This window comes from Lathamus discolor, chromosome 4 (genome assembly GCF_037157495.1).
Source record: "Lathamus discolor isolate bLatDis1 chromosome 4, bLatDis1.hap1, whole genome shotgun sequence".
Classification (NCBI taxonomy): domain Eukaryota; kingdom Metazoa; phylum Chordata; class Aves; order Psittaciformes; family Psittacidae; genus Lathamus; species Lathamus discolor.
Window position 1 is genome coordinate 93,723,209 of NC_088887.1, and position 72,089 is coordinate 93,795,297.

The window sequence follows — 72,089 nt, forward strand, 5'->3', positions numbered from 1 at the left end:
GGATGGTTAGAAATGAAGTAATGATTTTTATATAGGAATTACACTGTTTGTTTTAGCTGCTCCATTTCCTTGTCTGCAGAGGATTTTTTTTTTTTTTTTGTCTTTTGCTAAAATTTTATAAACTTTTTAAAATTTACTCAGCCAAAGATCAACTCTTCTGTATTGGCTTTCCCTAAGCAGAAGTCAGTCTGAAGGAAGTTGCACAGATGTCCATTAAAGAACAAAGAAGAAAACTCAGGGAAAATAAAACAAAACAAAACCAACTTAAGTCTAATTTACACTCCACCTTGAGTGTTTATAGAAATGTAACAAATGAGAGGAAAATGCTATTTTTTCCTTTTCTTTCATTAGCCATGAAAGTAGGTGCGTAGGAAAATATATCAGGGGTTTGTCGTTTTTTTCCCAACATCAAGGTGTGTGAAAGGTTAAAAAGCAGACAGAAATGGAAAAAAAAAAAAGGGGGGGGGGGGTCAGAGAAGCATAGACAAAGGGCAAAAGACTGTTGAGCAGGAGAAAATGAAAAGTTCCAAGGCAACTGCCTGAAAAGATGTACAAATTGGAGGAACAGCAGAGGTACAACTGAGAGAAGCAGAGTCCAAAGGCCCATGCAGTCACAACAGGCAATAGCAGTGGCCATGGCTTCAGGCTCATCGCTTAGCCACGGTTTTAATAACCTGACATCTCTTGTGTATATATCCATCACCTTTTGGTACCTTCAAGACAGTCCACTTGTGAACATTGGTGGAACTTCTGTTTTACTGAGCAATATATAAAAATTCAAACATAGGTTTTACTAGTCAGCATACAGTAAATTATTAATCTTTATTAATTAATCTGGGCTTTCCTAAAACCACCAATGTATTCGAGCAGAATTTTTTCACTCTTTTCAGAAAAATAAGTAGCACGCAGACATTTTAATAACCTCACATCTCAAGTCTATGCATTTCTAGTACCTGCAAGCAGCATGATACAACTGTTGACCACTTAATTTCTGAACTTGAAGGGTAGTAAGCAATTTAAACAGAAAGAGAGAAATGCTTTATTGGAAATAAAGAGGTCATTCTATTTTTAAGAACTTAGTCCCCATCTCCAGGTTTTACTTGTTACATATTCTCATCCTTCATAAAATTATAGACTACCTGCTATCAAGCAAATATGAAGATCATATGAGTAAGTATAACCAGATAAAATGTAACAGAACAGCTGATCTGTTTCCTGCATCTTCATAGCTTATAGGATTAAAGCACGACAAGCAGAAAAGTACAGGGATCACAGTTATACAGATCAATCTTCATTTGGGTTTGTTACTTTGATGTGTTCCAAGTAAATTCCTTTTAAGAAGTATGGATGTGGTTGCCACTTATGGTGATTAAGTGTAATCTAATTTGATTCAGTATTTTACAATATAACTTTCTTTCCAGGCTTTTTTCTGAAGATTCAGGAAATTTCACACTTAAAAGACTGTTGACTAGGAACCTATTTCTACAAACTTGTCGAAGGGGTAAATTGGATGGGGGAGAGAGGTTACCAGTTTTCATTTTTCAGAAGTATCAGACAAATGCTGTTATAAATTTAAATATGCTGCACCTCTTATGTCTCACCTGTCAAGAAGGTTAATAAAGCCCTATGTTTAGCTTGTCCTTCTGAAGACTTGACAACTTCACTTGTCCAGGCTTCCAAATGCATTGCTGGTAGGTGAATGCAAAAAAAACACAAACCCAGAGTGCATTAAAGTGGTTCTGTTTGAACTTTTCTTCCTAGGTAGACATGTCAGAACCATTGACAAGGTTTAGAATTTTAAAAGCTAGATTAAAGATAAAATTAAGTAACACCTTTTTTTTTTTTTTTTAATAAAGAAACCACAGGATGAGAAACGGTATAAATAAAAATAATTTGGTAGGAAATCTGTCTCAAAGCACTGGGACAGGACTTGCTACCAAGCAATGTACATCAGGCTGGTGACTATGGAAATAAACTATTACCTTCCATATTGCCTTTTAAAGCAACTTCATTTGTAGTTATGACAAATGTAACCCTAATAAAATTTTCCTCTCCACACCATTTCACTCATCCATAAAAGTCCTTTGAAGGTTTGTATTAACAGTTTAGAGTATGGTGCATGTCTCTGCACAGCTTGGTCTCCAGTTTCAAGGATCAGTTCACCATAAACTATTCGGTTGGCTACTGGCTTACTGTCCCACTTTATACATTAGAATTTAATAGGAGGAACTCTATTTTTTATGACAGCAAAAACTAGTGAGGAAGCAAAAGCAACAACAAGTAAAAGATTTAGAACCTTTAATTAAAGCTGGTTTCCTGGAACTGAACATCTTTCCACAGCCTGAAAAAAAAAAAAAAAAAAAGAAAGATTACCTAGGTATAGAAATTTCACAGCACAAGACACATTAGAATATGAAGAGTAAAGAGCCCATCAAGAAATGAGCTTCTATATACTCACTTTTTCCAGCAGAGAAAGCAATATGCACTTTTCTCTAAAACTCAGTTGACCACAGTTTTCCCATGGACACATTTGCACTGACAAAAAGTGTCTGCAAAGAGGAAATAATAGAGATCTGATCTTATCACACTTCGCATGACTAATCAAATAACAAATGAATTAAACCTTTGCAAATTGCACTGCGCATATAGATCTGACTGATGACTGTGGTGAACAGTTTGTGAATTACAGCATGATTAATGGAAACTAGCAGATTTCAATCCATGCTCTTGACAGAGATATGAAATAGTGTGTGCAGTTGTATATGAGTCTCTGGCTGAAAGCTTGTCACTCCAGCAATTAAATAAGCCTGATAAGCTCCTGGCCACTGCTTTTGCAGATGAGTGTGCGCATATCTACGCAAATGAAATTACTTGAAAGAAAACCAATACGTAAAGCTCATAAATCTGGACTCCCTGTTTTTCCCCTGCTTAAGTAAGGGAGATACCCAGGAGGCTTTAAATTGGGGAGCCTTACAGTGCTCTTTAAGTCTGAGAGTTATGAAATCTGCTAGAGCATTCTAGTTTATGGAAGCACTCCCCATTCAAATTCGCTCTCTATTTCAGCCTGATTTTTTATTTCATTGTTTTGTTGAGACAATGCTGATATTTAGTGTATCTCCTTTCACTGAAGATCCTCACTTTAATGTTTGAGTGTTTTCCAAATAATATCAGTAATGGAAGCTCACAAGCCACATTAAATCTCTATATCCTTTCAAGGCAAAACTCTTCTTGGGTAAGTGAGAAGACAGTGTAGGAGGCAGAACAAGCAAAGGAAAAAGGAGTATTGTCAATTCTTTTTCACAATTGCAATCAAAGACTATCTTTATCTCACCTCCCCTATTGTTAATCTTTGGTCAATATCTGAGTCATTTTTCCCCCTGCAGTCTTATTCTTTCTTAACTCTCACATCTTTCTCTCCCTCAAGTCCTAACACTATAGCTTGAAGCTGTTTCTTCACGTCCTCTCCCCATGATGTCACTCTATTACCTGAGTCCCACACTGTTTTCTGACTTCCTTCCACAATCACTTTCTAAATCCTTATTCTTCAAGGATCTATTCCTGCCTATTTATCTCTCATTTCTCTGTTTTGATGCTTGTGTGTATCATATTCTTTCAACTTAGAAGCATGAATTTCTTTAGCTCAGCTGTGAAATCTGTGCTGAAATAACATACACTCATCCCCCATAATATTTCAGCTTCTAAGAATATGTACAGAACATACAAAATTAAAAACAGCATGCAATCCTCAGCCTTGCTATAACCAAACTACAGACAAAACCACATAGTTACTGGCTTTACCATAACAAAATTGAATATAGCTTCTGGCAGTATTTCAACTTCAACATAACAAACTATATGAAAATAGTGATAGCAAAGACTAGAAGACTGAAGTACACTGATTTTTGTCATCATATAGACCTTCCTGTCAGGCAGGGTTAATGATATACCATCTCTTTCAAATCAGTGCTTCCTGAAGTTTTTTCCTATAAAATAGGAACAATGATCTGGTAATCATTCCCATGGGATCCCTAATGAACAAAAAGTTTTACCTACCTTCTGGACCTGCTCAGGTGGTCTTTGGTCTTTGGATATTTCTGTCCTTCCAGAGCAGAAAAAAACCCCAGCAACCACAAAACCGCTAACTGAAACTGCAGCAAAATCCCATGTCTTCTCAGAAGGCAGTAGGAGCATCCCCATTGTTAAGGTAATGGGAAGAAAAAGAGAAAACAGAAAACAGGGAGTTTTTAAACACATCTGAGGAAGTCACATTACTAAGAATATTTCCTGTACAGAAAAAAAAAGGAAAAAAAATAATTTCTAGAAAGTCTAGGAGAAGAAGAAGGAGGCATAGCTAATTAAACTTCAGTTGTTGAAATTACAATAAATATCCAATTTGAAATTCAAATAACTAAAATAATATACACTTTGAAATATCCATTTTGAAAATAAAATATCCAATTTGAAATTTAAACGTCTCATAAAAACTTTCCCAAAATCTGATTTGGTGTCTGGACAATGATGATGTAGTACCACCAAGTGATGAAAATACCACTGAAAACAAATGTTCTGTCCATGATATTGAAAATAAAAATCTTGACTTTGCTGAAGTCAAGAGCAAAGCTCCCATGGACTTCTGCAGGGCCTCAGTTTCAAACTGAAGCTTTGGAAGAATTGTGAACCTAAGGATAGGACAATTGTTACTGGTTATAATTTCATACTAAAATTATTATATAGCCTTCCTATATATATCTCTATATTCTCAAGAAAGTACATAGACAAATTTCTTTCAGCATTTTAATATGTAAAAACACAGCTGCTCCAAATACATAGTGGAAATAGAAGTTTTTAAAAAAAAACCAGAAAGTCCCAAAGTGTCATATTGTTATGTCTGTTCTACTATATTATTTTAAATCCTCAACTAATAACCTGTGGAAAAAAAATGCAGACATTCAAAATTAATATATTCCTTTTCTTCCATTTTTTCCCTTGTTTAGCCTACCTAATGCTGGCTTCCTTTGAGGAAAGCACTTGCTGAAAAGCGCTCTTCACTATTTTACTTTTTTCAGCAAAACGTTGGAAAACCACACATACATATACAAACAAATCTTAAAAACCTTTCTCATAGAAAGGTTGACCCTGAGGACGAAGGCCATTTTAAAAGAAAAAAAAAAAGTTTTGAAATAAAATTACATAGTGATCAATTCTGCTTATAAAACCCTTGTAGTACAGAAGGGCCAATATGCTGCCCTTTGGGGTGTGGATACAGCTCTGCCCAAAATGCAGGAATAGCACTAGAAGGAGGTAAGGTACTATTCAATCTAAACCAAAGACTGCTTTTTTTTTTTTATTATTATTTTTCTAACATTTCAAGTCTATCCAGCAGTGGATACACCTGTATAAACTTTCAGCATGCCACCATCATAGAATCACACAATAATTAGGTTTGGAAAGGACCTTAAGATCATCTAGTTCCAACCCCCCTGCCATGGGCAGGGACAACTCACACTAGACCATGTCACCCAAGGCTCTGTCCAGCCTGGCCTTGAACACTGCCAGGGATAGAGCATTTATCACTTCTTTGGGCAGCGTGTTCCAGTGTCTCACCACCCTTACAGTAAAGAACTTATTCCATATATCAAACCTAAACTTCCCCTGGTTAAGCTTAAGTTTGAACCCATTACCCCTTGTCCTGTCACTACAGTCCCTAATGAATAGTCAATCCCCAGCATCCTTATAAGCTCCCTTCAGATACTGGAAGGCTGCTATGAGGTCTCCATGCAGCCTTCTCTTCTCCAGGCTGAACAGCCCCAACTTTCGCAGCCTGTCTTCATATGGGAGGTGCTCCAGTCCCCTGATCATCCTCATGGCGCTCCTCTGGACTTGTTCCAGCAGTTCCATGTCCTTTTTATGTTGAGGACACCCAAACTGCACACAATACTCCAGGTGAGGTCTCACAAGAGCAGAGTAGAGGGGCAGGATCAGCTCCTTCGACCTGCTGGTCACGCTTGTTTTGATGCAGGCTAGGATACGGTTGGCTTTCTGGGCTGTGAGCGCACAGTGCTGGGTCATGTTAAGTTTTTCATTGACCAACAGCCCCACGTCCTTCTCTGCAGGGCTGCTCTGAATTTCTTTTCTGCCCAGCCTGTAGCTGTGCCTGGAATTTCTCCTACCCAGGTGTAGGACCTTGCACTTGGCATGGTTGAACTTCATAAGGCTGGCATCTGCCTACCTCACAAACATGTCAAGGTCCCTCTGGATGACATCCCTTCCCTCCAGCATATCAACCGAACCACACAGCTTGGTGTCATCAGCAGGTTTGCTGAGCACTCGCTCAATCCTGTCCATGTTTCCAGCAAAGTTGTTGAACATCCTGGCAAGGTAAGCTTACTTCCCAAAGTAGCATGAAAATAAGCCTCACTCCCACAATTTGCCTTTAAGTGTGTAAAAGTCAAGACTTCTCTGCATCTGTTCATGATATGTCTGCTGCATCATGCTTCCTCAGTAACCTGGAGAAGGAAACAAAGAGGAGCATACAGGAAAATTGCTGTCCTCTGCCCACCCTGCACAGCAGAAAACAAGGCCCAGGAGACAGTGTGGTCCCAAGCCATCCCTGGGATCCTCAGTCAGGCAGCTGAAACTGGGAGCTGGGATACCTCTGAGTCCCACACTGCAGACATCTGTCTATCCCATGCACTACACTAACACTACCTTTAAAGGTGGGAGTTATTGTATCTTGAAGGGTGGATTCAGAGAACTGCTTCCTGGAAATGAAAGCAGCTGTAGAAAATAACAACTTTTGTCACTGCTAAACTCTAATGGGCTGGAACTGTTAACCTGAGAAGATTTTAGATGTCATTACCTATCCATTGTGTCATCATTCTTTCAGTCATTCATTGACACAATGTCCGAATGACATGCATTTGCAGAAATAATTGGACTGTGCTTTACACTCAAATTCAATACACCTTTTCCTTCAAGTTGCTTTTTGTGATTCATGATGAGCAAAGATTGAAAAATCTTTAAGAATACAGAAATTTTCTTCTTGTTTCAGAACCTGAAAAGACTAATACCTCTAAGTGACCTGGTGCAAACTTGATGCTGATTTTGACCAGATTGCAGGAAGACAGGAGATGTTCAGAGTAGCAATTTAGAATAAACTATTCTTGAAACAAATGTGACAGTAACAATTTTAATGAAAAAGAAAAAGACTAGAAAACTCAGGTTGTGTTTTCAAAGTCTCTGAAGTCTCTAAATGAGATATTTGCTGCCTCAATAACAAATGCAAGGGCCACAATTTCAAAAGGTGTAACAAGGGAAGAATGAAGATTGGCCTGATAAAAATCACTAGGCAAAACCAGAAATTATCATACTGACCAATACCACTTGTTCATCATCCTGTATTCCTTTGTCTGGGTCTACTTAGCTAAGTTTTTTGTTGCTGTTTGTTTTGCTTATTTCCCCTCTTAAACTTTAGATCTTACGGATAGCGACTGTCTTTTTCCACTTCTGTATATTGTGTCATACTCATTAGGGACATGGTATAGCACTGCCAATTTTCAGTGCTGCCACAGAGCAAAAAAAATAATCTATACATATTAGATAACCTAATTTTGTTTAAGTGAAAGTTACTGTGTTGTTTGCTGAATGATGAAGGAACTCTGTGCTGATTTCATGATGCCTGTTGCAAACCTCTCAATTTTGATAAATGTTCAGTTATTATTTCTGTTACTCGTTGTCCTGGGTTTACCAGGAGCCGTTTTGCTCCTTCTTAGTAACTGGTGCAAGCTCTGTGTTTTGACTTCCAGCCTGGGCAGAGAGCTGATAATACCGATTGTTTTTGGTTGTTGCTAAGTGGTGTTTATTCTGGCCAAGGACTCTGTGAGTCTCATGCTCTGCTGGGGACGAGGGAGGCCGGGAGGAAGCGGGGACAGGACACCTGACCCAAACTAGCCAAGGAGGTATTCCATACCATAGCACGTCATGCCCGGAGGGGGAACTGGAAGTTACCCGGAAGGGGCAGGCTCTCGCTTCTTCAGGGGGGTCGAACTCGTTCGGCGGTGGTATCGTATTCTCTTGTTATTTTCTCTTATCAATATTATCATTGGTGGTAGCAGCAGTGATTTGTGTTATACCTTAGTTACTGGGCTGTTCTTATCTCAACCCGTGGGAGTTACATTCTTCTGATTTTCCTCCCCATCCCTCCAGGAGTGGGGAGGGTCGGGGGGGGGTGAGTGGACAACCTGTGTGGATTGGTTTAAACTACGACACTCGTTAATATTGTTTTTATCAACAGATAAAACCAGCAGATTTTTTTTGTTGTTGTTGCTATCGCTGCCATTAGTATTTGTGTGTTTAATATTATTATTTGGCTCAAATCTGTGAACAAAGAGCTGAACTATTAATTGTTTTAGGCACTGCTTGAGAAAAAAAAAAAGTTAAACGATCAAAAGTTCAGGTATTGCCTCAGTGCTGTGAATGTTATTTAGATGAATTGTGATTCCCTGGACAAAAGGCATAGTGTCTTAGTTGGGTCTTAGTGCATTAGAGAGAAGACCAAAGAAGCAAATGAGTGACAGGATACAATATGAGATAGAAAATAATTTATGAAATAAAAAAAAACAACAGTAACCCCAGCTTACATAGGTAGCCACAGAGCTATGGATGATCATGATTTACCTCTGACATTCTCTAGAAACAGGTGACATCTAATGCTCTTCTATGAGATGCATTTCCATATTTTGTAGAGGCCACATCCACTCCTTTTGCTAATGGCACACTCAAAATATATCCCCACTTTTGTTCACTTAATTTTGTAAACAGTAAGTAAAAGTCCTCCAGCTCTAACCTGATATTATTAGGACTTTTGTTTTCTTCCACATTATTATTTGGAAATATGAATTAAAAATATTAATAAAGTTATGAAAAAGAAAACAGCAATTACAGTTGCTTTTGAGAAAGTAATTTTTTTTCTGAGTGATTCTTATTTTGATGATCTGTGTAGTGACATAGCTATATTGCTTTAAAAAGTGATAGCAAGCATTTATTGTCTTCTTCAAAATTTAAATTGACAGTGCATAAATACTTTAATAACCACATCCACAGAAGAAAAATATGAGTAGAATCAGAATACAGCATAAGAAAAGATACTATGTAGGAGGTCTCATTAAGATATCTCCGAGATAAATGTATGAAAACAGCAGGGCCACTGATAATTCATGCTTGAGAAATGGTGAGCTATTTTTTAAGAAAAAAAAAAGAAAATGAATAATTTCTTTTCAAGTACTTGAATATTAGAGAACTGGCAGAGGGGTTACAAAGCCAGAAGAAATGTCTTGTTTGAAGAGCTAAAATGTGTCACATAATCATTCCTCATAGTTTTGCCTGGCTCTATATGTGCAGGAGCAAACACATCTGTTTAATATTTTCATCAACGAGCTGGATGAGGGAACTGAGTGCACCCTCAGCAAGTTTGCTGATGACACAAAACTGGGAGGAGTGGCTGACACACCAGAGGACTGTGCTGCCATTCAGCGAGACCTGGACAGGCTGGAGAGTTGGGCGGGGAGAAACTTGATGAAATTTAACAAGGGCAAGTGTAGAGTCTTGCATCTGGGGAAGAACAACCCCATGTACCAGTACAAGTTGGGGGTTGACCTGCTGGAAAGTAGCGAAGGGGAAAGGGACCTGGGGGTCCTGGTGGATAGGAGGATGACCATGAGCCAGCAATGTGCTCTTGTGGCCAAGAAGGCAAATGGCATCTTAGGGTGCATTAGAAAGGGAGTGGTTAGTAGGTCAAGAGAGGTTCTCCTCCCCCTCTACTCAGCCTTGGTGAGGCCGCATCTGGAATATTGCGTCCAGTTCTGGGCCCCTCTGTTCAAGAAGGACAGGGAATTGCTTGAAGGAGTCCAGCGCAGAGCCACAAAGATGATTAAGGGAGTGGAACATCTCCCTTATGAGGAGAGGCTGAGGGAGCTGGGTCTCTTTAGCTTGGAGAAGAGGAGACTGAGGGGTGACCTCATCAATGTTTACAAATATGTGAAGGGTAGGTGTCAGGATGATGGAGCTAGGCTTTTTTCAGTGATATCCAGTGATAGGACAAGGGGCAATGGGTGTAAACTGGAACATAGGAAGTTCCACGTTAACATCAGGAAGAACTTCTTTACTGTAAGAGTGACAGAGCACTGGAACAGGTTGCCCAGGGAGGTTGTGGAGTCTCCTACACTGGAGATATTCAAGGCCCGCCTGGACAAGTTCCTGTGTGATGTACTGTAGGTTACCCTGCTCTTGCAGGGGGGTTGGACTAGATGATCTTTTTAGGTCCCTTCCAACCCTTGGGATTCTGTGATTCTGTGATCTACACCACCTAACAAAGCTCCTGCTATCAGTCCTCATCCCCTTCAGCTATATAGGAACCTTTGGGCATTAAGTCACATAAATAATGAATGGAAAAAGCATTGAAACAAATCAGAGGGCCTGGCAAGGAAACAAACAAATTAATCCCCCCCTGAGTATTTTATTACCAAAACTAAGGCAAGAGGAGATACTGGAAAAGAAAAATATTCCATTTATCTCTTGACATCAGAGAATTGCTACCTTTGATTTTAAATTTCTACATACTTTACTCGTTTGAATTATATTTTTTAAACAGCTTTGTTAAGGCACATGGATCCTGAAATGTGTATGTAAGCCAAAAAAATCTGCATTGGCCTGAGCCTTGCTCAAGTAATTCATTGCCTACCCACTGGGATATCTTCTTTCTCCAGGCTTTGTCAGAACACTGCCCTTCTGCCTTTCCACTGTTTTGACACACATTATTTTTCATCCACAGTCACTAGTCTCCATCTTGCCAAATGCCACTGACCAAACTCTCCCACTTTGCCAATATGATGTAATGTTACTTGACTATACTCCCTCATGTACTGTTCCTTTGTCTCTTTTGAAGCAGGTTGCCAGCAACACAGTATGACTAATAAAGATCAGAATACGCTCTTACATGATTCTGGTTGCTGGTTTTAGATTCATTTCACTAACACCTCACAAAAATAATGAATTGAAAAAAAGATCTAGACACATTTTTCTTTTTATTTGCTGAGATTTATAAACAAACAAAAAAAATTATTGGCCCTTGGTATAATTCTTACAAGTCAAATAACATCAATGAAAACCACTATGTCCATCAGCAAAAGGCATATGTCTCATATATACATTCCTGCGAGCTACTGTTCCTGCACAAATTGAAGACAAATAAATAGTGGACTATGCCATCATAATTTTATGGGGTTTTTTACTGTTACTGTAGTTCACATTAATGGCCTTTGCCCTCATGTCTCGTACGCAAAGAAAACTCTTTTGGGCTGCCAACACTTCACCTCTGTTTCCAGAGCAGAGTGAAAAAAACAAAACAGTTATACCAAGTTACCATTTGTTACCTGGTTTTAAGTAAAAGGATTAACACAACATTAAAAGTTCTGAAGAAGACAGATACTGTAGCAATTTAACCTTTCCATTCAGAAATACAGAGGTAAGAGAAAAACATCTATTGTTCTAGGGAATAAAGTATCAATAAAAAAGCTGTTCTCAAGCTCCACTTGCCTCCCATTAGAAAGCTGAAAGCTAAGAACTATATATCATCTATCAATATCTCTAACAGAGATATTACACCTGCTTACCTATCCATATCAGTGTATTCATATGGGAAGCAAACTCAAGTTAGAGATAAGAACCTTGAAAGCATCTAACAAGGCAGCTTTTATTCAGCATCTGTAAGAGTTTAGGGAGGGTTGCCTTTTTAAAGAATAAAAAGAATTCATTTTCTAACAAATCAAGAAATCAGAAAAGAGTATAACAAAAAAAAAAAAAAAGCAGGACTATTCTAAATGTGCTACAAATACAAATGCATATTCACAGTTATAAGCGTTTTGTATAAAGAAGATTAAATTTGAAAACTTATTTACCCTTTCGTCCTTGCAAATCACTCAAAGCAATAAAACATAAAGCATTTTTAACCACCCTATCTAGCCCATAAGGTGTATTTCCAGCACTTCAAATCTTCACAAGGCGCGTCTTTTCTCCTCCAAATTATAAGGAACTTCTGAGTATTTACATTTCAGTATAGCCTGGCACACTGTAAAAATTACTCCCTATTCACCACTGATATCACCCCACAAAGCTGAATATTTGACCTATCAATGAAGGACTTTTATGTTCTGTAACTCTTAATTTGATAGTAATGAAAATCTGTGACAATCTTTGAGAATGAAATTCGTTATAAGTTCATTACTAGGAGCCTCTGTACTTCAAATAGATAGATGGGCATTCACAGCAGCCAGCATGACAAATGCAGCGAAGAAAAATACCAGGAAGAAAGGTACTGGCTTCATCAAGTGCTTCACTTGGGTTTTCAGGGTATTGACTTTTGAGGAACCTGAGGATTTTGTTGGGGGCTTTTTGTTTGGTTTGGGGGCTGTTGGGTTTTATTTGTTAAAAGTAGCAACTGGTTGAAATTAATTTTAAATTTTTTTCCATACACCAAAAGCCTCTATTTTCCACAGCAGTCCCCAGGCACTACCGCTTACAATTGCATAAAGTCAGTAATACTGTCTGAAAGAACAGGCCCTATTTTTACATGCTCACAGAGTAACAAAACAGTTTGGATAAATATAGGGTGGGTTTTTTTGAATGTAAAATAAGTTGTAGGGTGTCCATGAGGGGGTGTTGCAGACAATGAAGTAGCCTTCTCCATTTATCAAAGTCAAAACTGATAACTTCTTAAAGATGACCGACGGATAGCAACCTTATTTCTTTAATTTTGTGTTGCAGAAGATCATCTCATCAGAAAATATATTTCTGTTATTTAGATGAAGTTTATGTACTTAGTCAAGCTGGGAATGCCTTCCAGTTAAGGTGGAAAAAAATGTTCACTAACACGTGTTATGTTTCATGGTGAGATGAAATGCAACTTTGGAAACAGGTTTGACATTTGAAATTTCCCTGTGTTGCAAAGGCAGAATTTGTTTCACATATAAAAAACAGTCAGTATATGCATCTGGAGGAAGTTGTGCACAGTTCTTCGAAGCACCCCTGGCAGCTGATAATGGAGAGCTGTTGGCAGCATTTAGAGAGGCAGATGCTTACCTGTGCTCCTACAGCGTGCAGTCTTGGCTTGATGACAAGGTGAGAAGAAGGACAAGCCGTCACAGAGTGGGGGCAATTGGCAGCTGGTACCCTGCTGGGGAAGGGTAAATGGGTCACCTAGGGCTTCTTGCTCATCCGCAGCAGAGTCATCAATCCAAGCCAGGATATGCACTTTTAAGAAAACAAAGCAATTCCTTATACAGGAGAATAGAAATAAATTAAAAAGTTGGTAATTTAAACAGAATTAAACAAATTGGTTTTCAGCTTGGTATTTGATATATTGCTGACTGAAAAATACCACCTATACCATAAAATTGCATCCAGGTTTATCTGTGTGCTTAGCGAATGAAGAACTTGTAGAGCCAAGTGACAGGTGTTTCACTGTCGGTTTTCAATGTCAACTGGATGCTGCTGAAGCTCCATAGAGGGCACTTCCCTACATAGTGCTTCTTCATGGCTTTCTTTTGTTCAAGCTGGAGGACAGGTTGTCTTATTTCCCCTTTTTATGAAAACTAATTCTCATCCACTAGTTGTTCATCATGATGCACTGATAGTATGGAAGGTCAAACCCAGGAAAGTATATGGTAAGACAGACAGCAAAGAACCTACTTAGAGGAAAAAATAACCCAAACAAAAAAACAAAACCAACATACGAAACTCTGGAAAAAAATAACAAGAAAAAGTAAACAGAAAACCTGAACCTTTTCTTTGTAGCAGTTAGTTCCTGTTGTCCTGCTGTGGTAGGATGTATTTACATCAAAGATACCATGCCAGATCATGATTTTCTGAATTTGAAAGATCAGTGACAAATAAGAAAATATAGGGCTTCCAAGCGTATTTATTTAATCCTTAGACAGCTAGTTTATTCAGAAGCACACTGTCAGTTTTAACATTACAGCAAGGATTTTTTAAATATGTGTAAATTTTCAGAGGATCAAATACTGAGGTATCTTATGATGTAAAGGTATTTAAAAGTGAAAGCGATAACATTAGGCAAGAGGAACACATTGGGTATCATTTTTCTTGTCTTGGCTGAAGGTGAAATCACCTCAAGCATTGGTATGCAACATGTGTTTAAACTGAGAATGGCCAAGCATGGATACTGAGACAGATGTCATTTAAATAAATGAACAAAGAGTCTGGAATGTACAGGTTGGATAATGTGACAGCACAAAGACCATTCATTTGTCATATTCATGAGCTTGTTTCAGGCCCTCCTCATGGAAAAAAAAAAAAGAAAATGTCCAGGTGTTTAGATCAGAAGGCTGGAGTCTTTGGGCATGTCATAGGCATTTGTGAAGTCCAGAAATCTGATTTGCCTGTGAAGTTTTGACAAAAATACTTTTCATCAAAAGCAGTTTGCTCCATAATTTCATCTTGGAAAGTAAGCATTTACTGGAAACCAGTGTACTTTTCAGGCTGGCCAGCGTTTCTAATAATAATCACTGGAGAATGATGGATTCCAGTACTTTAAAGTATCTAGACAACATTAGTATTAGCCAACGGATTAATGAATTAGAGAGGCTTTTTCATCTTAGCTACCTAGCAGGCCTTTGAAAACTTGCTGTTTGATCATCCAGGATATCGAGGGGGGTTTTCTAGATCTGTCAGTGGTTCTGAAGTATGATGCAAATGTAATAAACTGATCTGTATGTTGTGTCATCAGCTGGAGAAAGTCTCTAAATGTAGGTGAAATTTACCATCTGCAGAAGTCAAGGGTTATGCCTTGTCTTTAATGATGACAAGAGCACAGTTCTAGATGTAAAATCCAGTGATTTCTCTTTATATGATGGTTCTGAATATCCTGAAGCAGCACTGTAGCCATTAGAATCATTTACATAAATTTATGATTGGATCAGCATTGGCAGCATTTGCTCTTGCTAGTTAACCCATAGAGGCTTGATCAGACTTAGAGTCAGCATACCCCAGACCTGCGTGACTTTACAAATGCTGGAAGATGCTACTTCAATGAAAAACACAGCTCATTTCAGGAAATGTCAATGACAATAAAAAAAATTACAGGTTTTGCAGCTTATCTGACATCTACTCTAAATTTCCTAAGTGATCCTCAGAAGTTATATTTCCATTTAGCCAGTGATTTTCTATACCCATTAGCCTTTGTTTGCTTCTTCAATGACAAGAACTTACAAAATTATTCAAAGCTACCTTTCATCACGATGGTGAGGTATACATCACTTGTGAAAATGAGTCAACCCATAATAATGTGCAACACAGAACCAAAAATGTATTAAAACTGAGAATGTTGTTCTACAAGCTTCTGTCTTATTTTCACTTAATCAATTTTGATTAACTTCTCTTTACAGTCGCATGAATGAAAACTTAGGTTGCAATGTTGCAAAAATTGCATTTAAAAATGTACGTAAGGCTGTCCAATGAGATTGCAGGAAACATGCAAACAAGCATATGAGTGTCTGTCTTGTTTATGTTCCAGAGCAGGTAAGACTCATGCTACTATGAAAAAAGACTTAGAACAGGATGCATCTTTTTTCACTTTAAACAAGTGAAAATGTAGTTTTCTGTATTTGGGAAGATTCACCTAGAAATTCATCCTAAAGAAGAGATAAAAATTAATCCAATGCATAATGTCTTCAAGCATCCTTAAGACAGAGATTTACACTTTATCATAGAATAGTTAGGGTTGGAAAGGACCTCAAGATCATCTAGTTCCAACCCCCCTGCCATGGGCAGGGACACCTCACACTGAACCATCCAACACAAGGCTTCATCCAACCTGGACTTGAACACCGCCAGGGATGGAGCACTCACAACTTCCCTGGGCAACCAATTCCAGTGCCTCACCACCCTAACAGGAAAGAATTTCCTCCTTATATCCAATCTAAACTTCCCCAGTTTAAGTTTTAACCCATTACCCCTTGTCCTGTCACTACAGTCCCTGACGAAGAGTCCCTCCCCAGCATCCCTATAGGCCCCATTCAGGTACTGGAAGGCTGCTATGAGGTCTCCATGCAGCCTTCTCTTCTCCAGGATGAACAGCCCCAACTTCCTCAGCCTGTCTTCATACAGGAGGTGCTCCAGTCCCCTGATCATCCTCGTGGCCCTCTTCTGGACTTGTTCCAGCAGTTCCATGTCCTTTTTATGTTGAGGACACCAGAACTGCACACAATACTCCAGGTGAGGTCTCACAAGAACAGAGGAGAGGGGCAGGATCACCTCCTTTGGCTTGCTGGTCACGCTCCTCTTGATGCAGCCCAGGATATGGTTGTCTTTCTGGGCTGTGAGGGCACACTGCCGGCCCATGTTCATTTTCTCATCGACCAGCACCCCCAAGTCCTTCTCTGCAGAGCTGCTCTGAATCTCTTCTTTGCCCAGTCTGTAGCTGTGCCTGGGATTGCTCCGACCCAGGTGTAGGACCTTGCATTTGTCGTGGTTGAACTTCATAAGGTTGGCATCAGCCCACCTCACAAGCGTGTCAAGGTCCCTCTGGATGGCATGCCTTCCCTCCAGCATATCAACCGAACCACACAGCTTGGTGTCATCAGCAAACTTGCTGAGGGTGCACTCAATCCCACTGTCCATGTCAGCGACGAAGATGTTAAACAAGACCGGTCGCAACACCGACCCCTGAGGGACACCACTTGTTACCGGTCTCCAGCCGGACATCGAGCCATTGACCACAACTCTTTCTGTGCGGCCATCCAGAGAGTTCTTTATCCACCGAGTGGTCCATCCATCAAATTGATATCTCTCCAATTTAGAGACAAGGATGTCGTGTGGGACAGTGTCAAACGCTTTTCACAAGTCCAGGTAGATGACGTCAACTGCTTTACCCTTATCCATCAATTCTGTAGCCCCATCATAGAAGGCCACCAAATTGGTCAGGCAGGATTTCCCCTTAGTGAAGCCATGCTGGCTGTCACCAAGCACCTTGTTGTTTTTCATGTGCCTTAGCATGCTGTCCAGGAGAATGTGCTCCAAGATTTTACCAGGCACAGAGGTGAGACTGACTGGTCTGTAATTCCCCGGGTCTTCCATTTTCCCCTTCTTGAAAATGGGGGTTATATTTCCCTTTTTCCAATCATCGGGAACTTCACCTGACTGCCATGATTTTTCAAATACGATGGCCAGTGGCTTAGCAACTTCATTTGCCAGCTCCTTCAGGACCCGCGGATGGATTCCATCAGTTCCCACGGACTTGTGTGTGTTCAGATTTTTAAGATGGTCTCGAACCAGATCCTCTCCTACAGTGGGACCAAGGTCTTCATTCTCACAGTCCCTGCATCTACCTTCTAAGAACTGGGTGGTGCAGTCAGAGCCTTTGCCAGTGAAGACCAAGGCAAAGAAGTCATTCAGAACCTCATCCTCCCCCAAATCCAGGGTAGCCAGTTCTCCCAATAGCTTCTGTAGGGGGCCCACATTGCCCCTAGTCTGTCTTTTATTTGCAATGTACCTATAGAATCCCTTCCTATTATCCTTAACATCGCTGGCTAGGTTTAATTCTAACTGGGCCTTAGCCTTCCTAACCTGGTCCCTAGCTTCCCGGACAACATCCCTGTACTCTACCCAGGCCACCTGTCCTTGCTTCCATTTTTTATAAGCCTCTTTTTTCCTTTGAAATTTCCTCAGCAGCTCCTTATCCATCCAAGGAGGTCTCCTGGCCCTCCTGCTGCACTTCCTTCTAGTTGGGATGCAGCACTCCTGAGCTTGTAGCAGGTGATCCTTGAATATCAACCAAGAGTCTTGGGGCCCCCTGCCCTCCAGGGCTATATCCCCTGGAACCTTACTAAGCAGGCCCCTGAAGAGGCCAAAGTCTGCTCTCTTGAAGTCCAGGGCAGTGAGCTTGCTACATGCTCTTCTCACTGTCCTGGGGATCTCAAATTCGACCATCTCGTGATCGCTGCATCCAAGGCTTCCCTGTAGTACCACATTCTCAACAAGCCCTTCCCTTTTGGTGAGCACAAGGTCAAGCATGGCACCTCTCCTTGTCGGCTCCTCTATTACTTGAAGAAGGAAGTTGTCTTCCACACAATCGAGGAACCTCCTGGATTGCTTGTGCCGTGCAGTGCCATTGTTCCAACAGATGTCAGGGTGGTTGAAATCCCCCATGAGAACAAGGGCCTGCGAGCGTGAGGCTTTTCCTATCAGTCTGTAGAGTGCTTCATCCACAGGTTCTCCTTGATCAGGCGGCCTATAACAGATTCCCACAGTAATGTCTCCCACAGCTGTTTTCCCTTTAACCCTGACCCACAAACTCTCTGTAAACTGCTCACCTGCCCCCAGACAGAGTTCCATACTCTCCAGCCTATCCCTAACATAAAGGGCAACTCCCCCTCCCTGCCTGCCGGGCCCCTCTTTTCTAAAGATCCTGTAACCTTCCATTCCAACACTCCAGTCATAGGAGCCATCCCACCATGTTTCTGTGATGCCTATTATATCATACCCCCGTAGATGTGTACACATCTCTAATTCCTCTTGTTTGTTCCCCATGCTACAGGCGTTTGTATAGAGGCATCTGAGACGAGCTCCAATTGAAGCCGGCTCGTTGGCTGGAGCAGCTGGAATATATCTACATTGCTCCAAGCATTTATTATAGGTGCTGGCAACTGACTGGGTGTGTTGAGATGGAATGATGCCCCCCTCCCCCAACACATCTAGTTTAAAGCCTCCTTGACCAGTCTGGCAAGCCTCCTACCAAAACTGTTCTTCCCCTTCTTTACCAGAGCAGCTCCACCAGCCCCCAGTAGATCTGGCCTACCAACTTCAGTCCTATGTTCAAGACACCCAAACCCCTGACTATGGCACCACCCTTTTAACCATTTATTAACCTTTGCAATCCTCCTAGCTTTTTCTTGGTCCTCCCCTGTCTCCTGGAGAATTGACGAGAAGACTATCTGAGCACCGGAGCCCCTAACCACCTCTCCCAGGACTCTGTAGTCTTTCTTTAGGGTCCCCAGTCTACTACTGTCTATATCCCTAGCATCCACATGGATCACTAGGAGTGGGTAATAGTCCGTGGAACTTACTAGAGCAGGCAGCCTCTCTGTAACATCCCTGATCCATGCTCCTGGTAGGCAGCACACCTCCCTTGAGACGGGGTCAGGCCGACAGATAAGTGCTTCCATCCCTTTCAAAGTAGAGTCCCCTATTACTACGACCCGCCGCTTTTTCTTTGTAGTGCCAGTAGAGATCTTTACCCGTGCATAATCCGGCTGTTTGTGGTGCAAGTACGTTTCCTCGTTAGTCTCCTGCAGGACAGCAAAGCGGTTCTGCGTGGGGACAACAGATTTAGGAGGAATCCCCTTTCCTTTAATTGTCCTTTTCCTCCTTCTTTTGTTATTTTTCTTTGTCACCAATTCCCAGTTTCCCGGGTTGGTGGCCTCCTTCTTTCCTTCATGAGTTGGAGGGGAAGCTTGTGGCCCCCACACAGTATGGGGCTGGAGCAAGCAGCCCTGCTTCCTTTCAGCTACCCTGACATCTTGAAGCCCGCTAATAGCATTCCGCAGCTCAGCCCCTGCTGCAGGAGGACCTACACCAGGGAGAACCGAGTGCAGCCTTGCCCATTGTGCACCCTCCCCTCACAAGCCCAGTGCAGGCACCCTCTACCCTCCGAGCTCTGCCCTGCAGCCTCTCCTCTCATCGGCTCTGCCTGGGTGCCTACGCTGGCCACCGCCGGGGTAGCCAGAGCAGAGCTCCCAGCGCTGGCCCTGCCCATACGGCGGGTGCTCACCATCCCGCTCGCTGGCCCGCGCAAACTGCCTCGTCCCGCCCTGTTCGCCTGCTCCTGGTCTCTCGCGCTCCCTGGGGCAGGTTTTTACCCACTCAGGGTTGGTGCTGCTGATCCTGGCTCTGCTCCGTGTGAGTCAGCGGCTCGCGTCCGCGGAGCTGCCGGCTCCTGGGCCGGTCCTCTCGAGGACTTGAAGCTCCCTCGGCAGCTCTGGCTGCTCTGAGTTGAGGCTCCTGGACGCTGATCTCTCCCCCGCTCCGGTGTTAAAGGCGTCCTCTCTCGAGCTACTCACCTCAGCAATTTATCAAATATATTTTATAGTTTTGGCATAGGAGATTTTATAAAATCCTTCTTCTCCACTTTTCAGTGCTTAGGCCACAGGTGTGTAGGTGCTTTTTGTATGGTTCTGGACATTTTAAAGTAGACACATTGATGTCAGCTATCTTTCTTGAAAATGCGAAGTCTTTCTGAGTAGTTCTAAAGTTTACAGTTTCTTCAATAAACGTTTATCTCTTTAATAAGCAATACTTCTCTAAGTTGAAGCTCTCCTATCACAACTTTTTGAGAAAACAAACAAACAAACAAAAAAAAAAAAATAGAAAAAAGGGAAAATAAAATAATGTATTGTTACTATCATCACAGAAGAGGAGCATCAGCTTTATCTGAAGAATCATTCCTCTGCATAGTTACAGTAATATCGGAGCAAAACCAAGTCTTACCAATGCCCTTGCTAATTCTATTCACAGGGACCTTTTCACTGCTATGTAATATTTCATATTAGTTGTTTCAAGTTTAGAGAGATCACAAGGTATATTTCATAGTCACCTCAGAATTCCTGAGGACTCTAAACCTGTGACTTAGATTGAGAGCAAATCTAGGTGTAGGACAAGTGTGATTTTATTTTGCACAAATTTCACACTCTATTTTGATTTACTTTCTAATACATAGTGTAAAAATTGACAGTATTTTTGAGGGCCATTCATATATTCAAAACGTATGCATCACCTTAATGCAGGCTGGCCTTTCTTGGTAATTACTGCACTACGTTTGATCTCAGTATCATATACATCTTGTCTTACAGCACTACCTATGACATAAAACAGAACTGACTGTGGCTTGGCCTTTTACTGCCACACATGAAATCCCACTATAATTAATTAGTGTTGTTATGGCAGCACCTTTTATAACGCTGCTTGACACTCATGGGAGGGAATGACACAGGGGTGAACTGTATGCAAAATAATTTCGTAAATTTCATTCTCAAACTCCCTGACTTCAATGCTTTTTTTTTTTTTTTTTTGTTAAAACAATTTTTCCCCTTAAATTAGTTCCCTGCTGTATTGAAGCCATTGAGCAGTCAAATCTCAGCAGTACTCTTACACTGGACTTGCTCATGTGAATCTTGAGGGGCTCATGCTAAAATTTGCTTTCAAAAAGTACAAATGCAGCATGTCTTTTATTTCAGAGTATTTGGGATTTATTATTATTATTTACAATGATTGCACACAAAATAGAAACTTCTTGCTGTACTTCACTGTCAGTAATGGATACCGCCCACCTACACGGACAGTATTAAAGAATAGATGTTTTCTTTGAAATCAAAAGCTTCTGTCCTAACAAAAGATTTCCACTGTGCATCACTTGCTGCTGTGGAAAACTTTTTAACTCTCATTCATTATTAGTAAGTAAATACAGCTCTGAATATATATTAAAAAATAATAATAAAAAAGTTAAAGGATAGGCTTTATATCAGTTTTGGCAAAGGAAGTCCTATCCCTCTATTCAGGCCACTAAGAAATGAAACATGCCATTTAATCACTGCTTTTAGCGGTCAAACACAGATTCATGTAAAGGAAAGTTCTTCAACTACCATTATTCTGTGTGTCTAGTACTGGGGTGAAAACCACACCTGCGTGAATGACCTCTTCAGTGTTGTAAAGGCCTCAGCAGCGACTCAGATGTAGGAATAGTTCTATTGGGACAGGACAGATCCTATCACCACAACTCAGGTGAGTTGCTCAAAAGCTTACTGCTAATAATTTATACAATGCTAGAAGTAGGCAATTACCATACAGTTCCCCTTCCCTGTTTACTTCCTCTGTACATCCTCACACATGCGCACAATATACCAGTCTATTCTCCCTTTCCACACAGAGCCAACACACTCAGGCAGTAGACATTGCCAGTTCTGCGGCTGAGATGAATAATTTGGCTGTTGCTCATCTCTGAAAAGAAATGGTTAGGAGCTCCTGCTGCTGCCCCTGCAGCATAGAGAGGTCCAGGTTTCTCTTTGTGATGCTCTTGTGCCATTAGCAAGACAATAGAGCAAAATGAAAGGCGAAAGACAGCTTAAATGATCTAAACCAAATGGTCATTAAGATTAAAAAAAAAATTCCACTGTTTCCTTACACATTCATTAAAAACAATACAAGTAATGATCATTATTAGTATTACAGTCAATACAACAGCATCTTATTTGATAAGGGATAAGTACATATCCCATTGTTTACAGTGTAAAAGCAAGCACTAAGATGTCCCTAAGTGATTTTTAAATTTAATTCCCTCACAAGTCATTAAAAGTCTAAAAAAAGAAGATGCTGCTTCAATGCTTAAGAGAGAGCAAAACCAAGCTTGTTTCTTCAGAGAAATCAACTTGGAGACTAAAAAAGTCTAATCTAAAAAGCTAAACAGTCCTTGAAAGCAAGAATTCACATTCGCAGTAGCTGCTAGCCTATAGATTATTTTATTCCCTCTTTCTGGTCAAATGAATGTGAGCCTGAATTGTGGCACAGCTACTACAAAGAAGAAGGTAAGGTGATCTCCCCACCTGGTATAAGTGGTATAAGTCTAGTGGTATAAGTCTGCTTCACTAAGCTGAAAAATGAGAAAACAAAGTATTTCAGGGAAAATGGGAAACAAGGGAGCCTGGTGAAATTTCTGATCAGGATTTAAAAAGTAAAGGTGTTTTTTTCTCTTCCACCAGTGCTTCAAAGGAGAGCAGCAAATACTATGGCAGTTTGAAAGATGAGAGTTGTGTTTTTTGCATTATGCACACTTTGAGATCACCTTTTAAAGCCAACTCCAGATGAATTTAGGCAGAGGAATACCTAATTTGTGTATAAAAAAAAAACAAAAAAAAAAAACGCAGATGCTGAACTTCTTACTCAACCATGTGAGGATTTAGGAACTTCTGGGTATGTATTTTGTGTGTCCAGAAAACTATATAATTAAATAAAAATATTCCTACAAAGGCTGTACAGGGCTCCTCAGGATCACACACGCACTTGTAGGTATCTGCAGAGTAAGTCCAACTTCAGATACTTCAGTCCTTTTTTTTTTAATATGGCCCTAAGGCACTTCTGAAAATTTTATGTTCTATGTCAAAAGCTGACAAGCAAAAAAAAAAAAAAAAAAAAAAAACCTAAATGGAGATGGAAAGGCAAACCAACAAAACAGTTAAGTAAAAATGTCTACTTGTTTTTTTGCTCTGTCTTGCAGACCACAGTACAATTGGAAATGAAATTAATATGAGCAGCACTGAGATCCTGATCACATCTGATATGCAAATGGACACAGTATCAGACAGTTATTTTTCCTGTACCTATATTGCAATCACCAGTATATTGTCACTGAAGCACTAACACAGTGATGCATGCTGGAAACTTCAATTAACAAATTACAGGTTGCAGTAAGACCATATAGATATACTTTATTTTGTTACAGTGATACTAGAAGCTGATTTTAGTTGTGTAGTTCAGGACAGGTGGCCTGGGAAAAATACAGGGATGTTGTCTGGGAAGCTAGGGACCAGGTTAGGAAAGATAAGGCCAAGTTAGAATTAAACTTAGCCAGCGATGTGAAAGATAACAGGTAGGGATTCTATAGGTACATTGAAATAAAAGACAGACTAGGGACAACGTGAAGCTATTGGGAGAACTGGCTACCCTGGATTTGGAGAAGGCTGAGGTTCTTAATGACTTCTTTGCCTCGGTCTTCACTGGCAAATGATCTGACCACACCACCCAAGTCTTGGAAGGCAGATGCAGGGACTGTAAGAATGAAGACCTTGGGCCCACTGTAGGAGAGGATCTGGTTCGAGACCATCTTAAGAACCTGAACGTGCACAAGTCCATGGGACCCGATGAAATCCATCCGTGGGTCCTGAAGAAGCTGGTGAATGAAGTTGCTAAGCCACTGGCCATCATATTTGAAAAATCATGGCAGTCAGGTGAAGTTCCCAACAACTGGAAAAAGGGAAATATAACCCCCATTTTCAAGAGGGGGAAAATGGAAGACCCGGGGAATTACAGACCAGTCAGTCTCACCTCTGTGCCTGGCAAAATCTTGGAGCAGATTCTCCTGGACAGCATGCTAAGGCACATGAAAAACAACAAGGTGCTTGGTGACAGCCAGCACGGCTTCATTAAGGGGAAATCCTGCCTGACCAATTTGGTGGCCTTCTATGATGGGGCTACGGAACTGATGGATAAGGGAAAGCAGTTGACGTCATCTACCTGGACTTGTGAAAAGCGTTTGACACTGTCCCACATGACATCCTTGTCTCTAAATTGGAGAGATCAATTTGATGGATGGACCACTCGGTGCATAAAGAACTGTCTGGATGGCTGCACGCAAAGAGTTGTGGTCAATGGCTCAATGTCCAGCTGGAGACTGGTAACGAGTGGTGTCCCTCAGGGATCGGTGTTGGGACCAGACTTGTTCAACATCTTTGTCAGTGACATGGACAGTGGGATTGAGTGTGCCCTCAGCAAGTTTGCCGATGACACCAAGCTGTGTGGTTCGGTTGATATGCTGGAGGGAAGGAATGCCATCCAGAGGGACCTTGACATGTTTGTGAGGTGGGCTCATCTAACCATGCCGAGTGCAAGGTCCTACACCTGGGTCGAAGCAATGCCAGGCACAGCTACAGACTGGGCAAAGAAGAGATTTAGAGCAGCCCTGTTGGAGAAGGACTTGGGAGTGTTGGTTGATGAGAAAATGAACATGAGCCGGCAGTGTGCCCTCACAGGCCAGAAAACCAGCCGTATCCTGGGCTGCATCAAGAGGAGCGTGACCAGCAAGGCAAAGGAAGTGATCCTGCCCCTCTACTCTGCTCTTGTGAGACCTCACCTGGAGTATTGTGTGCAGTTCTGGTGTCCTCAACATAAAAAGGGCATGGAACTGTTGGAACAAGTCCAGAGGAGGGCCACGAGGATGATCAGGGGACTGGAGCACCTCCCGTATGAAGACAGGCTGAGGAAGTTGGGGCTGTTCATCCTGGAGAAGAGAAGGCTGCGTGGAGACCTCATAGCAGCCTTCCAGTATCTGAAGGGGGCCTTTAGGGATGCTGGGGAGGGACTCTTCATCAGGGACTCTAGTGATAGGACAAGGGGTAACGGGTTCAAACTTAACCAGGGGAAGTTTAGATTGTATATAAGGAAGAAATTCTTTACTGTTAGTGTGGTGAGGCACTGGAATGGGCTGCCCAGGGAAGGTGTCAATGCTCCATCCCTGGCGTTGTTCAAGTCCAGGTTGGACAGATCCTTGTGTGATATGGTCAATGTGAGTTGCCCCTGCCCTTGGCAGGGGGAGTGGAACTAGGTGATCTTAAGGTCCTCTCCAACCCTTACTATTCTATAATTCTACGATTCTACAAATGGAACTGAATCCGGTATTTCTCCCTTAAGCTCTCTTAGAATATCTCTTCATTAAAATGAGCCTTATTTAATGTTCTGTTTACACTACATTGCATAGGATGTGTCAACAGCAAATGCTTTTTTGAATGCTACTAAATACCAGAGTGGAGAGTAAATAACATATCACTGATTGTATACATATCAATGGGGCACAGCAATACGGACAACACTTTTTTAAGACAAGAAAAGAAAACAGTTCTAAATGAAATCAAAATGAAATCAGAAGTGCTGATGAGGTTGTCATCTATAGATAAATCAAGGGATAGAACACACTAGTCCTGGACCATAGAGGTGGGGTTTTATACCTGAAATAAATAAGTCTGAATTTGCCTTTAAAATGTATTTAAACTACTTAGCTCTTAATTTTACTTTTTCCTTCAACAGAATATTCATGTGTACATTAGAAAAAAAAAAAAAAAAAAAAAGTGGCAGAATATTTTATATAGATTGCTCCTTTAAACTTTCAAATATCTACTTTAACAACACAAGCAACAACATCAAGAGTAAAAGCTTTCTATAAAGAGTTGAGCTTGTCTGTTTCCGAATTCAAGCGTACATTATGCACTGTTGCTTCTTCTGCAAGCACAATGTTCATCTTGCCAATGCCCAACTGTGTGATGTTGGACTTTATAATGTGTGACAAATAATACCAATAGTTCACAACAATAAGCAGTAGCAAAACAAGGCTTTATGTGGCAGAGGTGTTTCAAGTTTAAAAATTAGAGATGTTGCTTAATGAGACAGAGCTTCCATTAACTCTCTTTCGAGCACACCATTAAATATTTACAGAGGACCATGCCACTTGCAGCTGACTTAGGATGTCTGTCCCCAGGACTTCCTAAAGAGTTGATAGAGGATGGTAACCTCTGCAGATGAAGTTGAAATGGTCTCAACACCCAGGCCTTTTCCTCCTTGGTAATCTCCGCAGAATTACTATGGTCTACATCTCTCACTGCTTCTCTCATGACTTTCAGTGTGGGAAGAGTACTCTCAAGATTTCTCAAAAGTTTCTGCGTTTTTCCTTTCCCAAAATAGATCCTGAATCTGAAACAATATTCTGATCCCACAGCTACATATCTGTTGCTGCTACTTTTCTCTACATGCTGAATGGGGACTGATATGAGTAGAATACTTTTCAGTTTGCCACATTATGTTCACTTTTTGATATAAACGTGTTTTTAATATTAGCTTTTCAGAACATTTCATAGTTTTTTTGTAGTGGTAGGTCTCTGGCTTCTGAAAAGACTTATAAGGAGTGGCAAGTTGTTCTGTAGGGAATGAATATCACAATTTGTTTCTTTGGTTTTATTTAAAGGACCTACAAGGATGCTGGAAAGAGGCTCTTCGTTAGGGGTCGTAGTGATAGGACAAGGGGTAACAGGTTCAGACTTACTCAGGGGAAGTTTAGGTTAGATATAAGGAAGAAGGTCTTTACTGTGCGGGTGGTGAGGCACTGGAATGGGTTGCCCAAGGAAGTTGTGAATGCTCCATCCCCGGCAGTGTTCAAGGCCAGGTTGGACAGAGCCTTGGGTGGGATGGTTCAGTGTGTGGTGTCCCTGCCCATGGCAGGGTGGTTGGAACTAGATGATCTTGAGGTCCTTTCCAACCTTAACTATTCTATGATTCTATGATTTTATTATTTATTTAGCACGTGTATTTCCCACCTTCTCTCTTTGAGGAATGAAAGAACATAATGGGAGAATTTTCTTCATTGCTCATTTCTTTCATTGTCTGTTGTTCAAGTTGTAGTTAGGAATATGGGACATCCTCGGGACTCAAAAGAACAGTGTGTTGAACTGATTGAGCATTCATGACAAACGGTCAATTTGTTACATTTAAATGAGCTTTTTTGTTTAGCATTTTGATGCAAGAAACTGTCTCTGTCACCACTGGCTGTTCAGCAGTATGACTATGTCCAATGAGCCAAACCATCAAAACTATGAGTGCTCTGTCATATAAATATTAACTGGTTTTAAGGGTGATCCTGATAAATACTGTCCTAAAGGTAGACCATTTACTGAGATTCTGGTAAAATGCCTGAAGCCCAAGACTGAAGACTGTTATTGCACAATAAAAGTAACACTTCTGTCCAGAGGGAAATATTTTTACACAGCTATAGCTCAGAAAAGTCACCACCTCATTTATTACAATTTTCTCTTTCATTCTTTTAAAATGAATGATGCATATCTTTCCTGGACAATTCTCTTAACCAGACTTGGTTGAATTATTCATTATGAGTAATATTAGTTGTCAGTTTAGACTTTTTTTTCTTTCTATTCACAAACTTTTGAAAGCTGATATGGAAATGAATTCTTGGCCTCAGTGAAGTCAGTGGGAGGTTTGCTCTTTACTTCAAAAAGGCCAAACTTCATCTTTTATATTTATGATCTGTTCAAATTAAAACATCCTTTTGATGTGTATGAGACTTTGAGAAGGTACAATCCTACACTTAATGAGGGGATTTTTTTCTTTAAAAACACACCCCTAAATTATTTTAGTTTAATTACTGTAAAGTAATGATAATGATTAGTGAATGACTCAACTTGACAAGTCTTCAGTCCACCATCACACAAATATATTCAACCAGAAGCAGATAAAATACTAGAGGAAAAGAAAGCTAAAAGCTTTGTGTAGGTTAAATCCAACCCTCCAGAGTCTAATGTTGATGCTTAAATAGCTATTGTAAATTTGTCATAATTCTCTAAATTTTAGCGGATAGCAAGAAGAGGTCAAATATAAAAGCAAAGATCATCAGTAAAAGGAATGCTATAATTCAGAGCAAACAACAGCTAATGATTTTAATGCATCATTATGTAGAACAAAAAACCCTAAACCCCCAAACACACAATCATTAGAAAGAAAGAAACATCACAGCCCAATACATTAGAGAACTTGATGCAAGTTAGCCTATGCATGAGACCCAAGTTTTAACCTCATGTCCCAGGAGACAAGGGAAGGCAGAGAGAAAAGGTAGCAAGAAATCATCTCAGGATGTCAGAGAAGGGCAATAGTAATCCTGCTCCTTAACTAGACCATGATGCTGTGAATACAAACTTAGTTATCTAATTTTCTAAAAGATCTCAATTCATTTTCTTGGGTCGCTATGTGCCAGCAACAATCATATGAGTCATCTGCAGTTTTGTTTCACCAACATATTCTTTTCAGAACCTCCTAAGCTTTTGAGGTTTTTGTGTTTCATTTCATGCTGCAGTAAAAATAAAGGTTTTTAATTATCATACTGAATTAAAGTAAATGGAAGAATTTATTCAGTTATAGTGAGGTATATGTGTAATTAGACTGTTTTTTTTCTGATCCTGGAAAGATTCTTAAAATTCATAGTTGGCTTTTTTTTCTTTTATTATTATTACTTGGCAGATTACTTTAAGTGTATTAAAAAAAAGCAGCAAAACAAAACAGAAGATCCAAATGTGACCACTGATAACCTTTATAAAGATACATATAAATTCAAGAAACCACATAATTTCTTGCATAAGATTTTCTCTATAAGATTAAAGGGCAGGTTATAAGAGCTTGCTGATGGAAAGTTCAAAACTAAAGAAACCATAGAAAACATACATACTGTTTTTTCCTTAGAAGAATTGATTTTATTTAATCAAATAAAATATTGCTTCCATTTCATTTTTGAGGAATTAGAGCATCTGTTCTTCCCATTAAATTGTATCAATCAGATGAAGGCAGACTCAGGACAGTGCTAGTGAGTGAAGCAATGTTGTTTGTGAAAAGGAAGCCCACCTTCAGACTTCAGGGCATAATGGGGGCTGATCACTTGAACCTGAACATCTTGACTGCTGGTGCTGTGACATTTTTGCAGCATTCAGCATAAGGAGAAACCAGCTAATGACAGAAACCTTAGGAGAAATCTACTGGTTGCTCAAAATAAATCTCAGTAAGCAAGTGATCTTGAAAACTGCATACTTCGTGGTGGAATCATTTGGGGCACACTACTTGAATGAGCACAAGTTCATTCAGCCTGTTTAGCTGCCACCTCTCAGTTTTGCCATATGGGAGGTTTTCAGTTGAGACATTTAACAGCCCTAAGAACTTGCTGTTCTAGGGAAATTTGTTTACAGCAAATACAGCAGCGGCATGCTGCTTACATAGCTAGCAGGGCTGTGATACAAGGGAAAGCTATTAGAAAATGAACTTTTCCATCTTATCACCTGACAACCGTCAGGGTTATGTAAATGGATATATTTTACTTTTACGGTCAAACTTTACTGAGTTAAGTTGCTACTGTAGATACAAAATATACTACATTCTGAAGTGAAAAATACATTTCTTTGTTTTGAAAATGATGGTGATTATTTACCATTATCATGTGAAAACATGTCATGGTGCATCATATCATGACATCATATGTACTTACGGAAAAGCAAGAAAGAACATTTTGGACTGAAAAAAAAAAAAAAAAACCAAAAAACAAACCTCTGTCCTTGGCTGCATACAGATTTTTTTTTTTTTGGAAGATTTGAGTATTTTGTTTATTTTTGCATATCCTCATATATTTTTTTTTCTTTTTAATTCTGACTTTACGTTGTTTCATATGTTCATTGGTGACTATCTAGTTACAACACACAGTAATTAAAAAGACTCAGCATCTTCCTGGTAGGAACAAATTATTTCTTCTTTCCTTGGTGAGGCTACTCATATGTAAAGAAGGGTACATATCCTTTGTGTCTTGAAAGTATAAATGAATGCTTTCATTAGCTTACTTTAACTTTTAAATTTGTTTTTTAATTCTTTAATTGATCTTTTGTCAACATATTCATGTTTCTTAGAGTCAGATTCAGTTAAGAGAAAAATCAGAAGTAAACAGGGAAACACAAAGATATAAGGCACAGGAAATTTCTAGAAAACATAGGAAATCTCTAGAAATTTAGTAATTTATTAAGTGACAGTTATAAAATAACTGACAGCATAATCAGTTCTGACACTGACGGTTCCAAAGCCTCCATTGTCATTTTTAATGATTATTTAGATATTGCAAATAGAAAGGAGCAAAGCTCTGTGGCATTTCAGAAACACCTCTCTATAGCATTTTTTTTAATCTCTATTTATTTCTTTTTAATATTTTGTCATGTTATTTCAACTGTAAGACAAAATATTTCCTTCCTCAGGTCAAACAATTTTTCTAATTCATTACTTATTTAAAAAAAAAAAAACAAACAAACAAAAAAAAACCTTATGTTCAGAATCAGAAGTGTATTTCTTTTTTTAGGACAGAGAAATTTCCAAAAAGTAACTTTTCAATTGAGACTCATGTCATCCCACTTTAGCTGAGAGCAAACTGGTGCCTAGGCTAGTTAGTTATCTAGGGCTTCTTGACAGTCAGCAATAAGTAGGCATCTCTAAAGGGCAATTCAGCCCATTACCTTAAACGTTGTACAGTGTCTCTTCTGTAACAGGATTAATTACTGTGTCCTTTTCCCAACTAGGGAAGATCCTGCCATCAGTGTCATTCACTAATTCTACTCAAGGCATGACTCTTTCAGAAAAATACTGTCAAGCTAAGTAAAAGAGAAATAAAGAAATAAAAGAGGAAATGCATTCATTAAGGGGGTGAGAGGGAAAGTGTTCTTCACAGTTTCAGTGCACTCTAATTTTCAGATGATCATTGTGGAAAAAAGTTCAAAAAAATAGTGGCACATAAGTTAATACTTTTGGAAGGTAATTGTACAAGATTTCACCACACCACTTCTTTTCCTGCAAAAGAAATGCTTTCTGCAAGTGAGAATAACAAAGAATGCAAGAAAATGAGCTATATTTGTAATTGTGTTATTTTTTTATTTGCTTATATGCTCTTTTTCCCTTATGCCACCTGCATACACTTAACCTTAAGGAGAGACCTAGGTAGAAACAGGGAAGAGTTAGGAATTTCCCAATTCTGTGTTTATTTAAAATGGAAATATACTTCCAGCACAGAAGGTGGAGTATCTAACATATTCTACTATACGCCTAGCCTGAGGAAATCTAACTAACATAAATTATTCCACTGCATCAAAGTGATTTTGGTTTAGATGTGAGTGAGGGCCATGAGGGGCTATTGCTGCAGTTGCTAAGACATGAAGAAAATCAGTAGCAAATTATGTTGGGAAACTGTGGATTAGGGATGGGTGAGCCAGTTTAAGTAAACAATTTTTATCTACCCTGGAGAAAGAAACCCTAGAGGAAGTTTATTAAGGCTGCAGTATTTAGGGGACTGATTCTTCTTATTTAGAATGTTTTCCAGCAAGATAGAAAGGATCTTTTCTTCTCTCTCTTGAGGGAAAGAAGCAAATTGTGTCTAATTAATTTGTTAATTAATGCTTCTTATTGACAGCATCATATTTCTGGTCATGCATCATCTTATATCATTGTTTTTATCTAAGACAAAAAGAGAGGAATTCTACTGGGGCCAAAAATATGAAATCTTAATAAATATTGTTTCAAGAACATAATTTAAAAAAGAAAGAAGTGAATTACATTATTCTGGTTTGACACGTCTTGTTACATGTTCAAAAGGGTCCAGTAATTATGTAAACTACTATAATTTAAGCTTTTTTTTTTATAACTGATTGAATACATTAGTGTCTGAAAAAAAAATAAGTGGAATCCTGTGATATAGTGAAAGATAGTAGAGAAATTAGAGACATTGTGTATGCATTTTTTCTGTAACATCACTGCCATGTAATATTTATGCAGCATTGAAAATCTGAGGAACATCATGCTCCTCTCCATATCGAAGCCTCAAATAAGTGAAGCTGACTAGACCATCGCAATCATCACCATTTCAGTTATTCCCCCTCAAAAAAAAAAAAAAACCAAAAAACCCAAAGAAACACAAAAAAACAAAACCAAAACCCCATAGTGTACAAAATCAAAAGCCCCAGGCAATGGGATTTTAGTAAGACTTTCTAATGTGATTTTTGTCATCTGCAATTGCCATTAGTGTGAACTCCACACTGTCCAAAACTTCTCATACATTTTTAATTTATTTGAAAGCAAGAATTTTATCTAAGCTTTTCAAAGTTTGAAAGTGCCAGATTAAACTCTTAGCTTTCCCTGATATTTTCTGAGCAATAGGAAGTAATAGGTCTTACCCACTTAGCTATTATGAAAAAAAAATTGTTTCGTTCTCACTAATGGAGTAGTATATGAAGTTATGAAGAAGTAATAGGTGCTGAAATTATGAAATAGCTACAGAATGAAGTGAGAAGTAAAAGGATCATGTTGAAAACATCTGTATTAAAAGCTCTAGGGATGTTACGTGCAAAGCACTTCAGGACAACACTGAATCTGATATTATTTAGCATTTATCTATGACCTATTTCAAGCAGAAGTTATAGACACTCTGGCACAGCTGCCTATAAAGAGTCTACGATTCAGGATGTAAATTTAAAGGGTTTTCCTGATCAGAGCAGCAAGTTTTTGAAACTTTTGAAACAGAAGGCGGCACAACCTAATTTTTTTGAAGGCAGAGCTTGATCAGCCTACACAAAAGGTTATGTGATGCTGTTACGTGTTTTACCAGGGCCCTATGGCGGATAAATCATATTTTTTCTAGACATTTACTTAGTCTTACTTAGAAAACACAGTTACCTAATCTATCCCTCTTTCTTATTACTGGAGAACTAGGCACTCAGTGAGGCACTCTGCTTTCATCATTTATTATCCCATAGCAAAAGTATTTTAAAGTGTCAGCTTTCTAGTTAATGCAGAAAGGTGAAAAATAAAGATCAACTGCACCCATTTTAAGTGGCAGTTAGAGGTAGACACCTCAAAAGAGGTTGACAGTAATACTGTAAATGTTAAGCCTATCTTGAAATAACCTTTTGAATACTGAATATCACCAATACACAGAAAGACTTAAAGCTTGTCTTGTGCAAGGGGTGTAGGACAGTCATTAATCTTATGTTGCACACATTTTCCAAATATGCTTTTTTTTCTTTCGTTCAACACAGGAAGAGGGAGAAGGCTGTGGTGGCACAGAGAGCATTTGTTCCTTTAACCTGAAAACTGTCATAATACGTGATTGCCTGTAACAGATAGGAAAACATATCTGCTTATTGAGAAGTCTGGTCCCATCATTTTTCTCAAGGCTTCTTTCTCTTCTTCCACACTCCTCTGTTAGCTTCTAGTTTAAATATCAATTAGCAGTTAGTTAAGGAGGTAGGAAGGTCCAAGTGGAACAGAGGATTTCCTCCAGGAATGAAAATAGTAACATTCTCAAGCAACAGCTACATGGAACACCTCACATTTTATTCAGCATTGCAGCCCCCATGCCACAGCTGCTGTGAGATATGGATTTTTTTGTGTGTGTGTAAACATGTAGATGTTCTTCTGCAATACAGAAATATGTAAAACAAAAAGATGAGAAAGTTGGGTTAAAGCTTTATAAGCCAGTACAGTATTTTACTGTGGCTCAGTATTTCTCATCTTACCATCTGCTGTTTGTTTTCCTACCTTCTAATACTATGGTAATTTATTTACACAACAGCACAGTGGTAGAGTACTGGCAAGATATACTCAAAATATTGTTGCATTTAGGCAAAAGAGATTAATTCAGCTGTCCTTTGAGATACTGGGAGACTTTAAAAAAAAGAAACACTATACTACAAACTCGCTTATGAACATTTATTTTAAAGGCTCACATGAACTCTCTAAGGAGATCTGGAAGGAAAATAACTAAGACATTCCTGTGGAGATCTATGAAGCCTTCAGAGATTACAGTAAAATCAAGCAGATGTATGAAAACTCTTTGAAGTCAGGAATTACTCTGTTAATGTTTGTCTCTTTTTTAATTCTTTCTCTTTTATTTCTTCATATCTGCATCTTCCTTTTGTTTTGCTTACCTCTGTTTTCCTCACAGAGGTATAGAAACATACTTCTACAACAAACAAAAAATACCAAGTTCAACATAGATTATGAATGTAATTCTGCCCTCATGTTATTTAAAAGTTATGAGGCTTCTATAAGAAAGAAAAAATATTGGTTGGTAAAACAATTAAGTAGTTTGATAGCTAGTTTTCATGTCATTAGAAATTGAAACAAAGAAGAAAATACTGAAAACTGCCATTGCATGGTAATGACTCTGTCAGGCTGCTTAGGTGTTAGCCTTGGAAACATGGATGTTATTATCCTTGCAATCCTGACAGCTGGGACATAACAGTTCCTATGTTTCTTGAGTACAAGTACTGGAAACACCACCAACAGGATAATATTCGCAATGGTTTCTATGAGTTTCATGGGGATAGAGTATCTGACTGTCTCACTTGGAAGCCCCGCTTCTGCTGAAGTTGGCAAGCTGGTGAGAAACACTGGAAATTTACTTGACAGGAGCTGCTTATAAATGTACATTGGTTGGATGTCTGGCTTTAACTCCTTGATTGTTGTCTAATGTTCTTCTTTCCTCAAACTAATGAGTTTTGGAAAAAACATACTTGTCCCATTGCAATTAATTCAACATTTCCTGATTATGTAGTTGCAGTCTTTCTTCTTCATGTAGGTGGAGGATCCTACCTTCTGATGCCCCATATCATATATATGTCAGAGTAATATCAGGATGAGTGGCGGCAGCCTGAGGCCCAGTCTGTTATGACTGAATCCATCTCAGATGCCTTTCACTTTGAATGAATGAGAGTAATGGGTTCATGAATGAAACCAGCTCCATTGTGACAATTTTCAAATAGACACAAACAAACTGAAAAATGCTTTCAGTGGTTTTGGGGGATCAGAGGGTATCACCTCTCTGAAGGCAGGACCGGTCATTGACTCTTTTGTAATTAACATATGTACTGTAGTTTTAATGACATTAGAAAAGCAGTTGCTTGCCCCTGAATTCTGAAGGAACTGCAGTATAAAACTCCTGAATGTCTGTTATGTAATTTAGCAAAAAAAAAAAAAAAAAGCAGAAGAAAGACTTAAAAAAACCTGAGAAAATCATCAAAAGAATGTTATAAATTACAGTTCAGTCCGTTTAAGCTCAATATACGTTAAATAGTAAATTTAACTAAGTTAAATAGTAGTAGATTTAATAGAGAAATACAAAATAAGGGAGACCTGTGACAAAAGATCTATCTTTCAGAAAGAAATTATGTTTCATAAATTCATTAGAATTATTTTAAAGTACTCCAGAAGCATGATGATATTATTCACGTGGATTTAGTGTGCTTGGATTTTCAAAAGCCTTCCACATATCTTCTATAATAGGCTTTTAAATAAATTAAGCTGTCTCAAAATAGAAAGAAAAAATCCTCTCATGCATTAAGTAATAGTTAAGAGAGAGAGAAAATAAATTATACAAATAAACTGAAGGGTGACAGGCAGTCTCAGGTATCTGTACTGTTATTTGTGTTCCGAATATTCTAAAAGGCGGGAATAGTGAGGCAAAAAATTTGCTGATATTATAAAGTTTACATGAGGAAAATATTACTTCTGATTGAAAAGTTACAACTGGACATCACAACACTTGCTGACTAGGTTGTTAGAAGGCAGAATAAATTCCATATCTGTAAAAGCAGTGTCACAGTTATGAAAGGAGAGCACGGCTCACATAATTTTAATGCTACTTATTGGCCACTGGGAAGCATAAATTGTCAATGATAACAAATAGTTTGGTCATCTTTGAGAATCTGATGCAGACATTTTGCAGACATGTGATAATGGTGCTTCCCTGGAGCAGACAGAATAGGTATGGCAGAAGGCAATGTGAAATGAAGCATGAGAAATGACTAAGAAGAGGATAGATAGAAGGAAAATTAGGGAATACTTGAACAACAGGAGATTCTGGAGGAAACTCTTACTATGTCAGAAAACAGAAAATAGATACTGTATCCCTCAGTACTTACTTAGACGTCATCAGTAGGTGTTGTGGAGAGTGAAAGTATAAATGAATTTGTAATGAGATTAGACAAATTAATGAGGCATAGGACAGCTAATGCCTTTTAAATACAACAATTAGGATAGAATTTTCAAGGTAGGCTGCCCTTAACAGATGATAGTTGGAAGCTGAGAAGTTATGGCAGCAAGAGACCATACATTATCTAGTTTAGGATAAAAATGGATGTCATGGTTTAAGCTCAGTCGTAAATCAGCCATGCAGTCCTCACTCACTCCCCACCCCCCCATTTTTCTCCCCCCACTCCCAGAGGTATGGGAAGGACAATTGAAAGAATGTAACTCCCACTGGTTGAGATAAGAACAGCCCAGTAACTAAGGTATAACACAAACCACTGCTGCTACCACCAATAATAATAATGATAAGGGAAATAACAAGGGAAGAGAATACAATACTACCTGCCAACCGATACCCAGCCTGACCGAGTAGTGAACTAGCCCTTCCAGGTCACTCTCAGTTTACATCCTGGGCATGATGTGCTGTGGTATGGAATACCTCTTTGGCTAGTTTGGGTCAGGTGTCCCGTCTCTGCTTACTCCCGGCTTGCACTCTTCCCTGGCAGAGCATAAGACTCAGAAAGTCCTTGGTCAGACTAAACATTTGAGCAGCAACTAAAAACATCGGTGTTATCAGTGCTGTTCCCAGCCCGAAAGTCAAAAACACAGCGCTGCACCAGCTACTAAGAAGGAGAAAAAATGACTGCTACTGCTGAACGTAGGACAATGGAACTGCCAACTAATTTAACAGAGTGGCTTTTGTATTCCAATGTAATAAGATGCCTGAAAGAAATTAAATTTTTCTTTCATTATTGCATTCAACAAATCACTGTGAACTACACTATACAAACATATCTGTCCATTTGTTTGCAAAAATAAATATAAATTCTTTATAAAAAAAATAGGCTTTAAAATTCATGGTATATAAGCAAAATTAACAGATAAGATTGTAAGAACATATTCACCTGAGGCCTAGAGATAACCACTTTGGTTATGTTTTCATAGTTTTGTTTGTAGTAAGAAAACTACTGCTGTCCTAGAATTTATGCAAAATTTTTTTAAAAATATATAGTTCGGACATATGCAAGCAGTAGGTTTATGAAACTGCAGTATTTATGGAATTTTTATTTTGAATTCCACCATTGCATCATTTTAATTTGGTAGTTTAAAATTATCTTTGACAAGTAGGAAAATTTCAAAACCCTAATCTCTTAAAGCAATACAATTTTTTATCGTAGGTGCAGATATTTTTCTACAATTTCTATCATTTAATATGAACACCCCTCTGCAGGAAAACCTCAGAACATTCAATTTATCTTTGTCAGAAATCAAAAAGTAATATATAAGGTCAAATATTTCCTGAAAAATTATGTAATTTTTTAGGTTTATGAAACTATGTCTCTGTATTAAAAAGCAGGGGTTAACTGTACTGTCATCCAGTTAAATATTAGTCTTTCCTCTAAGTTTAGTTTTTAAATTTTAAAATTTTCCAGCTGTAAATATTATCAGATTTGATTAATTATATGCTATTAATACTACAATAGAATAAATACAACTATATGCATATCTATATCTGTAATTATACATTAAAATAACAATATAATGGCAACAATTATTTTGCTTCCCATAAAATGTAAAGACTGAATTTGGGATCACATTAATTTTATTTTTCTTTGCTTAAGATATATAGTCTAAGATACTGTTTTATGATATGAAATAGTCCAGCTCCTTGTAAGAAAATTCTGATGAATATAATATCAGCACAGGCACAGTTTTCATTTTGGTCTTCTGCAAGATGATACTGATGTTTTAGGCAATTTTGATATGTTGATACATTTCAGATTCTTACAAAAATTGTGCCATCATCTAGAGTGTTTGCATTAACCTGAAAAATACTCTCTTCTTCCAGAACTAATATAGAGACAGGCTCACTTTTCCAATGTATTCTGGCTAAAATAGGCTGCTGAAAAAAATTGTATTTAGAAGCCTAAGGTAAAACTTCTCATTACTCTTGGTGTGATACAATGTTTGGGATGTATACACACTCTTATAATGGAAATTTTATATAACTAGTCAACTCCAAAAGCATAAGCAATGAGAATTTCTCTCAGATGGCCTCAGAGGCAGGTCTCTGAACAATGCTTCACTCTACTGTGCATAGACAAATTTACCAGGATATCTGAGACCTAAAGGAGATTATTAGTATTTCCCAGCATAGAGCAGGGTTCATGTAAAGAACAGAGGAATCTTGTTCCTCAGCATAGGCTTGAAAGTTGGATGCAGAACTGCAAAAGACACAACTTATGAAATGCCAGTGAAGATCTTTCAAGTCATGAATACCAAATCCCTTTGAAAATTAGGCCATTTCTTTCTGCCTTTAAACCAGATAGCTTGTAGATAGCAAAAGTAAAACAGGGTGGAACATGGGCTGCAAGATTTTTACTTCAGAGACATGCTCTGCAGTTGCCTCACCAATGAATATCAAGGAGGCAAAACAGTCAGCAGTACATCTCTGAGGAAGCCATGTCCTTCAATGGTTTCCCTGCCTTCAGAGAGCCCATGAAGCCCATTACCCTTGCCTGCATTTATTCTGTGGCTTTTCAAGGCAGAATCCCTGCTCTTTTTATTTTCCTGATGAGTAAGCCTTTCATTTCTGTCATAGTAAATTTAATTAAATTTTCTGAAGATGTAAATGTTTTACAGAAGTTATAATGACTGGAAAAAGGGAAATATAATTCCCATTTTCAAGAAGGGGAAAATGAAAGACCCGGAGAATTACAGACTTGTCAGTCTCACCTCTGTGCCTGGCAAAATCTTGGAGCAGATTCTCCTGGACAGCATGCTAAGGCACATGAAAAACAACAAGGTGCTTGGTGACAGCCAGCATGGCTTCACTAAGGGACAATCCTGCCTGACCACTTTGGTGGCCTTCTATGATGGGGCTACAGAATTGTAGTGTTCAAGGCCAGGTTGGATGAAGCCTTGGGTGGGATGGTTTAGTGTGAGGTGTCCCTGCCTATGGCAGGGTGGTTGGAACTAGATGATCTTGAGGTCCTTTCCAACCCTAACTATTCTGATTCTATGGTTCTATAATATACACTAAAACATATTGTGACCTTTTTCTTACTCCTTTTATTATATTTTAATGGTATTCTTTATATATATTTTCAGTTACAAATTGATATAAATAACACTCATGGCAAATTAATGAATTGTTGCAGGACAGACTGCAATTTAAAGAAAAGCATTATTGATAATGAAATTGTGATGTTAATTTTTAAATGAGGAATTCTGTCTTTTTTTTTTTTTTTTAGCTACACATGCCTACAAACACACTCACATATGCTTATACACTTGCAGATGCATACATATGTGTATAGATATAGGGAAATGAAAACTGGAAAAACTAATTGTCGTGGTTTGAACCCAACCACAAACCTCGTTCACTCACTCCCCCCCCCTTCTTGCCCTCCCCCTGCTCCTGGAGGGACGGAGAGGAGAATTGAAAAGAATGCAACTCCCACGGGTTGAGATAAGAACAGTTTAGTAACTAAGGTATAACACAAATCACTGCTGCTACCACCAATAATAATAATGATAAAGGAAATAACAAGAGGAAAGAATACAACACCTTAACACCAGCCGACCAATAACTCGCCCCACTCCCCCCAGCCAAGCACCGACCGATACCTCGTCCAACCCTGCAGTCCCTCTAGCCCTTCTGGGTCACTCTCCGTTACATCCTGGGCATGACGTGCTGTGGTATGGAATACCTCTTTGGTCAGTTTGGGTCAGGTGTCCTGTCTCTGCTTCCTCCCAGCCTCCCCTCCTCCCTGGCAGAGCATGAGGCTCACAAAAGTCCTTGGCCAGACCAAACATTCGAGCAGCAACTGAAAACATCGGCATTATCAGCACTGTTCCAAGGCCAAAAGATCAAAACACAGCACTGCACTAGCTCCTAAGAAGGAGAAGAATGACTGCTGCTGCTCAACCCAGGACATTATCCACCCCTTATTCCATACCATTCACGTCATGCTCAGATCCCACATCTTCAATATCCCATCACTCTTACATATATATACATCTACATATACACAGAGAAAAACCTCATTTCTTAGTGCATGGACCTATAAAGCTGCTGAGTCCATCTGGTCCATGATGTCAGGCTCCATCTCTTGTTACAGTCTCTCAGAGCAGGAGAGGCTGTGTGCAGTGTCCACACTCGTGAACCACCTGGGCAATAGTGTCCATTGCTAAGTCCACCCCTCGATCATGAGTCCATCTCTATGTTGCATCTCTGCCCTGATGGCCTGAAGTGTCATGGCCCACCAGGCTCGAAATAATTCACTGTCCCCTTCAGCAGTTTCTGCAGCTTGTTGCTGGGGACCCCATAGAGCCGCCTTCCATCTCCAATGCTTCCAAAGCACTGGAGGGTCCCAGTGGACCAGATACTCTCTCATACTGTCCCACACACACTGCCACTCATGACTGTCCAGCCTTGGGGAAGATCTCTTGGCCCTCCCATATTGTTGTCTAACCCCAGTCAAGAAGCAAATCTGACTCTGCTTAACTTCTGAGATCAGACAAAATGGCCGTGGGTAGAACACCCTCTGTGTGTGTGCCAGCATGCTGATCCCCATCACAATCAGCAGGCAGGTCCCAAGGGTACCCAAAGGCCATTCAAACCCTTCAGAACTCTCAAACGATGCTGCTGTACTTGTCCCTGGGGCTGGTGCAGCTGCTGTGCTTGCCGGCTCTCCCACCACCGGCTTCTCTTTCCCTGGGCCCAGCTCTTCCTCCTCTGCCTTCCTGGGAAATGCTGCCTGGGCTCCTGCATCCTCCTGCGGCTCTGCGGGCGGCTGCCGGGGGACGCTCTCGGCCGCCACGAGGCTCGGTTCCTCCGCGGGGCTCGGCTCCTCCGCGGGGCTCGGCTCCTCCGCGGGGCTCGGCTCCTCCGCGGGGCTCGGCTCCTCCGCGGGGCTCGGCTCCTCGGCCGCCTCCTCCCGCTGCTCAGCAGCCGCCTTCCTCCCGGCCTCGGGCCCCGCTCCCGCCGCCGCCTGGTCCCCGGGGCCGCTCTCCCGGGCCGCTTCGGCCGCCGCCGGCTCCCGGGACCGCTCCCCCTCGGCTCCCCGCAGCTTCACGAAGACAAAGGCGAGGACGAGGGCCATGATAGTGAAGAGCAGCGGGACGGCCCGGTACAAGTCCACGGCCACGTCCATCTCTCCCTGCTGCTGGAGCCCACCCGTATTACAAGCCATTGCCATAAAGTACAGTGAAACAAAAACCTTAGCCCAAGCCCCACACTTGATAAACACGAACACAGGGAATACCGGCTCTATGTAATGTACTACATTCTGAAGCGCTGAGAGCAAGAGAAACAACTTTGAGAGCCAATAAATCAGCACTGTGACGACTATTAATCTGATCATCTCCGTCGTTATCTCAACCCTTTGTGCCCCACGTTGGGCGCCAAAAAGAACTGTCGTGGTTTGAACCCAACCACAAACCTCGTTCACTCACTCCCCCCCCCTTCTTGCCCTCCCCCTGCTCCTGGAGGGACGGAGAGGAGAATTGAAAAGAATGCAACTCCCACGGGTTGAGATAAGAACAGTTTAGTAACTAAGGTATAACACAAATCACTGCTGCTACCACCAATAATAATAATGATAAAGGAAATAACAAGAGGAAAGAATACAACACCTTAACACCAGCCGACCAATAACTCGCCCCACTCCCCCCAGCCAAGCACCGACCGATACCTCGTCCAACCCTGCAGTCCCTCTAGCCCTTCTGGGTCACTCTCCGTTACATCCTGGGCATGACGTGCTGTGGTATGGAATACCTCTTTGGTCAGTTTGGGTCAGGTGTCCTGTCTCTGCTTCCTCCCAGCCTCCCCTCCTCCCTGGCAGAGCATGAGGCTCACAAAAGTCCTTGGCCAGACCAAACATTCGAGCAGCAACTGAAAACATCGGCATTATCAGCACTGTTCCAAGGCCAAAAGATCAAAACACAGCACTGCACTAGCTCCTAAGAAGGAGAAGAATGACTGCTGCTGCTCAACCCAGGACACTAATGTATAAAATATGCCAGATTTTTCCGTATGTATTTTCAGTGTCTCAGATGACATATTTTTTCCTTCACATCATCTTTTTTATAGTGCAAGCATATCAGGACTTCAAACCACAGCTCAATGTATAAATGTCATATAATTTGTCATTGTGATGAGCTTTCTTGATGATTGAAATAATATTTTTAGAATACACTTTAATGCTATATTGTCAGAGATGAAAACCTTGGCTAAACACAGCTCCTTTTCTTTTCACTTTCCCTAACATAAATAGTAGAGTGTCGTGGTTTAAACCCAACCACAAACCTCGTTCACTCACCACCACCCCCCCCCCCCCCTTCTTGCCCTCCCCCTGCTCCTGGAGGGACGGAGGGGAGAATCAAAAAGAATGCAATTCCCACAGGTTGAGATAAGAACAGTTTAGTAGCTAAGGTATAACACAAACCACTGCTGCTACCACCAATAATAATAATGATAAAGGAAATAACAAGAGGAAAGAATACAACACCTCAACACCAGCCGACCAGTAACTCGCCCCACTCCCCCCAGCCGAGCACTGACCGATACCTTGTCCAACCCTGCAGTCCTCCCAGCCCTTCCGGGTCACTCCCCATTACATCCTGGGCATGACGTGCTGTGGTATGGAATACCTCTTTGGTCAGTTTGGGTCAGGTGTCCTGTCTCTGCTTCCTCCCAGCCTCCCCTCCTCCCTGGCAGAGCATGAGGCTCAGAAAGTCCTTGGCCAGACCAAACATGTGAGCAGCAACTGAAAACATCAGCATTATCAGCTCTCTTCCCAGGCCAAAAAATGAAAACATAGCACTGCACTAGCTACTAAGGAGAAAAATGACTGCTACTGCTGAACCCAGGACAGTATCCACCCCTTATTCCATACCATTCACGTCATGCTCAGATCCCACATTTTCAGTATACCATCACACTTATCTCAGTACACTCTTAGTGCATGGACCAGTCCCTATAAAGCTGCTGAGTCCATCTGGTCCATGATGTCAGGCTCCATCTCTTGTAACAGTCTCTCAGAGCAGGAGAGGCTGTGTGCAGTGTACACACTCGTGAATAACCTGGGCAATAGTGTCCATTGCCAAGTCCATCCCTCGATCATGAGTCCATCTCTGTGTTGCATCTCTGCCCTGATGGCCTGAAGTGTCATGGGCCTACCAGGCTCAAAATAATTCACCGTCCCCTTCAGCAGTTTCTGCAGCTTGTTGCTGAGGACTCCATAGAGCTGCCTTCCATCTCCAATGCTTCCAAAGCACTGGAGGGGCCCAGTGGACCAGATACTCGCTCATACTGTCCCACACACCCTGCCACTCATGGCTGTCCAGCCTTGGGGAAGATCTTTTGGTCCTCCCATATTGTTGTCTAACCCCAGACAAGAAGCAAACCTGAGTCTGCTTGACTTCTGAGATCAGACAAAATGGCCGTGGGTAGAACACCCTCTGTGTGTGTGCCAACATGCTGATCCCCATCACAATCAGCAGGCAGGTCCCAAGGGTACCCAAAGGCCATTCAAACCCTTCAGAACTCTCCAATGACGCTCCTGTGCTTGTCCCTGGGTCTGGTGCAGCTGCTGTGCCTGCCGGCTCTCCCACCTCCAGCTTCTCTTTTCCCGGGTGCAGCTCTTCCTCCTCTGCCGTGCTGGGAAATGCTGCCTGGGCTCCTCCATCCTCCTAGGGCTCGGCGGGCGGCTTCCGAGGAAAGCTCTCGTATGTCGCGGGGCTGGGCTCGGCCGCGGGGCTCGGCTCCTCCGCGGGGCTCGTCGCCTCCGCGGGGCTCGGCTCCTCGGCCGCCTCCTCCCGCCGCTCAGCAGCCGCCTTCCTCCCGGCCTCGGGCCCCGCTCCCGCCGCCGCCTGGTCCCCGGGGCCGCTCTCCCGGGCCGCTTCGGCCGCCGCCGGCTCCCGGGGCCGCTCCCCCTCGGCTCCCCGCAGCCTCACAAAGACGGAGGCGAGGACAAGGGCCAGGGCGGTGAAGAGCAGCGGGGCGGCCGGGTACAAGTCCACGGCCACGTCCATCCCTCCCTGCTGCTGGAGCCCACCCGTATTACAAGTCATTGCCATAAGGTACAGTGAAACAAAAACCTTAGCCCAAGCCCCACACTTGATAAACACCAACATAGCAAATACCGGCTCTAAGTAATGTACTACATTCTGAAACTGAGATCAAGAGAAACAACTTTGAGAGCCAATAAATCAGCATTGTGACGAGTGACTATTAATCCGGTCAGATCTGTCGTTATCTCAACCCTTCGTGCCCCACGTTGGGCGCCAAAAAGAACTGTCGTGGTTTAAACCCAACCACAAACCTCGTTCACTCACACACACACACACACACACACACACACACACCCTTGCCCTCCCCCTGCTCCTGGAGGGACAGAGAGGAGAATCGAAAAGAATGCAACTCCCACGGGTTGAGATAAGAACAGTTTAGTAACTAAGGTATAACACAAATCACTACTGCTACCACCAATAATAATAGTGCTAAAGGAAATAACAAGAGGAAAGAATACAACACCTCAGCACCAGCCGACCAATAACTCGCCCCACTCCCCCCAGCCGAGCACTGACCGATACCTTGTCCAACCCCGCAGTCCTCCCAGCCCTTCCGGGTCACTCCCCGTTACATCCTGGGCATGACGTGCTGTGGTATGGAATACCTCTTTGGTCAGTTTGGGTCAGGTGTCCTGTCTCTGCTTCCTCCTGGCTTCCCCTCCTCCCTGGCAGAGCATGAGGCTGAGAAAGTCCTTGGCCAGACCAAACATGTGAGCAGCAACTGAAAACATCAGCATTATCAGCTCTCTTCCCAGGCCAAAAAATGAAAATATAGCACTGCACTAGCTACTAAGGAAAAAATGACTGCTACTGCTGAAGCCAGGACATAGAGACACTAAATATGTACAGTAAGTCTCAACTCAGAATTGGTGCCTTCACCTGTATTGTGTGTTAATTACCACAGTAATTAAAAAGAAATACCTAGTCTTTATTGTCATGTATGACAGCTAAAAACACCATTAGGCATCCAAGTTAAAGGGCATAGTTTTTGTCTTGGTTTCAGTTTAGGATATAGATAGAGAATAAGACAAAAACTGACATGAAAACACACATGCCTAAGTATCTTATGGATCACTAATTCAGATATAAATACTATGTGATGGCTGTAGGACAACTATTTTCACATTTGCCTTTTTGTTTTCTGAGTAATTTTGGCTTGCAGTTCCTGTCTGACGTTTCTTATTTCTATTTTTTTCAATTTAATATTGTTTCCTTTTTATTCAAATACTTTCACCACATGTGTAAATGGTATAGATTTTTATAGCTATCTGAAATCTGCATGAATGTTTTGTAAAAAGACATAAGTAAAATAACTTAAAAGGGTTTTCATTTTTTCAATTACTCATTAATTGTCTCATAATATCTGTTGATCTTCTTGCTACTTAAGAGACACTGTGCAAACAGTGGAACCCAGGGACTAGAAAAACTGTATTAGTCTTCATTAACACAGTGCATCCCCTAGAATTTTAAAGAAGACATCTGGAGTAAAGCAAAGAAATGACTCAATAAAGATCACAAATCAGACCAACAGAGCAGTTTTTGTGAACCCTTATGTATGCAAACTATCTATTATATTCATATTGAAACGTGTTTAAGGCAACAAAACATCTTCAAACCCACCTTTTAATGACTCATTTAGGGAAAAAAGTGAAAGAAATGCAAATTTTTTAAATCCCTTTGATATAACCTGGGATAACAAACTAATTTGCTATATCTAGAAATGCCACTATGGAGCAATATCAGTGTTATTTATCTTCCCTAATTGTTCATTTGTATACTTAAGTACATCTATATTTTGTTTAAATTTAACTTTAAAACTATATGGCTTGCAATGATTGGTGGGAGGGATAATTGTTGTATTCTACCATTATTTTCACTCTTAGATAGCGAATTTATAGGAAACCTGAACTTCATTTTATGATGGGGTTTTGGATTCTTTTTTCTGCCAGAAAAATAACTGTAATAGCACTTTGCATACACTGGGGAGGCATATTCCTTTTACAAGCTGACTATAACATTTTACTATAAAAGCTATTAAAAAAACTCTGATTTTTTAGGACCCGCTGGTCCTAAAATATCTGTTACATGGTGGTTACAAAGATAACAATACTGAATTAAACACCTGTTTGGCTTTTTTTGTGTCACTGGTGGTGAGTGATGGGGGGTATTTTTTGGGAAGAAAATAGCCTGTTTGGCAACAACAAAAATGCCTTCTAACGTTTAAGTCTGGAAAAGGTTAATTCTCATAAAAGCTGTCCATTTTATGGAATGACATTAACAGCACAATTGCTATGTGCTTTTGCGTCTAAATGCGTGATTACAACAATGAAAGATATTAAATAAAGAAACCCAAGCCCAGAACTGCTAACACATAGAGCAAAAAAAAAAGAAGTACTTATTTTTTCCCCCTCTTTCCCACTGCATGTGTATTTCACAGTGTGCATACTACACACTTCTTTAGGGTACTGTTAAAGCTGCTTCAGGGATAATGTTTGTGGGGCGCCACAACCCATGCTAAATATACTATGCAAACAGAGTTTGAAAGGCATGAGGCACCTTCACCATAGATTTCAAAGTGAATTAGCATAATAAATACAGTATAGGCTTTAAATTTGCCTTTTAGGGGAATATGACAGATGTGTAAGCCATTTCTACAGCAAGTCTGTTCTGAATAATTAGAACTGCTCAGGAGCTTAAACTCGAGGTCATGGGAGGACATATAACAGCTACAGGTAATGTGTAAAGAGTAAAAAAAATCTGCATATATCCTTTGGTCATTTTACACAATAATTTTTTTTTAATTACATATCATTCATGATTTATGCTTGTAATTGCAATGAGTTCCTTGGACCATAGAAATCAATAAAAACTTTACTGTTGATTTCAGTGCAGCCACGTTTTCACCCTGAGCATTCTAGGTTATGACATTTTGTTCTGGATCTTTGCCAGTGCTTGCAAGACCCAGATGGTGATTACACAGAAGGATTAAATTTTAATCTGATTTTCTTCAATGCTGCTTCAGGAGAAACAATTCAGGATACACAGAAATGACATAAAGGGTAATCTTGCTTTTTAGTTACCTAAGAAAGGCAGTCTTGAATTATCACCCAATTTGTCCCAATCCAGAAACTTTTAGTCAATTTCAACCAAAAAACTGCAATGATAAGGGTTTAAATAAGTGAAACGAGCAAGCAAATACGTGAAAGTGAAGAACGTGAATACTGATCTTGCTCAAAAAGTGACACAGCAATGAGGATATACACAGATACCAACATTCATACTATCACAATCTTCATGTACAAATAGAAAACATGTGTTACATTTTCCTCTGCTAGAACTACTGTTTGGGCTTAGCTCATTAAAACATCATGAATTTTCACTGTTAAAAGAACTGGCTACCCTGGATTTGGAGAAAGCTGAGGTTCTTAATGACTTCTTTGCCTCTGTCGTCACTGGCAAAGGCTCTGACCACACCACCCGCGTCTTGGAAGACAGATGCAAGAACTGTGAGAATGAAGACATTGGGCCCACTGTAGGAGAGGATCTGGTTTGAGACCATCTTAAGAACTTGACCATACACAAGTCCATGGGACCTGATGAAATCCATCTGTGGGCCTGAAGGAGCTGGCGAATGAAGTTGCTAAGCCACTGGCCATCGTATTTGAAAAATCATGGCAGTCAGGTGAAGTTCCCGATGATTGGAAAAAGGGAAATATAACCCCCATTTTCAAGAAGGGGAAAATGGAAGACCCGGGGAATTACAGACCAGTCAGTCTCACCTCTGTGCCTGGCAAAATCTTGGAACACATTCTCCTGGACAGCATGCTAAGGCACATGAAAAACAACAAGGTGCTTGGTGACAGGAGCATGGCTTCACTAAGGGGAGATCCTGCCTGACCACTTTGGTGGCCTTCTATGATGGGGCTATGGAACTGATGGACAGGGGTAGAGCAGTCGATGTCATCTACCTGGACTTGTGCAAAGCGTTTGACACTGTCCCACACGACAGCCTTCTCTCTAAATTGGAGAGGTATCAATTTGATGGATGGACCACTTGGTGGATAAAGAACTGGCTGGATGGCTGCACGCAAAGAGTTGTGTTCAATGGCTCGATGTCCAGCTGGAGACCAGTAATAAGTGGTTTCCCTCAGGGATCGGTGTTGGGACCGATCTTGTTTACATCTTTGTTGCTGACATGGAGAGTGGGACTAAGTGCGCCCTCAGAATGTTTGCCAATGACACCAAGCTGTGTGCTTCGGTTGATACGCTGGAGGGAAGGAATGCCATCCAGAGGGACCTTGACATGCTTGTGAGGTGGGCTGATGCCAGCCTTATGAAGTTTAACCATGCCAAGTGCAAGGACCTACACCTCGGTCGGAGCAATCCCAGGCACAGCTATAGATTGGGCAAAGAAGAGACTCAGAGTAGCCCTGCAGAGAAGGACTTGGGGGTGTTGGTTGGTGAGAAAATGAACATGAGCCGGCAGTGTGCCCTCACAGCCCAGAAAACCAGCCGTATCCTGGGCTGCATCAAAAGGAGCGTGCCCAGCAGGTCGAAGGAGGTGATCCTGCCCCTCTACTCTGCTCTTGTGAGACCTCACCTGGAGTATTGTGTGCAGTTCTGGTGTCCTCAACATAAAAAGGATATGGAACTGCTGGAACAAGTCCAGAGGAGGGCCACGAGGATGATCAGGGGACTGGAGCACCTCCCGTATGAAGACAGGCTGAGGAAGTTGGGGCTGTTCATCCTGGAGAAGAGAAGGCTGCGTGGGGACCTCATAGCAGCCTTCCAGTACCTGAAGGGGGCCTATAAGGATGTCGGAGAGGTACTCTTCACTAGGGACTGTAGTGACAGGACAAGGGGTAACGGGTTTAAACTTAAACAGGGGAAGTTTAGATTGTATATAAGGAAGAAATTCTTTCCTGTTAGAGTGGTGAGGCACTGGAATGGGTTGCCCAGGGAAGCTGTGAATGCTCCATCCCTGGTGCTGTTCAAGGCCATGTTGGACAGAGCCTTGGTTGGGATGGTTCAGTGTGAGGTGTCCCTGCCCATGGCAGGGGGGTTGGAACTAGATGATCTTGAGGTCCTTTCCAACCCTAACTATTCTATGATTCTATATGTTTACATTTCCATCCTGTAGCTAGTAGAACTATGAAGTTTTATGTAATTTCATGCTACTTCATTTTATGATCCTATGAAAATATATGAGGGGTTTTGTGGTGGTTGACCCTGGTTGGATTCCAGGAGCCTACCAAAGCCATTTTGTCACTCCACTCCTCAGCTGGACAGGGGAGAGAAAATATAATGAAATGCTCATGGGTTGAGATAAGAATAGGGAGAGATCGCTCACCCATTACATTCATGGGCAAAAAAGAAAGACTTGACTTTGGAAATCAGTTTAATTTACTAGCAATCAAATCACAGCAGAGTAATGAGAAATAAAACCAAATTTTAAATAACCTTTCCCTTGCTCCTACCTTCTTCCCAGGCTGAAGTTTACTCATGAATTCTCTACCTCCTTCCTACCAGTAGTGCAGATGGATGGGGTGTAGGTGTTGTGGTCAGTTCATCACACATTATCTCTGCTGCTCTTTCCTTATCAAGGGAAGGATTCCTCACACTCTTCCTCTGCTCCAGTGTGGGATTCTTCCCACAGGAGACAGTCCTCCATAAACTTTTCCAGTGTGAGTCGTTCCTACATGTTGCAGTTCTTCATGAACTACTCTAGCGTGGGTCCCTTGCATGTGGTGCAGCCCTTCGGGAACAGACTGCTCCAGTGTGGGTCCCCCATGGGGTCACAAGTCCTGCAGCAAACCAGCTCCCTCACAGGGTCACAGTCTTCGGTCATCACCCTCCTCTGCTGTGGATTCCTTCAAGGGCTGCAGGTGGATATCTGCTCCATCATGGACCTCATCGGTCTGCAGAGGAATCATTCCTTATCATGGTCTGCAGCACGGGCTGCAGAGGAATCTCAGCTACTGTGTCTGGAGCACCTCCTCCCTTCTGCACTGACTTTTGTGTTTGCAGGTCTGTTGCTCTCACATAGTCTCCCTCCTCTCTCCAGCTGCAATTGCTTCTGTGCAGTAATTTTCCCCCCCTTCTTAAATATGTTATCTCAGATGTGCTACCACCGTCTTGGATGGTCCCAGCCTTGGCCAACAGCAAGTTCCTCCTGGAGCTGGCTGGCATCAGCTCAGTCGGACGTGGGGGAACCTTCTGGCAGCTTCTTACAGAAGCCCCTGTGAAGTCCCCCCTTCTGCCAAAACCTTGCCACACAATCCCAATGCAGTTTGTAAAATTTAACTTTTGCCTTGAGACGTTGTCATGGTTTAAACAAACCACAAAGCTCGTTCACTCACCCCCCCACTTCGTGCCCTCCCCCTGCTCCCAGAGGGACGGAGAGGAGAACTGAAAAGAATGCAGCTCCCACGGGTTGAGATAAGAACAGTTTAGTAACTAAGGTATAACACAAATCACTACTGCTACCACCAGTAATAATAATGATAAAGGAAAAACAAGGGAAGAGAATACAACACCTCAACACCAGCCAACCAATAACTCGCCCCACTCCCCCCAGCCGAGCACCGACCGATACCTCGTCCAACCCTTCAGTGCCCCAGCCCTTCCAGGTAACTCTCCGTTACATCCTGGGCATGATGTGCTGTGGTATGGAATACCTCTTTGGCCAGTTTGGGTCAGGTGTCCTGTCTCTGCTTCCTCCCGGCTTCCCCTCCTCCCTGGCAGAGCATGAGGCTCAGGAAGTCCTTGGCCAGACCAAACATTTGAGCAACAACTAAAAGCATCGGCGTTAACAGCACTGTTCACAGGCCAAAACTCAAAAACACACCATTGCACCAGCCGCCAAGGAGGAGAAAAATAACTGCTACTGCTGAACCCAGGACAGATGTTTGGTCTAGGCCACTCACGACATATAGTCAATGCAGCAGAAACAGGATTTATTGCATGTAACGCAAATACATTAAAGAGACAGGGTAAATTCCCCTTTGATGATGCCCATCCCTTCATTGACTAGAAATTATTATTAGATTAATAGCATCTTCAGTGCTTAAAGATGAAGATACTAGTTCAGTAGAATTTTTCTAATTTGTAAATTGTTTTGATGTGTAAACCTCTTGTGAAAATAATGGAAGTAATCACTTAAACTGATAATGTAAACCATAAACGAGATTGTCTTTATATAGCTAAATATCTTTTGATATCTACATTATAACTTTTACAGTACTGTCTCTGCTTGACCTCCATTTAATTTTTGTCTACAGCCAATGAGTTTGCTTAGTCTTGTTCCACACCAGTAAGTGAAATTCATTGTGTAAGAATGTTAAACTGCTTGCTGAGGTACAGTTCTGAAGCGCAATACTGACTTAGGCATTTGAAATTCAGACCACTGATTAGTTATGCAAATCAGATTTTTCTTTTGCCAAATGAGCATTCAAGCTGAAGGTACCTTTCATGAATTTTATCACTAGTAAAGCTTGATCACTGTCATATTAACAAGAAGCAAGCACAAAGTAGGCATGGAAACAGTTGAAGTGAACCCAATTAAGAACAGGAATTATTATTCTTGTAAATTCCTTACAATATTCTCCCACCTCTATTCTTGTACAAACAAAAGGGAGTATCTGAGAGTGAGTTATACATTTTTCATTAGATTAAAAATGAAGCACAAAGAAATACATGAGGCACATTAGAGGAAATTTTCAGTGGCACAGGGGAAGTCAAACACCCACCTTTTTATTTTCAGTGGCAATCTGGAGCTAAAAGTCATTGACAGGCTTTTGGAAAGCTTCTCCAAATCACATAACTTGCTTATTTTTCTGAAGTAGGAAAAAGCCCCACATTAAATAGCTATGTTTTTCAGATAAACTTTTTGATTGTCTGTTTGACAATGATTGATAATGTTGACCAGCTTCATCCTATTCTGTGTCATCAGCATGATTTGTACTACAGTGATGGTTTTATACCTTTCTAGATATCCAACAAAATATCAGTTTCTCACAACTCAAACCTTGGGTGGTATGGTTTACCATGAGATGCCCCTGCCCATGGTAGGGGGGTTGGAACTAGATGATCTTAATGTCCTTTCCAACCTTAACTGTTCTATGATTCTATGACTCTATCTTACAAGCAAGAAAAAACTTGACACTTGAACAGTGTGCACTCAGATGGTGGGTAAAAATGTTGGAAAAGATTTTTGGTCCAATATGGATTTAATTTGGGACCTCAGCAGTGGAAAATCCTGGAGCTTTTTCTTAGCTACAGGAGCCAGGCAACTAAGTAGAAAACAATCTATTACTTGTCCTAACACAATATATTTCAATGGAACAGCAATTTTCTTCCTACCCTTTCCTACCTCAAGATAATAGACAGGTCTTATGCTTCCTTCAGCTCTCCAATTGAAAGAAGTTCAAAAAATCCTTTTCAATATCTTTCAGTCAGGCCTCAGTCTTCTTGTCATTCTGCTACTGCTTTAATGTTTCTTTCTGAAATACTTCTGCAGTAATCTCTAGAAAGAAGTCAGATTGAGAAGTATCATCAAGGGAGCTGACAGTTCGTCTTTAGATGTGAACTCTCATGAATGGTGATACAAGGGAAGCTGGTTTTAGTGTACTTTGTGACTTTAACAAAAACTAGATGTTTTCCTGTTGTATGTCTTTCATAAAATTTCATGTAACGACAGCTCTAGCAGTATCAACCTCATCATTTCATGTTGATAGTTGTGGCAAGAGATGCTCTTCTGATTCAGTCTGAGTGACTTATAAAGTTGAGTCCTACCTAAACTGACTGGAAGTAACAATTCTCCCAGTGAGTTGTGATATTTAAATTAACTATTTCTGTGAGTCATTTCTGTATAAATTAAGATATTTTGTCTGATCTAACTTGCTTTACACTAGAGAATTGTAGAAGCATGCAGGCTCCACTGGGAAAGTGGTGAATTGTGAATGAAGTATTAATTTCACAAACCATTCAAATTTGAGTGGAAAATCTCATTTAATTTTGTCTTTACTCATCTGTTCAACATAAGAGCTTATAGCATGCTTAGGGGGAAGAAATATAGCAAATTTGGACCAGAAGAGAATTGCATGTAGCACAGATAATGTCACATATAACTTAAGCACTCTGCTCCATAATGTTACAAAATTCAAAAGGTTTTTTTCACCCATTGAAATAATTAAATTTCTGGTGATTTTTCTGTTCCATAATGATAAGAATGCTAGTGAATTACTTGAAATTATAGCCTAAGTAAGTGTGGAAAGAAAGGAAAGTAATTTTATCATAAAATCATAAAATCATAGAATCATAGAATAGTTAGGGTTGGAAAGGACCTTAAGATCATCTAGTTCCAATCCCCCTCCCATGGGCAGGGTCACATCACACTAAACCATGCCACCCAAACTCTAAACCATGCCACCCAAACACTATGGTTTATGGTTGGCAAGGACAGGTGAAAGTGTGAGGTATGAAACAATATACACATATTGCATTAGTGAACAATGGAAACACCTCCACAACTTCAAAGAATACCAAAGGAAGCAAACAAGTGGGAAACAACACACAGATCCAGTTCCAGCAAGGACATACAGAAATAGTCTACAACTTTTGAAGGGAAACTAGATAAACCAGTTATTGATGATTATTGTCTGCTAACAGCGTAAGTGGAATTTTTGTAGGAAAGTAAACGTTAGGGAAGTTAACTCAAAAAAAATCAGAATAAGGCAGTGCTGGAATTCAGGCACATTGTCAAAATACTGCAGATAGACAAGTTACCAGACATCACATAAGCCATGACAGTTCTTTGTGTGAGAGCACTTCCAGTCCTTGAAAACTGTAATGCATTTTCTTGCTGTTTATACTCCTTCAGTTATGGGCTACAGCAAGTAGCCCATTGAATTACAGCAAGTTGAATTACACTGTGTTTGTTACAGGCTTACAGAGTGTACATAGGCAATTCCCGCAGATTAGCTGGTGATTGGTAACTTCAAAACCCAAAAATACATGCTTATGGATCCACAGTCTATAGACAGAACAGGAAAACTTAGAGAAATAACAAAAGAATTATGCAAGAAAAAGAAGCTCCCTTCTCCTATCATTAATCTCTTCCTTAACATTTTTTATTTTGTTTGCAATAAACTAAAGCTATTGACATAGCCTCTGAATTTGTGGCACTTTAACAGTACATGCATCTGATCAGTGCAGGCTGATTACACTTTCAGCTTAGGGTCCTTATCATGGAAATATTCCTTCAGTTGTTTAAATGCTGTTAGTCACATAAAAGCAACTTTGCACAGATCACAGAATCACAGAATCCCAAGGGTTGGAAGGGACCTAAAAAGATCATCTAGTCCAACCCCCCTGCAAGAGCAGGGTAACCTACAGTACATCACACAGGAACTTGTCCAGGCGGGCCTTGAATATCTCCAGTGTAGGAGACTCCACAACCCCCCTGGGCAACCTGTTCCAGTGCTCTGTCACTCTTACAGTAAAGAAGTTCTTCCTGATGTTAACGTGGAACTTCCTATGCTCCAGTTTACACCCATTGCCCCTTGTCCTATCACTGGATATCACTGAAAAAAGCCTAGCTCCATCATCCTGACACCTACCCTTCACATATTTGTAAACATTGATGAGGTCACCCCTCAGTCTCCTCTTTTGCAAGCTAAAGAGACCCAGCTCCCTCAGCCTCTCCTCATAAGGGAGATGTTCCACTCCCTTAATCAAGATGTGTTATACATTGAGACATTTTACTTGCTTTAAAGAATGTATGGCAGTGTTTATTTTGAATCTGATAGCACAGGAGCTGCTGTGAAGGCCGCTGGGTGCTTTATAGAAGGCATATTATTCTTTGCTTGTAAAGGACTGTGAACTGGCAAAGTTAGCTAGAGAAGTATATCAAATAACAATAGACAGAAAGTGACATGAAAAGAAGAGGGGATAGCTCTCTCACAGACTTTGAAAATAATTAACTCTTTCAAACCGTTTATAATGTTTGGAAAATTAATGTTTCCTAGGTATGATATTTTTTCTATTAACATGTACAAGAAGTGTTACTGAGCTATTGAATTAAAAGGTTGGGGTTTGGTTTTGGTTTTAGTTTTTTGCTTTGTTTTGTTTGGGTTGGTTTTTGTTTGTTTAAAACCCTTAAAGCTCTTGCATTTCAAAAAAGTGCTGTTGATTTACAGAGGAACAAAAGGAGGAAGGCATTATCCTTGATATTAAATAAGGTTTTGTCACTTAATTCTATTTGCAGGGGAGCATAAGCAGAGATTATTCTTTGTTCTTTGTCACTTAGATGGCAGAAAGATGGACAGCTTTGAGTGCAGTATTTTGTGCAGAGGTACAACCCAACTTTTAGGTTGGCCTCTTCAATATATTAAGTAACTGCTGTTGAAAAAGGAAGGGACACTGCAGCTGATGAGAACAAACAAATTATGCCCTAGATATTCTTTCCCTATTGAATATAAAGATTATTTGCTCACATATAACCATCAACAATGTGAACATCTAGTGAACTGGGATGAATAGAAGTTATTTCATTGTTTCAGAAGTGTATTCACTGTTCATTCCTTTCATAGAGCTGCACTAGCATTAATACACACTCTACTGCCTGATCAGAATATGCTGTTTCAGAATATTTTGTGTGCGTCTCATCTTTTGAAGAAAGTTACACATAATGTTGTCTCCTTCAGATCTTTGGCTCCATGCTGAGAACCAATCTTTGTAAAAAAATTCCATTTGGTAACCATTGACTAGACAGAGAGAAACTACAACAAGGAAATAAAAAATTGGAATGCAATAAAGCGTTTTGACACCATCTGGATAAAACAGCATTTAGTAAAAAGATTCAAGGTAAAGGCTCATTTTTGATTGCCAAACTGTCACAGAAGATAAACAAGAAGATAAGGTCACATGGGGCCAATAGATCTGTTTCCAAGGTGAAGTCCACAGAGAGCTGATGATGAGGTTGTTTGAATCACTTCATCAGCTGTTTGCTGTTTGTTCAGAAACATCCAAATGTTATTTTCCTCCAACTGTTCTCCCCTAATGTAACATTGGTTAGCCCCTGACCTAGTTTGCAGGTCACTACTGCTATTATACAACAGCAAGACATGTCTATATTTCTTCCCACAGTTTGCTTTTAAACCTTTCTTTTATTATTTTTTCTTTTTTGTTGTTTTTTTGCTTTAACAAACAAAACTTAACATATCCTTGGTTGCCTCTAGCACCTGCTTTTGATTTTCGTGTCACTCACTTTGACTCACAGAGGGTATCATCCCTTCTTCAAAATAAAAAGGATTTGACATCTGCCTATAAAACATTACTACAGTGGTCATAGTTGAATTTTCAGTTTGTATAATTGCTATATATAAATCTTATATATAAGGTTTATATATATATAAGGACTGTGAGAATGAAGACGTTGGGCCCACTGTAGGAGAGGATCTGGTTCAAGAACATCTTAAGAACCTGCATATGCACAAGCCCATGGGACGTGATGAAATCCATCTGTGGGTCCTGAAGGAGCTGCAAATGAAGTTCCTAAGACACTGTCCATCATGTTTAAAAAATCATGGCAGTCAGGTGAAGTTCCCAACAACTGGAAAAAGGGAAATATAACCCCCATTTTCAAGAAGGGGAAAATGGATGACCTGGAGAATTACAGACCAGTCAATCTCACCTCTGTGCCTGGCAAAATCTTGGAACACATTCTCCTGGAAGGCATGCTAAGGCACATGAAAAGCAACAAGGTGCTTGGTGACAGCCAGCATGGATTCACTAAGGGACAATCCTGCCTGACCACTTTGGTGGCCTTCTATGATGGGGCTATGGAACTGATGGACAGGGGTAGAGCAGTTGATGTCATCTACCTGGACTTGTGAAAAGCATTCGACACTGTCCCACACAACGTCTTTGTCTCTAAATTGGAGAGAAATCAGTTTGATAGGTGGACCACTCGGTGGATAAAGAACTGTCTGGATGGCTGCACGCAAAGAGTTGTGGTCAATGGCTCAATGTCCAGCTGGAGACCAGTAACGAGTGGTGTCCCTCAGGGATTGGTGTTGGGACCAGTCTTGTTGAATATCTTTGTCAGTGACATGGACAGTGGGACTGAGTGCGCCCTCAGAATGTTTGCCAATGACACCAAGCTGTGTGCTTCGGTTGATACGCTGGAGGGAACGGATGCAATCCAGAGGGACCTTGACATGTTTGTGAGGTGGGCTGATGCCAACCTTATGAAGTTTCAACCATGCCAAGTGCAAGGACCTACACCTGGGTGGGAGCAGTCCCAGGCACAGCTACAGATTGGGCAAAGAGACTCAGAGTAGCCCTGCGGAGAAGGACTTGGGGGTGTTGGTTGATGAGAAAATGAACATGAGTCGGCAGTGTGCCCTCACAGCCCAGAAAGCCAACCGTATCCTGGAGACCTCACCTGGAGTATTGTGTGCAGTTCTGGTGTCCTCAACATAAAAACGACATGGAACTGTTGGAACAAGTGCAGAGGAGGGCCACGAGGATGATCAGGGGACTGGAGCACCTCCCGTATGAAGACAGGCTGAGAAAGTTGGGGCTGTTCATCCTGGAGAAGAGAAGGCTGCGTGGAGACTTCATAGCAGCCTTCCAGTACCTGAAGGGGGTTTATAAGGGTGCTGGGTAGGGACTCTTCGTCAGGGACTGTAGTGATAGGAAAAGGGTAGCAGGTTAAAACTTAAACAGGGGAAATTTAGATTGGATATAAGGAGGAAGTTCTTTACTGTGAGGGTGGTGAGGCACTGGAATGGGTTGCCCAGGGAAGTTGTGAATGCTCCATCCCTGGCGTTGTTCAAGTCCAGGCTGGACAGAGGCTTTTGTGACATGGTTTAGTGTGAAGTGTCCCTGTCCATGGCAGGGGGGTTGGAACTAGATGATCTTAAGGTCCTTTCCAACCCTAACTATTCTATGATTCTATAAGTAAGACAGATATGGGGGTTGTTTTGTTTTTGCTTTTTTTTTGGGGGGAGGGGGGGTTTGTTTTTTTTTGGGGGGGGGGGGTTGCTGTGGGTTTTTTGTTTGTTTGTTTTGATTTTGATTTTTTGTTTGTTTGTTTGTTTAAGGGTAGGGTTTTTTTTGTTGTTGTTTTTGTTTTGTTTTGTTTTCACAAGGAAAATACTGCTTTAGTATAGTAGTGAAGACTAGATTCTTTCTTTTTCTACATTGTACAAATCAGAGGCAGTTCTACATTACAGCAAATGCAGCCATCTCAAGGACTGCAACAGTCCTGATCCCTTATTATGGACATTTTCACAATGGAGATACCATTTGGAATTGTAGATGTTTCATTCTTCCCAATATCTGACTTAAGGCATCAGAAGTTGTATACATAAAATGTTAGCATTGTCTCAGTTGACTAGTCATTACACACACGACTTTTTTGCCTGCAAAAAGAATTTCTTTTTTTCCTTTCTAGTTTCACTCTCCATAGTCTTTGAAGTACTTTATGTCAGCTTTATTATAGGATGCACATAGATATGTTTAAAGAGGAGTAATTTAAACACACATACGTCATAATTTCCTAAAAAAAAGGGGTTTGTGGGTTTAGTGTTTTATTAATGATGTTCCAGAATGCCATTATTAATCATGTGTAATGACCCACATATTTAGAGTAGGGTTCAATTTCTTTAAGTCTGAACAACAGAACACGACTGGTAAACTAAGTTCTCTATGGGACAAGGGGTAACAGCATGCATCCTGGAAGGACAAGCAGCAGAAACCTACAGATCACATGCATTGTGATCATAAATGCTGACAAATTTAAAGCAAATGAAAATTAATTAAGAACTAAAGATAACATTTTGAAGTCTATACCTTGAGGACTGATCAGACTTCTTACATTCTTACAGGTTCTGAAAAACTAAGATTTTAATTCCTGTGTCCTTCCATTGAAACTTCAAAACAATTTGAGAGTTACTGACATTAGCTTGAAAGCTGATTTTCCTCCCATTCTTGAAGTTAAATTCATAAACTATGAAAAAGTGATGTTAGACAATGTATTTACAATAGTACTCTTTATCTGGGAAGATATTTAATAGTTTCTGGAAAAAAGAAATATAGCCATATCTTGCCACTCAAGCTAATTCGTGTGACCTTTCCTAAAGGAGCTCAGAGTAATTTCAATGCTGAGTTGAGCTGTAGATGAATTGTTCAACTAATTAGAGACCTTATCTCAGGTACTAGAAAGTAGTAGAAAGATTTACTTTATATGTTCTTGCTGTAGAAATAAGCTGGTGTTGGTCCTACTACTATCTGCTGTACGCACATGGTAGGTTGATTCCAGCCAGCAGCCGTCAAATACCTTCGTTTTGTTTATTCTTCTCTACCACAGGACAGAGAGAAAACAGAAGGAAGGAGGGAAGTCTCAGTGATAGAAGTAATAACAGCATAACAGAGAAAAAAAAGCCAAAAGACAAAGCTTTTTGCTGATTCCCCTCAGTAGGCAGAGGTCTATCCATGTCCTGGGAATCAGATCCTCAGCATGTCTAATGGTTACTTAACACAAATGTCATAACCATGAACATCACCCTTCCTTCTACCTTTCTCTGAACTTATATTGCTGAAAGTGAAGGTCAAATTATATGGAATATCCCTTTGGTCATTTTGGGTCAGCTGTCCCTCCTATATCCCCTTCCCAAACTCTTGCTCACCCCCAACCTATTGGGTTTTGGCAGAAGAGTGGGAGATGGAAAGTCTTGCAATGGTTGTCAAGCAATAGCCAAAACATTGTGATTTAGCCACAAATGCACAGCACTGAACCATGTGGGCTGCTATGAAAAAATATTAACTCCGTCCCAGCCAGACTTCGTAGAACATGCAATCCTTTGAAGATGTAGAAGGGAACAGATCTTAGCCAAAATCTCTTGCTCGCCTGCTGAAGGTATAATGAGATCTGCTAAAATAGGAAAATAGCTTAGGTAAAGTTTATCTTGCAATAGAAAAACTTCTACAGAATAGCACAATATTTTACAGGAAAGATAATGACAATATAAATCTGTGCTTTAGGTTGTGGAAACTTGTGATAGGGTGGTTAATGCCTCTTATTACACATTCAGAAGTCTGTGTTTCACTGTTGCTCTTTTTATCTTGTTGAAGGTTTCTTCTGGCTGATTCATTTGTAATTTTGTCATGAAGTTAAAGGAAACGTCATACTAAACATTTGGTCACCTTTTGTGCACCTGGCTTCAGAAATGGAGCTGCACACAATTTCAGTGACTTAGTGCCCCCCTCTGAGAGCAATGAAAAGCTTTTGGACTCTTTATCCCCTTTCATATTTTTATATGTGTTTTTGTGCCTTATACTCTTTCACTTGAGAGCAGCGTGTGGTGGATTAATTTTGGAGGAGGCCAGGCTCAGAACAGCCTTGGCAAAAGAAGAGAAACCAGGATGAGAAAAGGACAGGGAGATCGCTTACCAGCTACCTTCATTTCCCACTTTTTTCCTCTGCTGTTTCTCGCTCTCTCTTGTTCTTTCCACCTTTCTCCACCTGGCATTTTCTGCACTTTCTCAAATATGTTTTCTCTGAGAAGCCACCATCTTGGCCAATGGGCTCAGCTGTGTCCTGCAGTGGGTTGGTTGGAGCTGGCAGGAGCTGGCTGTGTGTCACAGAGCCACCCCTGCAGCCCCTGCTGCCAACACCTGGCCACCTTCATCCAGCACACAGGGAAGAAGTTAAACTATCCTCTTCAGATAGAGGTGAAGTCCTTCCATGTGTGAAAGTCAGCCAGATTTAGTTTGCTTTATGGGACACTTTTGGACAGCAACCTATTATAGTGGTTTAGACTTCATAACCAGTCCATTTTTTTGTTAGAATTGTTTTTAACATTCCGTATTTCATATGTAGGACTTCACAAATAATAATACAGTAAAGAAGAATTTCATAGAATAAAATAATCTTTAAAATTGGAAAGGACATTGAGATTATCTACTTGCAGCCCCTCTGCTACAGGCAGGGACACTTCCCACTAGACCATGTAGCCCAAAGCCCTTTCCAGCCTGGCCTTGAACACTGCCAGGGAAGGAGCATTTGCCATTTCTTTGGGCAACCTCTTTCCAGCGCCTCACCACTCTCACAGTAAATATGTTCTTCCTTATACCTAACCTATATCTCCCCTATTATCAGTGTTAAAATTGCTAACTTCATACAAGTTGGGGAAATAAGATTTAGACTTGAGTACTAGTGTTTTCTCTTCTTCCTGTGGTCTTCCTTCCCTTTCTTTTCTCACATGGCATTGACAAGTGGATGGGAAGGCAACCGCTGAACAGTAGCAACAACAAGTTAATGCAAAATATGTGTCTATTAATAGACTGACATTCGATCTGATACTTCCACTGTTAGTTTTGGCAAGGATTTGAATATATTACACAAATCTTCCTAAAACTTCAAGTAATTTACTTTTTAGTGGAAAACTGACCACAATCTTTTTATGGGAAAAGAGGAAAGTACACAGTAAAGGGGAAACAAACAAAAAAAGTGTTTTTGTCTAATTAAGACCTTTTATACCAAAACAAAATACGGTAGAGCTATTATTATTAGTTACAATGATACTATCACTCTCTCAGTCTTAAATGCAAAACATACCTCATTAAGAATGCTACAGGTGAAAGCCATTATACTAGAAATACTTTGTAGTACCTTTTTTTTCAGGGTTCTCTGGGTCCTGAGGTTGATAGTTTCAGGTGGGCAACACCTTCAAGAAGTCTGATTTTATCCTGGCTCAGTTCTCCTTCTCATTGAATCTCAGTGACAATGCAGACAAAATTTGTTCTTAACAAAACATAAAAGCTTAATAGTTTTTATATTTTCCTTTTTCCTATCAATAGGTGTTATACCACACATATACAAAACTTAGGAAAAGCAAAGCAAAATAGGCAATAGTCAGCTGCTCATTATACAATTCTTGTTACAACTGAGATAAAGCTCCAGTACAGCCAAGACATAACTAGAAAAAAACAGACAGTACCTGCCCCAAGGTCTGTGTTGTATCTCAGTAAAAAATCTGTGGTGTGTTACCAGCAATGTTAATCCTGTATTTATTGGGCAACAGGGCTACATTCAACAGATTTAAATTGTGCACCACATTGTTACTCATAGAAGAAAAATAAACCAGACCATTTTTTTTGTCTGTAAAGGGAGCTAAACTGATAGTTCTTTGTAGCAATGGGAATATAAAGGTATGGAAAGTACTTCAGTAAGAAGAAAAAATATTTGCACATCAAAAGCCTAAGAGTAGGACATGATTCTTGATGACTTCAGCATTGAAAATTCCACACATTCCTTGTAAATAAACTGAGGACAAAGATAGTTAGCAATCGTACACATGCTTCTGTGATTGCTGCAAAAATATCATCTAATCTGTCAGTACTAGACATTGTGGTAGTGTGATCAATGAGTACAACATATGCATGAGAGAGCTTTAATAAGATTTTAAGATGCAAAAGTGAAGCAACTTTTTGACTGTGAGAAATAAAAATTGACTATGGAGAAGAGAAAAATTGTGTAGTATTCTGAATACAATTTATGCAAAACTCAAGTCATCACTTTTATTTTATACTGTGACCAACAGAGACTGACAAGATTAATTTATTTTCAGGGGGAAAGATTGGTACTGGTGACTTAATAACATGTTCCTAAGTGTTAATCCTAGTAAGTAAAGCAAAACTGAAGAAACACTTTTAGAATATAGAATAAACAAGGTGTGACAAGAAGGAAAAAAGAGTTAGACTTTTGTATGTTTCATAAATGAATTATATACATGAGGAAATATCTCAGGGATATTGGCAGCAGCTCAAAAGTAACAGAGACACTGAAGAAACAAAGAACTGGAAAACTGATAAAATCTGACAAGAACAAAGGATGGACAGAAACTTTGGTTGTGTGAACAATGTGTAGTTTGTACTTCAAGATGCTGAAACTACAAAGACTGCTGCAGTATACTGTCTCCAAACTTCAACAGTCCCAGGGTGTTTGGTCAGTAGGCTAGGTATCTTGTTTATGTATTGCTGCTTAGTTTTCCACAAATTGCAAATATATCCAGTAAAGCTTGCTTGTTAGAGGATTATCTTTGTTGTTGACCACTCATCTAACTAATTCACAGATGTATCGTGAAAAAATGCATTAGCAGATTAGTAATCCAATTATAATAATCTTCAGGTATTAAACAAAACAACAGAATGGAAGTATGTTCAGAGCTAAAATCACAGATAAACATCTGAGTGAAAGGATAGGAAAAGAAGATCTAGATATAGAGGTTGTCCTGCCAACTTCTACTTTTTAATTCTAATTTAAACTTTAAACTATAAATTGACTGACTGAAGCCTCTCTTAAGTTAAACTTTCAAACAACTGACTTATCTACTAATCTAGCTTCTCATTTATGTATCTATTTATTTTAGTAGGCATTATTTTGTCTACCCAATTTTGTATAGTATATACATATAGACATATAGATATATAGACTATATATATACTACACAAAGACAAAGAAAAAGCTTTGGCTTTTTGACTTCCTGTATTGAAGAGCGGTGATTACAGTGGTGGTGCAACTAAAGTCTGTAGTGATAGAGCATCCATCCTCAGTGAGACTGGATAATAACAGTAGAGGATGCTCACTACGGATTTTCACCAATAGACAGAAAGCACATATTCTAGCTGGAAAGAGCTTCATTCTTCAGTACAGAATGTTATAATGCAGCTCAGTAATATCTAATCATGCTGTTCTTATCCCATTAACATGACTACCTTGTGATTTATTTTTCCTAATCTGTATTTCCTTTGTAGCCATTGAAATAGTTGTGATGAATCATCCTTTGAAGGAAGCTATTTGTGTTTGTTAACTATAAACAAAGCCGAGGATTATTAGATGAGAATTAGACATCAGATTTTGAGATGTCTACAGCTCACTCCACCCACATACTAGAAGCAAGTATACGACAGAATTGCATTTAGCAAATCTGGTATAAGTATTTTATTATAAAATACAACAGTGCCAGCTTCATACAGAATTGGACAGAAAGAATCAAAATCAGTCCCTTTCTTTGCCTGTTTTATATTCAATCATGTTCAGTTTGACATAATTTTCCGATTAAGAATGCCCTTAACATTCAGGATGGGATCCATCTCAACTAACTTACTAACTATGTCTGAGCTAGTCATGCTCCATCCCTGTACAGTATCCACTGTAGTCAGTGGACAGAAATAGTATGACACAGTTCATATAAATAAACATATATTCACTGCTGCTGATGTGCATTGTACCTGAAAATTCCTATTACTGTGGAGTATGAAGAGGGCTCACAGTGATCAGTTGAAGTTCTGCAGGAATCTAGATATTTTAAGAATTCCAGCCTCAGATCCAATGGGATTTTATTTGCTAATTTATTACTGAACTCATGTGGCAAGATTTCGCCAAACATGAAGCAACTAAAAAAAAAACCCAAAACCAAATAGTAAAACACCTGCCATATATTCTCCACTTATCTTTAAGTTTGAAAATGTTCCCATTGAAAATGATAAGAAAACTCATGACTTTGGGAGGATTATTTGGCCCAAGTTATTAAAAGGTCTTCAAAGAGGAAGGCATGAATCCAAGCAAAAGATCTGTCTACAGAGGAAGGTAACACAAAAGCTGATCATTAGGACTGACTTTGCTGCTAGTTTTCATGCTGTAACTCAAATGAAACATAATACAAAAATTAGTCAGTTCTGTTTGCACTTGCTTTCCAAGATGTAGAGGAACAGCTATTGTTGCTGTAGACAAGCTGCTCTGTAGAAATTAATTATAATTATTAAGAATAATCCTGACCTGGGTCACAGATGTAGCAACTTAAGTTCCATTCTAGATTCTAGACGTTAATCAGACAAGTCTTTCTTTGTGAGACTGCAAAATCAAAAAGCCTACTCAGTTTGATGAAAACCTTGTAAGGTTTTTTTCATGATGGAACTGTTTAAGAGAGATGCTTGCTTATAGTTAATGCTGGTGGTTGTTTTGTTGTTTTTTTTTTTCTCTATGACATACCTGTTTTTCTTTCTTTCTTTTTCTTCTCTTTCTTTCCTTTCTTTCTTTCTTTCTCTCTTTCTTTTCTTTCTTTCTTTCTTTCTTTCTTTCTTTCTTTCTTTCTTTCTTTCTTTCTTTCTTTCTTTCTTTCTTTCTTTCTTTCTTTCTTTCTTTCTTTCTTTCTTTCTTTCTTTCTTTCTTTCTTTCTTTCTTTCTTTCTTTCTTTCTTTCTTTCTTTCTTTCTTTCTTTCTTTCTTTCTTTCTTTCTTTCTTTCTTTCTTTCTTTCTTTCTTTCTTTCTTTCTTTCTTTCTTTCTTTCTTTCTTTCTTTCTTTCTTTCTTTCTTTCTTTCTTTCTTTCTTTCTTTCTTTCTTTCTTTCTTTCTTTCTTTCTTTCTTTCTTTCTTTCTTTCTTTCTTTCTTTCTTTCTTTCTTTCTTTCTTTCTTTCTTTCTTTCTTTCTTTCTTTCTTTCTTTCTTTCTTTCTTTCTTTCTTTCTTTCTTTCTTTCTTTCTTTCTTTCTTTCTTTCTTTCTTTCTTTCTTTCTTTCTTTCTTTCTTTCTTTCTTTCTTTCTTTCTTTCTTTCTTTCTTTCTTTCTTTCTTTCTTTCTTTCTTTCTTTCTTTCTTTCTTTCTTTCTTTCTTTCTTTCTTTCTTTCTTTCTTTCTTTCTTTCTTTCTTTCTTTCTTTCTTTCTTTCTTTCTTTCTTTCTTTCTTTCTTTCTTTCTTTCTTTCTTTCTTTCTTTCTTTCTTTCTTTCTTTCTTTCTTTCTTTCTTTCTTTCTTTCTCCTTTTGGTTTTATATCTCTCTCTGTGTTATTTCCCTCATTTTTATTAATAGTAGTAGCATTTTACTGCACTTTAGTTATTAAACTGTTCTTATCTGAACCCACGGGCTTTACATTCTTTCAGTCCTCCTCTTCATCCTGCTTGGGGAAGGAAGAATTGGGGGGTGAGCAAATGGCTGTGTGGTGCTGAGTTACCTGCTGGTGTTAAACAGTGACAGGGACAGGTATGCAGTTTTTTTGGTTGGTTGGTTTGTGCTTGGGCAGGGTGAGGAGAGGATGGGGTTGATCACTGGCCTCATTTTATGCATAGTCCACATCTTTAAGTCTAGAAACACCACTGCAAAATTCTTCTGAAGTCTTGCTGTAAGAAGACAGATAATACACAGTACTTGTCAAAGAAATATTTTCTAATAGGCTGTTTGAAAACTTTACTAAAGCACACAAACTGGAAAGGTAAAGCATTTACCTGAATATAATTTAATATCAGCTCCCAAGGTTAGGTCAAAAATGTTTTTATCTAGATTTGTGCAAAAGACTGTCAGAATTGTGATAGGACGGTAATGTATTTTGGCCTAATACTCGAAAAAAATATACTGAAATTATTAGCTATTCTGCCAGAGTCGCTCATCCATGGATATCACTGGAAAGCATTCACTAAATTATTCAAATGTTCCCAAGTGTTTCTAAACACTGGGCTGGATGACTGCACAAATAACAGTCATGCTTTGCAGTTCTGTGACATTTCCTCTCTATCTTTAAAACCCCCTGAAGTAGTAACTTGCACCTTTGAGACATTTACAAGTTAATTCAGTCCTTCTTTAGGTGAAATAAAGGGAATTGTTTAGCTGACTATGCCAGAGGAAAGTGAAAATTAATAGAGCAACTGAAAATGGCTTAAAGAAATGTACCTAAGTTTCAATTTAATCAGGATATATCTGTCAACAGCTTAGTATTCAAGTGGAAACCAGTGGTGAGTGGTGTCCCTCTAGGGTCCATACTGGGACCCATACCATTTAATATCTTCATTAATTATATAGATGGGATTGAGTGCACCTTCAGCAAGTTTCCAGATGACACCAAGCTGAGTGGTACAGACAACATGTTAGAGGGAGGAGGTGCCACCTAAAGGGTCCTTGACAGGTTTAAGGAGTGGGCCTATGCAAACCTCATGAAGTTCAACAAAGACAAGTGCAACATCCTGCACCTGGGTCAGGGCAGCCACTAATATCAATAAAGACTGGGAGATGAATGGGTTGAGCACAGCCCTGCACAGAAGAACTGGTACCTGAAAAATTATTTGTGTGCTTACAGCCCAGAAAGCCAACCACACCCTGGGCCTCAAAAGAAGCATGACCAGCAAGTCAAGGGAGGTAATTCTACCCCTATATTCTGCTCTTGTGAGAAGCCATCTGAAGTACTGCATTCAGCTTTGGGACTGTCAGCATGGACCCATAGACTCTTCCCAGACGAAGTCCTAAAAGATTATCAGAAAGCTAGAGCACTTCTATGAAAAAAGGCTGAGAGAGATGGAGCTGTTCAGCCTGGACAAAAGAAGGCTGAGAAGAAAATTTATTGCAGCTTTCCAATATATAAAGAGGGCTTACAAGATGGAGAGAGATTTTTTTACCAGAGCCTGTAGTGGCAGGATAAGTACAACAGTTTTAAACTGAAAGAGGGTAGGTTTATACTGGATAGAAGGGAGACATTTTTTTATGATAAGGTGATGAGACATTGCGACAGAATGCCCAGGTAAGTTGTAGATGCCCCATCCCTGGAAGTGTTCAAAGTCAGATTGGACAGGACTTTGAGTATCCTGATCTTGTAAAAGATACGCCTTTCATAGAATCATAGAATAGTTAGGGTTGGAAAGGACCTCAAGATCATCTAGTTCCAACCCCCCTGCCATGGACAGGGACACCTCACACTAAACCATCCCACACAAGGCTTCATCCAACCTGGCCTTGAACACCGCCAGGGATGGAGCACTCACAACCTCCCTGGGCAACCGATTCCAGTGTCTCACCAACCTAACAGGAAGGAATTTCCTCCTTATATCCAATTTAAACTTCCCCTGTTTAAGTTTAAACCCGTTACCCCTTGTCCTGTCACTACAGTCCCTGACGAAGAGTCCCTCCCCAGCATCCCAATAGGCCCCCTTCAGATACTGGAAGGCTGCTATGAGGTCCCCACGCAGCCTTCTCTTCTCCAGGATGAACAGCCCCAACTTCCTCAGCCTGTCTTCATACGGGAGGTGCTCCAGTCCCCTGATCATCCTCGTGGCGCTCCTCTGGACTTGTTCCAGCAGTTCCATGTCCTTTTTATGTTGAGGACACCAGAACTGCACACAATACTCCAGGTGAGGTCTCACAAGAGCAGAGTAGAGGGCAGGATGACCTCCTTCGACCTGCTGGTCACGCTCCTTTTGATGCAGCCCAGGATACAGTTGGCTTTCTGGGCTGCGAGCGCACACTGCCAGCTCATGTTCATTTTCTCATCGACCAGCACCCCCAAGTCCTTCTCTGCAGGGCCGCTCTGAATCTCTTCTTTGCCCAGTCTGTAGCTGTGCCTGGGATTGCTCTGACCCAGGTGTAGGACCTTGCACTTGTCGTGGTTGAACTTCATAAGGTTGGCATCAGTCCACCTCACAAGCATGTCAAGGTCCCTCTGGATGTCATCCCTTCCCTCCAGCATATCAACCGGACCACACAGCTTGGTGTCATCAGCAAACTTGCTGAGGGCGCACTCAATCCCACTGTCCATGTCAGCAACGAAGATGTTAAACAAGACCGGTCCCAACACCGATCCCTGAGGGAACCACTCGTTACCTGTCTCCAGCCAGACATCGAGCCATTGACCACAACTCTTTGTGTGCGGTCAATGGCTCGATGTCCGTCTGGAGACCGGTAACGAGTGGTGTCCCTCAGGGATCGGTGTTGGGACCGGTCTTGTTTAACATCTTCGACCCAAACTATTCTGTGATTCTCAGTAAATTATTGGAAACTTCAATTTTCCCCATCTCTTGTGCTTCCCATCCAATTGAGGCAAATATACATAAGTATGCAAGTATTGACTCAAGAAATATTGATACCCAAATAATGAACAGCATAAATCATCAATATCCATAATTTTTACTATATTTTCAGTAATTTGTACTACTTTTAATTCAATGAAAATGTGTTAACAGTCATCTGCATGTATTTATTTCTTTTATTTCACAATATGTAATACTTAAGATGCTTCTGGTGATCATCTTGCATTTTGAAACACTCTGGAAATGTGGATTTACTTAGTCAGCCAGGTACACAAAATAATATATGCATATGTAGCCATATACATCAGTCAAGGCTTACTAGAAAAAGTCACAGAAACAAGATTTCAAGTTATGTTCTTGGGGTTTATATACTTCTATTATTCTTAGAGGCTGAAAAAAAGGCAAAAACATTTTTTTCACAGATCAGTGCTTGCTTTTATTACCTGTACGTTTAAAAGCAGAATACAGAGAGCTTTAATGGTAGCATTGCTGGTGACTATTATCATGTAGGAACAAGTTTTCATGGTATGATGATTGCTTTGCATTTTATGTACATTGATTTTACATGCAGTGCTTTTGTTCATGTATAAGAAGACATGTACAAATCTTTCATCATATACTTGCCAGCCCATATCTGCTCCTGCCAAGATTTACCATCATAATTTGTCAATTTCCCCTTCAGTTTATTCTCTTGACTATCCCAGGTAGGACAGTTATTGCTGCAATGCAGATTGCTTTGCATATATTGTGATGCTCAGTAAGTAATGGTATATGTGAATAGCATTCTTGCTGTCCAGAGGAAGGAGCAAAGGAATCGTTTTTGCCTTTGGCCAGTCAATGTCTTTTCTGGCGTAAGCTCACATGCTAGTAACAGAAGAAGCACTGTTAGCTAGTTGCGAAGGATAGCATAGTGTTCAGAAGCATCCTTGTTTTCCCAGTTTTTTAATAGTTTCATTCCAAGGACAGCTTTCTGGAGAGAAGTGTAAAAATGAGACAGGAGACAGCACATTATTGGAAGAGAAATGAATGTAAGGATGGCACATTAGAAGCAAAGAGACAGGCTAGACAGATTAGACAGTCACAAGGGCACATTTTAGTTACATTTACAGTCTCTCAGACTAAGGCCATGATTGTGATCTAACTGCTGACACTCATCAATTAAGTGTCAGTGAAAGGGGAATCAGAACCACTGAATTCAGTGAAGTTGCTCTTGGTCTACAACAATGCAGCCTAGATTAGAAGTTCTAAGATTGTATTAGAGATTTTTAAAAAATCCTCGATCCTCATTGACATGTTTGACATGGAGTTTCTTACATAAATGGGTTATTCAAGAGGAGAAAAATAGTCTAGTTCTCCCACACTGAAAGGGGTGTTGCAGTGACCAGCCAAAGGCAAATACATAGGAATTGAATTAACGTACTTTAACAGTCTTTATATTTCCGTTGTATTTCAAACAGTAATTTTTTCTCACCACATAGCCTAGTTAAAAGTCTGTATCACTTGATAGAGAGGGGCAGTGGTGTAGCAAAGTTTTTTTATCCAAATTCCAGCAGAATCTCTCACCCCTGGTTAATTCAATGTGTCTATTTATTTATCATCTGCCTTGTAATAGGACACATATTTCATGCATGTATGTTAACCTGCAATATCTGCTGCAAGATACTTTAAGTTGCCAGATATTTTGAGTGTCATCTTGTTAATTGGCTGCTGAGTGTATACAATATCACTACTGTCAGAAATAACTGCAAAGCTGCTAACTATGAAAACTAATAATTGCTGCTTATCTGTTAATTTGAAAAATGTTTAATATGTAAATTATAAATAATTCAAATTAAAAAAAGTCTTAATAAAATAACCCTCTAAAAAATAATTATAATCTTGCATTCATACTTCAAAAAAGAAAGTTTGTGTGTAACCATCTTGGAAAGAATTGTGACAATTGCAGAATAACAGCTGTATATTGGGTCCAATAAAATAATCAAAGTGATCAACTAAATTAACAGAATGCGATACATCTGGTTTTAACACACAACACACAACTCAATTTCAAAACAGAGGAACCTAACACGAATATCCATAAATCCATATAGAAACATACACATATTGGATGCAGCTCCTGAAAATGCACCTGTGTGCCCAGCTTCAGTCACTGGATTCTGTTTGGAAATGGGTCTTCATGCATTCTATGTTGGAGTAGGTAGATACGAGAAAATGATGTTAGCAGGTTTGCCAGTGCTTCTAATCCAATTCGTCTTACTAAGTTCTGCAGTACTCACCACCCTTGGCTTGTTGCCTTGGAACACTTAATTAATTTGGCCCCTATTTGTGATTTTCAAGGGAACGATGCCTAGCTTATTAGCTAGCTCTACAAAATTATAAATACAGTGCCTAAACACTTATATTCTTGAATTTTCTCCTAGACGCTATTGCGACAATGTAAAAGAGATGAAAAGAAGCCCTTACCTCTTTTATGATGATTTATGCAGCAAGATACAATAATAGGAGCACAACAACAATAGGATTGACTTTCCCACTTTTTTTTTTTAATTTTCTGTTAACTATGCCCGATAAAAATTCTTTTGGGAGTGCAGCTGTTTGATACTTATTAGAGCTCATCGTAGACTACACTAATCTGGTTAGAAAAGCACAAGGCAGACCGAAACATGAGCA

General features: G+C 40.1%; 1 long non-coding RNA gene across 1 annotated transcript; it reads right to left on the reverse strand.

The window, feature by feature from the left end:
* Positions 1–2,473: 2,473 nt before the first annotated feature.
* On the reverse strand, positions 2,474–43,095 carry LOC136012766 (uncharacterized). The gene is made up of 4 exons (XR_010611951.1): positions 43,061–43,095; positions 13,135–13,305; positions 4,054–4,167; positions 2,474–2,549 (listed from the first exon to the last, which is right to left on the reverse strand). It is a non-coding gene; the product is annotated as an uncharacterized LOC136012766 (long non-coding RNA).
* Positions 43,096–72,089: the final 28,994 nt, after the last annotated feature.